This window comes from Glycine max, chromosome 3, assembly GCF_000004515.6.
Source record: "Glycine max cultivar Williams 82 chromosome 3, Glycine_max_v4.0, whole genome shotgun sequence".
Lineage (NCBI taxonomy): Eukaryota > Viridiplantae > Streptophyta > Magnoliopsida > Fabales > Fabaceae > Glycine > Glycine max.
In genome coordinates this window covers 4,902,388-4,974,476 of record NC_016090.4, presented here as the reverse complement: position 1 = coordinate 4,974,476, position 72,089 = coordinate 4,902,388, and the positions used below count along the sequence as shown (strand labels likewise).

General features: G+C 36.4%; 5 protein-coding genes and 1 pseudogene across 5 annotated transcripts in view; 5 read left to right on the top strand and 1 right to left on the bottom strand.

Annotated features, from left to right (window-relative positions):
• Nucleotides 1–5,902: 5,902 nt before the first annotated feature.
• On the top strand, nt 5,903–8,345 carry LOC100803619 (peroxidase P7). The gene is made up of 3 exons (XM_003522071.5): nt 5,903–6,240; nt 6,517–6,711; nt 7,587–8,345. Exons 1-3 carry the CDS (start codon nt 6,025–6,027, stop codon nt 8,133–8,135), a joined length of 960 nt encoding a protein of 319 aa, XP_003522119.1. The 5' UTR covers nt 5,903–6,024; the 3' UTR covers nt 8,136–8,345.
• Nucleotides 8,346–16,008: 7,663 nt separating this feature from the next.
• LOC100802035 (peroxidase P7) lies at nt 16,009–18,679 on the top strand. The gene is made up of 3 exons (XM_003522070.5): nt 16,009–16,333; nt 16,566–16,760; nt 17,940–18,679. Exons 1-3 carry the CDS (start codon nt 16,118–16,120, stop codon nt 18,492–18,494), a joined length of 966 nt encoding a protein of 321 aa, XP_003522118.1. The 5' UTR covers nt 16,009–16,117; the 3' UTR covers nt 18,495–18,679.
• Nucleotides 18,680–34,953: 16,274 nt separating this feature from the next.
• LOC100799894 (cationic peroxidase 1) lies at nt 34,954–37,680 on the top strand. Its single transcript, XM_003522068.4, has 3 exons — nt 34,954–35,535; nt 35,945–36,139; nt 36,920–37,680. Exons 1-3 carry the CDS (start codon nt 35,305–35,307, stop codon nt 37,466–37,468), a joined length of 975 nt encoding a protein of 324 aa, XP_003522116.2. The 5' UTR covers nt 34,954–35,304; the 3' UTR covers nt 37,469–37,680.
• A 6,624-nt stretch (nt 37,681–44,304) lies between these two features.
• Nucleotides 44,305–48,779, bottom strand: LOC100792485 (zinc finger MYM-type protein 1-like; annotated as a pseudogene).
• Nucleotides 48,780–54,979: 6,200 nt separating this feature from the next.
• On the top strand, nt 54,980–62,268 carry LOC102663236 (peroxidase P7). Its single transcript, XM_006576392.3, has 3 exons — nt 54,980–55,311; nt 55,723–55,917; nt 61,560–62,268. The coding sequence occupies exons 1-3, from the start codon at nt 55,096–55,098 to the stop codon at nt 62,106–62,108; spliced, it is 960 nt and encodes a 319-aa protein (XP_006576455.1). The 5' UTR covers nt 54,980–55,095; the 3' UTR covers nt 62,109–62,268.
• An 8,674-nt stretch (nt 62,269–70,942) lies between these two features.
• The window catches only part of LOC121174583 (peroxidase P7), a 2,558-nt gene continuing 1,411 nt past the window's right edge, over nt 70,943–72,089 (top strand). The window contains exons 1-2 of the mRNA XM_041013967.1: nt 70,943–71,275; nt 71,687–71,881. Of these exons, the coding sequence (XP_040869901.1) occupies nt 71,060–71,275; nt 71,687–71,881 (411 nt within the window). The 5' untranslated portion in view covers nt 70,943–71,059. The remainder of the gene's footprint in view (nt 71,276–71,686; nt 71,882–72,089) is intronic.

Genomic DNA, 72,089 nt, shown 5'->3' with positions numbered 1-72,089 from the left:
TGTAAAATATTGAATCTTTAAAAATGAGTACACCACAAGTTTAGTGTCAAATCAATGGAAAATTAACCAGCCATGTCTTTTGTAATATAAAATATTTTTAGTTTTCTGTAATAACTCAAAGGATCATTTTTTTTCAAACTGAAAAGATTACCTATGTGAATTTATTTATTTTTAATCCCTTTATTTTAAAATATTTACCTTGTTCTAAAATCAAATAAATTCGTAAAAGAAAAAAGATGTATGTTTTTTTATCAGAATAATTTAAACATACTAGATGGCAAAGGTTCTCTATCAGAATTTATAAATAAAAGGTTCTCTCTATCATGAATTACAAAGTACAAACATTTACGCTATCAATATTGCATTCTAATTATATATATGTATATACTGTAAATAGCAAGATTCCCCTCCATTTCCTAAACTTATATACTGTCACCTGAGGGCTAAATTTGGTAAAGAATGGCCATTTCCAGCTTCAATACATGCAATCGGTAATGAGGATGGTGGTCCACTTTTTGTAGCCTCTTCGAAAACTATTGTTATGGAATCTACAAATATCACAATATCTGGAACATGTGTAGAAGCAACATTCTGGAGAACAACTTACGAAATATTAATAAAAACAGAAGCATAAAGTAATTAACAGTACAATCCCCCCCTCCCCAAAAAAAGTATGAAGGTGCAATATTCAACAAAAATAAAGGTAAATATGCCAGATAATTTGGTTCAGTGACATTATAGAGCCAATATTCAACAAAAATAAACTGAGAGACAAGTGATGCTGAGGAATTGGACCTCTGAGAGGTGTTACCAATTCCTGAATTGAGGAGAGGAGATAACAGGCGAGCAGCAAATGGGAGAGTGTTATCTAATGGAAGTATCCATTTTAATAGTGCTCCACATTGATCCCGTTTCTCAGTAGACAATATTTTCTCCTGATACTTTTCATATTGGAGAATTTCTATGCAAGGGTCTCTAAGAAAATCAACACCAACATTCACCTGTAAAAGAATCTGGATCCTTCCAAATATAGGAAAATAGAATCAGATCAGTAATCTGAGTAACGAGAATGGCCAGGCATAATTAGGAGGATATCATAGGACAAATTTTTCATAAAGATCTCTGAGGTATTATAGAGGCAAGGCATATGCCACTAAAATATATTTGAAATTTAACAAAAGCTTAAGTAAAATGTAGATAAGAGACCAAGGTTTTCAGCAAGTGAAAGACTAAAGTCAAGCAATACTTACATCACAAAAGGTATGTTCCAGAAATCTAAATTATGACAATAATACACATGTCAATATACTCCACAACAACAACCCAAGTAGCACAAGGAAATATTTGGCTCCAAATTCCCCAGAAAAATATAAAATAGTGTAAACATTGATAATGCAATTCCAAGAAGAATCAAAGCAGACTAGGAGAGCTGGCAATAAACTCAAAGCACAATATCACCAAGATAAAGTAAGATTTTATATAGTTCTACTAAATGATTTTCAATGACTCACTAAGCAAGCAACCTCCACAATTTATTTCCGAAAATAAACCCTACACAGTATATATTGGCTATCAGGGTTTTAAAAAAAGGGTCTAGGAATGTGATTTGGATTGCAACATAAGAGTGTGTTTGAATTTTATAATTTTAAAATTTTGTATTTAGATATAAAAAATCACTTTAAGATAGCATGCAAATTATTTAATAGGTTATATTTTTTTTCCAATGCTATTTTTAAATTATTTTTTCTATAATTAAGTTCAAATTATTTTGTTTATCCATCTCACAAATGATAAGCACCCAAGCACTTTACCGTGACCCATGCCATTGTTACTCATCACGGTAGCAACTTTAAATGGAGTAATAATCTCCATGTCTTGCTTACAAGAAGATAGGCATGCTAGGATATGAACTTGTTCACTTGAATTCCAAAAATAAATTTGATCCCATCAACTTCCCATGGGACCTATTAGAGATCAAATAAGGCATCTAAACATCAAGATTCATGCACCAAAGAAGGAAAGACCTTACCAGGAAAAAGAAAGGCGCAATCTAGAGAGCGCAAGGATTGCATATCCGACACATGATTCCAATTCTCAGGAGTTTCCTCTATAAAAACAAATTTAGAATCAAATGCTGTTAGGAAGAAGATGCTCTGCCATGGAAACCTGTCATAGGGGTAGCTATCATTCTAGTAGCGGTTATTGTAGTGGGGTACGGTTATTGTAGTGGTTATTATAGCGGTTATTGTAGTGGTTATTATAGCGGTTATTGTAATGGTTATTGTAGTGGGAATATAGACATGCAATTGTGTATAAAAGCTCTAAGAATCAATGAATAAGGCAGAAAGAGAAGAATTTAGAAAATTAGTTTGTAAGGAGGTCTTGGTCCTCGAAACCAAGTAGTGTAGTTTTCTTCCCCTCCCATCTGCTCCTAACAATTGGTCCGACCTGCCACTCTTCAATGGCGGACACCAAACTTTCCATCGCCTGTGTGGATCGTCTCGAGGCCGCCATGGCCAAACTCACTGCAATTCAAACTTTCATTGCTGCAGACCAAACTTCCATTACTTCGAAACTTGATGCCATTATTCGGATATTGAATACCATGGTACCTAAACAACCCTCTCCATCTTCTGCCTCTGCGAAGTCACCACCCATGCCGCCTCTGCTTCCTAAGACAATCAACTCAACTTCTTCCTCTGCTAAGCCACCACCAACAGCAGAAACCACGTTGTCTCCCCTTCCCATGGCAACTTTCCACCTTCCCGTTAACAAGCACCACACACTCTCCTTCGAATCCATCCCGGTCGCCAGTCATCGGTCCCACACAAAGTCCTCTAGTCGTGGCATCCTTCCCTCTGACATCCACTTCTCCCTTTCTGTTGTGTGTGCTGCCACGGTCAGGGACACAAATCTCAACCACCCCTTCCTCCTCCTCATCTTCGTCATTCTCGTTGCTGCCAAAGGGTTCTGTCTCCACAATCATCTTCAGGCACTAATTCTTACACCCATTTTCATTTGGGATCCAGGTTCTGTTTTCTACACCCAACCCCTTGAGGACAAGGTGTTTTTGATGGGCTAGGGAATGTTAGGAAGAAGATGCTCTGCCATGGAAACCTGTCATAGGGGTAGTTATCATTCTAGTAGCAGTTATTGTAGTGGGGGTGCCATTATTGTAGTGGTTATTATAGCGGTTATTGTAGTGATTATTATAACGGTTATTGTATTGGTTATTGTAGCGGTTATTGTAGTGGGAATATAGACATGCAATTGTGTATAAAAGCTCTAAGAATCAATGAATAAGGCAGAAAGAGAAGAATTTAGAAAATTAGTTTGTAAGGAGGTCTTGGTCCTCGAAACCAAGTAGTGTAGTTTTCTTCCCCTCCCCTCTGCTCCTAACAAATGCATCACATCACATAAGCAAAAAAATCTCACCCATAACATCATCAAGTATAGACAAAAATATTGTACCCTCATAAGACTAAACCCTAAAACTTAAAATTGAATGCTAACAAAAATCATCTTATTGGTTGTAATTTCACTCATGTCCAAATCTCAGTTGTCACTTAACAATTAACAAACAGGAAAATCAGAATAAGCTCTCTTTGAATAAATTTTTCAATAAGCACTTGTCAAATGGGATCATCGTTTTTGGAGCTCTGAGCGTTGTTTTTGCCCTCAGCCTCTCCGTCGAAGTGCTCAACATGGGCATAGGGGTCGTCGACGTACAATTTCATGCTGCAACAACATCTCCTCTGTTGCATCGTCGTCATCGTCATCGAAGTCACGCTAGTGGTGTCTTCTCATCGGCATAAGCAGCACGTTCACCGACACGAATTGGCAGAACTCGAGGGAGAAGGAGGAGGGAGTCCACTCCGGCAAGGCTTCGACATCGTCAGAATGAGGCACGCAGCGGAGGAGGAGGAGAGGAGAGTGAGACGGAGTTGGAGACACAAATCGAGTAGGGAGACGTGGTCATTCTTTGACAACGTGGCAAAGATGCTGAATGAAGCGTTTGGAGTGACCGAACACGAAGACTTTGTGGTTGGGGTGGGGAAAATGAAACGAGGAGGGAAGAGGAGGGAGAAGAAAAGAGTGGGTGAATTAGGATTTCTAGAAAAGAGTATTTAAAAATATACTTAATTCTAAGACGGTTATTAGAAAACTGTCTTAGAATGTCAACCTTCTAAGACGATTTTTGCAAAATCACTGTGCTAAAAAATTTCATATATACTTTTAAAAATGATTTTCAGAATCATCTTAAAAAGTGTGTCCTAAAAATTTTTTTTGTAATAGTGTTTCATCCTCAAATCTCAAAATCAATGAAGCAAGCCAATCAATCAAAGAAAAAGTTTTTGAAAAACTGAACAGAAAACAATATAAAAATCCAAAGTTTGTTTTCATACCTTGTACCAGATCCCTTCAAGTCAGATTTCCACAATGCATTAACAACATAATAAAAGTTTATAAATTTCACCATGTTAAAATTAATTATTTTAAAATTTATAACTCTAATAATAACGTTAATGATAAATGGATAGAAAAATCAAAATGAGTCATTTATAAATATAAATGACTAAATTAAAAGATGAAAAATGTAATAGACCAAAATAATATTTAGAAAAAATATATTTAAACATAACCTAATATAGAGATCATTACAATAAGTTTTGTAATCCCATTTCAGAATAAAAATACAAGTAACATCTTTAGCAAGTTTTTATTATTTTATTTGGAGAAAAATGTGATCTCCTTTCAAGACGGAGCGTAATTATTATATTCCCTCGTTAAAAGAAGTTAATACTCCTCCATTTAATAGGATTTCAATTCTCTATTTTTATTTTTTTTTTTGCTTTTATTCCATTACTTCAATACTTCTTACTCAAATTGAGTGGTATATATTTGTTTTATTTGTATTATACACAATTGATATTAGTTTTAAAAATTTATTTTGTTATTATAATATTGATGTAGAATATTCATTAACTTTGTTGTTAATTAATAATATTTATTAAATAATTTGGTTGACTATTTTAAGTATAGTCCCTTTTAATTATTAATTTTCATCCATAAAGTTTGAAATTTTGTTTAAAAAAATTAAACTCAGTTTTATTGGGATCAACAATTTGTGGGTAGTTTTAAATATTTATTTACAGGTTCATATATATTTGAAACTTTCCACCAAATAATTAAAATGGATATAAAAAACGTCATTGCATTAGGTGTTGATTTTTAATTGTCAAATCACTCGAAAGATAGATTATTCAACAGTATTTTCTAACCATTCTGGATGATTGTATTTTAATTTGGTCATGATAAAAAAAAACATTATAGACTCAACGGTTCAGAAACAAATAAATAAGGAGGAATACCTTACATCACGCCATAAAAAAAAAGGAATTATAAACTTAATTAAACCGTAATTTGAGAAACTACTCTTCACCTCAGTTTAAACTACTACGCGTACGCCATATAATTAATGATATGCAAGTGAATGAGCATTTGAAACTTTCAAATGCTTCCACATAATAATAATAAACTAATAGTACTACTTTTTTATATATTGATAACCCATGTTAGTAGTACTTACAAATTATTGTAAAATGAGAACATGTAACAGGATTAACTAGCATGACAATGATATCTTGGATTGACTAGATCCAACAAGGATCGAGATCTATTAATTCCATGTACGTTTCCGGTAATAATAATTTACTACCTAATCTAGCTTGTATGGTGAACTTTCAATTAAAAATTAAATCCCATGGACTTTCCCAAGTATTTCATTATTAATGTCTTGATGAACGTTTCTTTGCACGAATCGGTCAATTTTATTAGTCTCGGTCCACCACCACCTACTACGTATGAAATAGCATAATATAGTCCTTCTTCTCTTTAAATATAATGGGGCTATTGCAACCCAATGATATTGGTTCTATTCTCTATATCTGTTTGTTCACTAACTATATATTGATTTGTTATCTAGCGTAAGATACCATTTTCATCATTCATTGCATAATATAAATGGCTTCCCGCAAGTATTTCTCTATTGTTATCTATGCTTTTATACTTGGAGCTTTTGCAAATACGGCATTCTCATCATTGTCTCGTGATTACTATGACTACTCGTGCCCTAATGCTTTGAGCACCATTAGAAGTGTTGTGGAGGCTGCGGTGCAGAAAGAGCGCCGTATGGGCGCATCCTTGCTACGCACACACTTCCGTGATTGTTTTGTTAATGTAAGACTTTATGTTTTTTTACTCAATATATGATAGTTTGATGTTAGTTTGTTTAATTTTGTTAAAAATATCAAAATGAGATATTCAAACGGATAATTTTTCTATCTTCCTTTTCTCTTTACTCTTAAAGTTTCATTTTCAAATTACCAGACCAATCTTATATTTCTGTTAACTTAAAACTCTCTATACTAGTGTTATTTATACATGTATAGTAGGTTCTTGATGTAATTTTTGTCTGATGAATCACTTGGTTTTGTAATCATGGTGACTGATCAGGGTTGTGATGGTTCAATTCTACTAGACCCTTCACCAACAATTGACAGCGAAAAGAGTGCAGTTCCTGATTTTCAATCCGACAAAGCATTTAAATTGGTGGATGAGATCAAAGAGGCTGTGGACCAAGCATGTGGAAAACCAGTTGTTTCTTGCGCTGACATATTGACTGTTGCCGCTCGTGACTCTGTCGTTGCGGTTAGTGATACTACACACTACTAATAATAATTAATGATAGAATCCTTATTTGAGCATCTCATCCTTTTAAAATTCTAATTGATGATGAGATATTACAAGATAAAGAGAAATGAGAAATATTGGTTGGTTGTTTGTAAATTATAGATGTCCAAATTTTAACATTTTATTCTATATTTAATTGTGATTAATATTTTGTATTAATTTAGTCGATAGTTCAATTTTTATACCATTCGGCTACCATGGCAAATAGAGCAAGAACTGGTAAACCAAACAATTGTAATAAATTTCTTTTTGATTTTCTGACTCAGTAAATATAAGATGTTTAAATATAAAAAATAGAACTATGAATATTTTACAACATAGTTTTTCATACTTACCTTTACACCAATTAAAAAAAGTATGTCACTATCAATCCTATGCCCGCAGATTAAATTTATTCATAAAAAGTAGGGAAAATGGAACAATCATGGGTGACATAAAACCAACATAAACAAGTTTAACAAAAACCTATAATTAGACATATTTAACTCATCTCTAAGAAAGTGATTACAAATGAAACTTGGGACCAATTCCCACCAAATAAATTCCTGTGAGTGTAAACCATGATCTGCTAACCTACCAGCAAAAAAAAAAAAAATCCTTTCACGAAAATGTGAAAAGAAATCCACTTAATGAAAGACAAGCATAATAACATAAGAATATTATATGAATAAATGTAACACTATAGTTATTTGAGTGTGATCAAGTGGTTTGATTTAGTCATTTAGACATCCATCCTGCATGACCTAATGAAATTTGAATGCATATAATAACATAAGAAGTTGTTTTTAATTAGTAACATGTAACATTAACAATTATGTGCATGCCCCATGCAGCTAGGGGGACCAACATGGGAGGTGAGACTGGGGAGAAGAGACTCCACCATAGCAAGCCGTGATGCAGCAAATGCAAACATTCCATCACCATTTTTCAGCCTTTCTGAGCTCATAAGCAACTTCAAGAGCCATGGACTAAACGAGAAGGACCTTGTTGCTCTTTCTGGAGGCCACACAATTGGAAATGCACGTTGTGCTACCTTTAGGGACCATATCTACAATGACTCTAATATCAATCCACATTTTGCAAAAGAGCTCAAATACATTTGTCCTAGAGAAGGAGGTGACTCCAACATTGCTCCTTTGGACCGCACAGCAGCGCAATTTGATTCAGCCTATTTTCGTGACTTGGTTCACAAGAAAGGGCTTCTTCGCTCCGATCAGGAACTGTTCAATGGTGGTTCTACTGATGCATTGGTAAAAAAATATAGCCACAATACCAAGGTTTTCCGCCAGGACTTCGCAAAATCTATGATTAAGATGGGAAACATAAAGCCTCTTACCGGGAATAGAGGTGAAATTCGTTTGAACTGCAGGAGAGTGAACTAATTCATTACAAAAGTGTAGCATTTAATAAGTATGTGATGTAGGTTAATATGTAGGGCACTAGTAAGTATGGAACATTATTATTTTGCACGAGTTTAATTTAAAATTATTATATTGTAAGTGTTTTGTGTTTACATGTATCCTTCAAGATACAAGATTTGTTTGTTTGTTTTGATTAAAAAGAACTATTCGGATGATATTTTTTTTTTAAAATACTTGTTTTACATCAGTTTTATCATCTCTTGAGTCTCTTCCTAATAAACAGTTTTAAAGACCGAGAACTAATTAAAAGAAAAAAAAAACCAGAAATTTGTGCTTATCCTTAAACCCGAATGCATAAATCAATTTTACATTTTAACTGCACAATGCTCAAAGCCTCAAACCAAAGTCCAAATTCACATAATGAAACTCAAATGTATTGAATAACTAGTTCCTTCCTTGAGTTAGTTAGACCTGCTCACAATGGTAATTAGAGTTATTCTGAGTCAGCTTTTTCTATTATTCACTTGTATAAACACAAATAAAGTGAGCTTTTGCTGCTTTTGAAAATTGATTCTCCAACATCCTTTTAATTGTCTACACCTTGAGAGAGATAAAAAAAGAGGATCAAAGATCCAGATAAATGATTGATTTAATTGATAATGTAGTGTGATTAGAAGAAAAAAATAGAAAGAATGATAGGTGCTGATGAAACGTTTGAAATTTATGGGTGTTCAAATATAAAATATTCTTTAGCTTTTTCTATTCACTTGATTATTCTCTCTCTGTAGAATATGGACATTTCTGATAGTATGAGAGCTTTGCTATCCGACTTGATTTCTTCTTCCTTCAATTGACTGATTCTCCTTTTAAGATAGAGGATAAATAATTAGAGAAATAAGAAATAGAGTAAAAATAAAGTAAATGTTAGGTTGTTTGGTTCAAGACAAATAGATGAGAAATATAATGAAAATAAAATGATAAAATTATAAATAAAAATGCTTTTATACCCCTAACGATACACATTGACTTTTCAATGCATTTAATCAAGTAAAATGCTTCTAAATTGATTAAATGCATATACTTAATTAAGTTTGACAAATATAATGATCGCTGATTTTCTCCTCATAAACTTAAGTCTTAATTATAAATTTGGTTGCTAAATTTTTTTATAATAATTGAATTTCATCTCTAAATTTTCAACGCTACATTGGTCCTTTAATTTTCCAAAATGCCTCCCTTCCATCCAAGTCAGGATGATGCTGTCAAGATTGCAAATTTTGTTATTTTTTTTGTGAATAGTGATAACTTTTAACGCTACTATATTTATTATTATTATTATTATGTTGAAATTAAAAATTGAATAAAATAAACATAATTTAAAAATTAAAATTTTAATAAAGTGTCACTTTGTTAGTCAACACTATTTGTAACGCACCATAGCCACCGCAAACACCATTAAACATCGTCTTTGCACCTTCAAATTCAATGCCAGATAACAAACATGCTATTCTTCCCTCCTTTGGCTGTCTCCACCCTCCACTGTCCGGCGCCACTCTTGGCTTCTTCATGTCGATTTAGATCTAGATCTTTGAATGCCCTGAATGTGGATTCAGATTTAATCCTCCCCAAAACCAATCCAAATGCAGATTTGTATAAACGGGAAGTGTGCCCACTCCAGTGTTTCTGCAAACCACCATACGTCGCCACCGTCGAAGGAAATTGTTTCGTCAAATGCTTGTTTCATCACCCATCATGTCTTTGTCATAGTTTCCTTGACCTTCTCACTCTCTTGGAAACAGCTGCATTTGGTTGTCAAAGGTGATGTTGATACCGCACTAGGTGAAGCTGCATCCAACAACTCGTGAAATTAGAGGAAGCTAAGGTTTTTATTTTTTAACCGTGAGTATTAGTAAATGAAAACCAGCCTAATTCACACACATATTGAATACTTAGATCAAATTTTATTGTCTATAATAATTTTACCTAGCTAGTTCGAGTAAGATTACCTTCTATAAAGAATAATTGTAGTCTACCAAAAATAACAAACATGGAAAAATTCCTTTATCCTATTTCTTGCACAAAGTAATTAAACTTTGAGAAGTTCTTCCTTAGTTCCTCATTCTAACGCCTATAAATATAATAAATGTATCTTTCGGTCATAATGATCTTTTACTAGGTCAAGTCCAACCCTTCCCCCCACCAGGCATCATACAGGGCAGCAACTATCCATCTTAGTTGATGTAACAGTTTGACAGAGTCTGATGAATCACCTGGTCTTTTTTATTTTTTGTGATGGTGATTTAGGACTGTGATGATTCAATCATTTACCCCGCAGATATCGTTGTTATGCAACGAAAAGAATGTGAATATGAATTTTCAATCTGCATGAGGATTTGTAATGGAGAATGAGATCAAGCCGGCTGTTGACACCCAATTGTTTCTTGTTTTGACATATTACGTACATATAAAGAATTACAATGGACACTAAACTAACCCTTTAAGTAAAATAAGAAGTATTCCAAGTTGTAATTTTGATTGTGATATGTAATTGTACAATACTACTTACAACCCTAAATGCATGGTTGTCTGTATATCTAACAGATGGAGCTTAATTGTAAGATTTAGTGTCATTTTTGGTCAATTATATTTTGTAGTTGTTTTATTTTGGTATATTTAGTTATAAAAATTTTATTTTGTCTTTTATGTTTTTAAAATGTATTATTTTGATCTTTTTTCTTTAAAATTTTTGTTAGGAACATTGATGCTTTGTTAACTTTTAAATTTTAAAAAGGAACAAAAATGATACATTTCAAATACATAAAAAAAGAATTATAATAAAATTTTTAAAACTTAATGTACAACTATGCTATGCTATTGGAGACAAAAGCGAAGGAGATCAAAGCAAAAGTTGTCTTCGACAAAAGATAAAAACATGATCCTAAATTGTGAGGTTTGAGAGCAAAGACCTACATTGTGGTGCATGGTTAGGCCAAGGAAGTAGAGTATTTTTCATTCAACATCTACAAACTGGTTAGACAAAGATGAAAAGTGCAAAGAGGGGCCAAATGGTACGCTTCATTGGAAAATGATTTTGATTGGCTCAACTGATCAAATCTCATTCACAATTGAATGTTATTGGTCTTTTTCTTCGCCTTCATCAACGCACTATTGTTGATGGTTGCGATGAGACGATTGTTGTCGTCGTTAGGTGAGACGATAATTTCGACTGAGGTTGGTTGTGACGGAGACAAAAAAGTAGGGTTAGGACAACAATCTTTTTGAGTCAATGGTAAGAGGCAAAATGATAAAAGAATGAATCCTTACCTATATTGTGATTAAGAATAATTGATGAATAAATTATTAATGTTAATAAATGATTAAATTAAATGAAGATGATGATGATAATAATAATAATATAATACATTTAAAAAATATAAAAAATTAGCATGAAACTTTTAAAATATAATGTATCAAAAGCAAAACAATTATGAAACATAATGGATCAAAAATGACATTAAACTATTTTTAAATTCAAAAGTTAATATAATACTACATTTCTAATGAAAAATTGAAAAAATGACCAAAATGATATATTTTAAAAATATTAAAGATTGAAATGAAACTTTTAAAACTTAATATATTAAAACGAAAAAATTATGAAACATAATAGACTAAAAGTGACATTAAACTTAATTTTAATTTGAATATATTTCAAATATTACGAGGTCAAAACAACAGGTTGCATAACAAAATAATTTTTTGATTCTACTTTTGATGACAAATACACTCATCTTTTTATATCCATCATACCGATAAAAAAAAAGTATTTTATGTTAGTGATTTGACATGTAAAAGATGTATAAAGGAAATATAAAGATTTAGAAAGAGATTTGTTAAGAAGAATAAAATCTAGTTCAAAGATCACTATTTTAAAAATAATTTTAGGATAAAATCTTTATGGTTTAGTTTATAATTAGTTTAGTTTTTATGTTTTAAAAAATTCAATTTAGTCTTTTATATTTTTAGTGAGTCAATTTGAAACAAACATTGATTTTATATTTTTGAATTAGGATTGTCAACTTGATTATAATTTAAGACTGATTCACCTGCATGAAAATCATAGAAGCTCATTGATGTTTGAAAAAAAAAGATAAACATAGTAAAAAAAAACACATGTAAATACAATCCAACAAGCAATTGAAAAATTAATTAAAAAAAATATTAAGCTCATGAGATGAGTTTTACGCAAATTTTATCATGTTTAACTCCTTTTTAATTCAAACATCCGTTGGATGCCATAGTAAAAAAATGGTTCATAATCACAATTCAAACTCGAAAACAATTATTATTTCATAAGGATTATTTTGAGTTTGAAAGCATAAATAACTGAAATAAAAAATTCAAAATATAAAAGATGAAATTAAATATAATATAAACATAAAGAAAGTCATAAAAATTAATATATTAAAAAAGTGTATTAGAGTCTGCGTTATTATTTCTCCTACTCCTAAATAACCACATGTCCATATCCCAAACGCTTATAATTAACCGCTAAATCAACCTTTCGGTTAACATAATATGGTATATTTTGTCCTTTAAATGTATTAATATTTTAAAAGAATTCTAATTTTTTATATTCATAAAAATCAAATACCATACCAAAAAATTTACAACCAACTGAATAATAGTATGACTGTTGCAATATCTTTCTCTGTCTATATGGCCGTCTATTACCGTAGATTAAATTAATCACATGCGCAGCATAATAGTTTATGTAAATTGCTGTTTCTTGTATAACACTGCATCTAGAAACAAAGTTTTCATTCGTGTGTGCACAGTGCAGTTCGTTTAGCTAGCATTATTTTATTTGGAAAATGAGTATATCAATTAAAAGGTGGAATAGGTTCAGGTATAAAAGAATCGGGTAAAATTTTAATAGCCCTTCCCATTCTTGGCAGGTTTTATTGGATTTGAGAAAATCCACCGGTTATCTATCACACTATTTTATATAATTTCAATTTATTTATATATTTTAAATAAATAATATATTCAGTTATTAATTATATTTTAATTCAAAAATATATAAAAAGTAATCAATAACCAAGAAATTTAAAATTAAAAACACAATAATTGAATTATATTTTTAGTTAAATGTATATTTTTTACTTTTCATTTAATTATTATTATTATAACTTAAATTATATAAAAATTAAACTAATAATTTTATATTTTTAAAATTATAAAAAATAAAACAATAAATATTATATATATATATATATATATTAAAATAATTATAGAAAAATATAATGAGACAAGTACGAGTACAAGTATGTGATACTTAGATACCCATCCATGTTGCCATTCCCATTTAAGAAATTTGAGTAATACTTCTTGTACTTGGTAAAAAATGGTATTTTTCTTTAGATACCCATCCATGTTCCCAAGGATTGGGGGTTCTTCATCATGCCTAATCCGTTGTTGGGACTTTGGAAGCTTGAGAAAAATATATACCCATTAATAATTGTTGTTTGTTCTGTTGTGCATGAGAGAGGATAAAAACTGGAGCACAACCACTAATGGATCCAAAAAAAATTTTAATGGTAGACAAAAATAGTTTATAATATTTTTACAAAATAAAAATATCCCTAAATTTTTACAAAATGTATGTCATAACAAAAAATTATCAAAAATACTTAAGTTTATATATATTGTAAGTGTTCTTTATGCATTTGCATTGAAATTGTTTTCATTGTGTTATATATATATATATATATATATATATATATATATATATATATATATATATATATATATATATATATATATATATATATATATAAACAATCATTCATCTTCTCTCATGTGATTACACACATCTTCACAAAATTAATTAATGAGAAATTCTTTTAATCCTTTTCTTTCTCTGTTTGAAAATTGGAATGAAATCACTCAAATGAAAATGAGTAGTATAAGTTAATAAATGAATCATTATGCTTTGTTGAATGTCTAGAGAAGTTGAAATGTAAAAATTAGGTTATTATTTTCACCCTCTAAATTTTTAGGTTCAATTTAGTCCTTTTATATTTAAATATTTAATGATCTCTTGATTTATATAACACGTTCAACTTAGTCCCTTTATTTTTTAAATTTCTAACTAGGTCTTTATTTTTTTAAAATAGATTCAATTTGGTCTCATTTTTTAAAAATAGTCAAAGATTACAGAAGAAAAATAAGATCAAATTGAAGTTATTTAAAAAAATAAAGAACCTAATTAAACCTTTTAAAACTAGATGGACCAAATCAAACATAAAAAATCAATTAGAGGATTAAAATAATAATTAAATCTCAAAATTAAAAAGTTAAAGTCTTAAAATTAGAATCAATTAATTTCTCTTTTTTATTTCTTATTTTATTTTATATATTTTAAAAGATTATCTTACAAGAAAAGTATCTATTTTTTTATCGGAGTAATTTTTTATTATACATATATAGGTAAAAAAATTCTAGAGGGACAATTATCTCCACAACTCAAAAGATGGATCCATCTGTGAACACACTATATAAATAAATCTAACATTCACATTTTAATCCAAAACGTTAAGACTTAAATTTATGAGTTTATCTTCATTTATTGTTCAATTTTTTTATTTTTACCTGATATAAAATTTTACCTTACACTTATATTTTAATAGGGTCATCTTCCATTTTTTTAAAACAATTTGTTCAAATTAGTGGTTGATTTATGCTATTTCTTGTATACTCGAGAATCCAATGTATCATGTTATTCCTTTGGTCGAGTTACCTGGAAAACAAAGTGAACTAAGTGAGACATTTTAGCATAAGTTGGGTTGGATTGCCACTTTATAATTTAGGAATTTCAGTTCGCATTTTTTTTTTCTTTTACATATTATGATGATTTTAGCTGTCACAAATTATATCTAAAGACTAAATTAGAAAATAAATTTTTAACAGTAAAAAGTCATCACAAATTATAATACAATTATAATTTGCTACCTCACATGCTTAGTTAACAATGTCTTAACCGAGGACTAAAATGAACATTTATTGACTTTGAGAGATTAAAATTAACAAATTTAAATTGAAGAACTGAAACAGACATAATTATATATCTGAGGAACTAAAAATATATTTAACTCAAATTTATCAGGTTGATTCTCATGAAAAAAAAATACTGTATTGTGTGCAGTACATTAACATTCGAAGTGAAGTGGTTAGTGGTAAATTCTCTTCGATTAAAATAAAAAGAAATAACTTGACTTATTACATGCAAGATAAATGTCCAGTAATAGTTTCAAATATGATCTTGTATTCACTCGGATTACACAAAATCACGGTCTAAGGAGAATTTAAACTTATGTAATAAGTTTACTTCGAAAAAAGAAACAGTTTATATTCGTTAAAGCATGTTTCAGAAGCCACGCGTTTTAACTTTGAAGAAAAACGTTATTTTTTTTATTAATTTTTTAAGAAATCATTAAAACATTATAACTGTTTCTTTTTTTTCATTTAATCTAGAAGAATGTATCCAATATATGTTCCCCTTTTACAGTTAACATCATTTTTATCATTATTGGTTGCGGTTGACGTACATATATAATTATCAACTAATACAGTGGACTAAATCAATCACTCAAGTATTCTCTATCATTTTAATTAGGATTACTTAACTCGTAATTTATACCGAAAATGGACGTTTTGCGCGTTGAGGTGAAATGGTCATTTCATAGACTCCGTCCACAGATCACTAGGTACGATATGGTGCAGTTCATTCATATTTTTTTTTAGACCAATAATAAAAAATGGTAGCATTTGTTTTATTTTTCCTTAGCACACACGTCTCACTGCGTCTATAAATACAGAAATTAATGTAGCAATAGTTATAGCAATCCAAATAAATTCCAAAACATAATATATATAGGGTTTAGCATTGATCACTAGGTGACTTGTTATTTCTAATAGCATTGCATACTACTACAAATAGAATGGCATCACATGGGTATTTCTCTGTTCTTGTCCATGCCTTTGTGTTTGCAAGTCTTGCAACCTCAGCTTTCTCACAACTGTCACCTAATTACTATGATTATGCGTGCCCTAATGCTTTGAGCACAATCAAAAGTGTCGTAGAGGCTGCGGTGCAGAAAGAGTACCGTATGGGGGCTTCTTTGCTACGCTTGCACTTCCATGATTGTTTTGTTAACGTAAGACTTTGTGTTTATGTACATCTAGGTTTGAAAACTATACCTTGATAATTAATAATCACATAATCATTTAAAAAAAATATTTATATCTATCTTTTAATTTCAATAACTCAAATAATTTAAATGATTTATATTTACTGTTTTCATTTAATTGTCTCACTTAATATGATTTAATAATCCATATAATTTGAAATTTAACTAACAATTTCTAGGTTTTATAATGATGATTCAGGGTTGTGATGGTTCAATTCTACTAGACCCTTCACCCACCATTGACAGCGAAAAGAATGCATTTGCTAATTTTCAGTCTGTTAGAGGATTTGAAGTGGTTGATGACATCAAGCAAGCTGTGGACGAAGCATGTGGAACACCAGTTGTTTCTTGCGCAGATATATTGGCTGTTGCCGCTCGTGACTCCGTGGTTGCGGTGAGTAATACTGCAGCATTAATTAATACTAATTTTAACCCCAAATGCAATGTATTTATTAACTGTTGCTTATTATATTTAATATTTTCAAAATTAAATGTGTTTAAATCTATAAAAAAAAATATGTTTAAAGTCTGGTAATTCAATGTATTGATTTTTGTTTTCAATTCTTGTAATTTTATATACTTTAATATCTGCAATATTCTTTGTTTTTGTTCCTAGCTATACCTTAAACACACACACATATATATGGCTTTTATAATAATTATTATTATGAAAGTATTTTAACGAATTGTGATTAATCTCTGTTATTTCAAATATAGTAAATTTGATTTTATATTCCTACAAAATATTAAAAAAATTATGTTTTAGCTTTTACATATTTATTGCTTTTAGTTCTTATCTTTATGTTGCTACAAAATATAAAACGATATTTGTAATCCTTACCATGTGCTACAAAAAGGATAGTAAGAATTGAAAATAAATATATGTATATTATTTACGGAAATATAAAACATATTTAAATCATATTGTCATTATGCTTACAGTTTTGACTTGAATTAGTCGACTGTGAAATACTTATATGTATTACTTAGGATAGGGGATGGGGTATAAGATGGTGAAATGCTGTTTTTTTTCTTCAATAAAAGTCAAAAGCCAAATAAATGTATTAAAATCCGTTATATAAATTTATTATCTAGGGACTCACTGACTCAGTCCGAATATTTACTAGTATTTAGAACTGGTGGATTCTCAATTCACCTATAACTGATCACAAAAGTTTTATTTCGTAATTGTATTTGGGTCAAAGCGCATGTGGGGTGATTATGACAGGCCATATTCTAATGAGAATCGAGAATATAAAACCCTTAAGACATTCGACAGTTTTTTTAATGCATGTTTATAGAGTTTTTTTTTAATACCAACCAAAAATTTTATAGTGTTTCTGTTACTCAAGTTCGTATAAATTCATAATATGCCCATGGTGTATTTTTTTTTATCTGACAAATGTAAATTTTATTAATAGAGGGGATCCTATTTCTGTAATCTTTCCTTTTTTTTTTTTTAACCATCTAATACAACCTATATCTCTCTCATGCTGAATAGCACAGATATTTTTTCTTGTAACATATGAATGGAATATGTTGTGAACAATAATTATTTGCATGCGCCATGCAGTTAGGTGGGCCAACATGGGAGGTGCAACTGGGGAGAAGAGACTCCACCACAGCAAGCAAAGAAGCAGCAGATGCAAACATTCCAGCACCATTTTTCAGCCTCTCTCAACTTATCACCAACTTCAAGAACCATGGTCTTGATGAGAAGGACCTTGTTGTTCTTTCTGGAGGCCACACAATTGGATATGCACGTTGTGTTACATTTAAGGACCATATTTACAATGACTCAAACATTGATCCCAACTTTGCACAATACCTTAAGTACATTTGCCCAAGAAATGGTGGTGACCTCAACCTTGCTCCTTTGGACTCAACAGCAGCGAACTTTGACCTAAACTATTACTCTAATTTGGTTCAAAAGAATGGCCTTCTTCACTCTGATCAGGAACTGTTTAATGGTGGTTCTACTGATGAACTGGTTAAACAGTACAGCTACGATACCGAAGCTTTCTATGTGGAGTTCGCGAATTCGATGGTTAAAATGGGAAATATCCAGCCCCTTACTGGGGATCAAGGTGAAATTCGTGTTAGCTGTAGGAAAGTGAACAACTATTGAAGGAAAATAAGTTGTGATTAGTAGAAATCTGGAGGCTAAAAATCGTTGTGCATTTGTATTTGTGATAATTTAGTATACGTGTTTAAGCCCTGCTTTGATTGTGAGATTATCTGTAAGCGTGGATAAACCATTGTAAAGTTTATGGAATTAATATGTTTAAAAATGGGATTCTTAATTTTGGAAGATACGCTATATGTTTTTCGCCAAGCTGGTGAAGCCTGATTTCAATTTATGTTTATGCTTTAATAAGAGGTTATAGAAAATCAATAAATTATGCTCTATAAATTAGAGACTATTCATTTCATTTTTTTACTCAATTCAGCATGTTACCAAATGATTATCAATATATTCTCTATCTCAATTATGCATTTGATCTTCATCCCTTTAATCCATGAATTTGTAACGGCCTTGTTTTATATATAATTATTGGATTATTGGATGAGATTGAATAGTTTTTACCATTGTCATAATTGTCACGGCTAATACCACTCCTATTGAAACCATCATTGCATAATTGTCACCACTGTTAGAGACAGAGGATTATGGGTACCTTACTTCGAGACAAGGCTCCTTCCAAAAAGGGAATTCTAAGAATAAACTTTTCGTGTATTTCTCATTTCCATGCAACTTTATTATATACTACAGTTTTATAATCACTTGTAACTAAGTCAACAGACTTAACAAACTTATTTCTAACTAACTCAATAGGCTTAACTAACTAATTGCTGATTATTATTATTGTCATTAGTTGCACTGGTTTCTGTTGATGCTTGCTCCCTTGAAGCTGTTATTAGGTCTCGTAGTCTTGCAGGTACCTGGTCTTGTGGTTATCCTTTTGGGCTTTTCTGTACTGGACTCTTGATGAGGTATGTTGCTAACAATATCCCCGTCCTCAAACACCACCTTGTCCTCAAGGTGGTATGTGTCACAAAGCTCCTGCCAAGGCTCCCATGTCATGTCCTCCGAGGGTTGCCCCAACCACTGGGTAAGAACTAAACGGGTTGGTGGGGACGTAGAATTATCGAGTTTGGAGTCCAAGATTGAAGCAAAGTGGATGGGGCATGGGTTTCTAATCGATAATTTGTAGGGGCCATGCATCCAAGGGAGAAGGAAGTGGTTCGTGATATGCGCGCAAGAGGGAGCAGTGAAAAACGGGGTGGATGCGTGTATTGTCTGGTAATTGGAGACGATATGCAATCTGTCCCACACGATCTATAACTTGGAAAGGTCTAAAGAATCTCTTTGATAGCTTTGGGTGGACCAGTCCGGTGACAAAGCGCTGGCGGAAGGGGCGGAGCTTAACATAAACCCATTGACCAATGTTCGCGCTTGGTGTCTGCCTGTTTCTTCATGGCAGCCTGTTCCTTACTCAACCTGCATTGAAGTGCCTCGTGAATCGCTTGGCAGGAGGATATCAGTGAATCAACAACTTCGTTAGTGGACGTCCCCTATAGATACTGAGGGATTGTCGGCGGTGGCTTGTCGTAGATTATCTCAAATGGAGTAAAACTAGAACCTGAATAAAGGGACGTGTTATGAGACCATTCAGCTAGCGTGAGGTAACGGAACCAATTCGCTGGTTAGGAGTGGGTAAATGATCGCAAGTACTGCTCCAAAATGCGATTCATGACTTCGGTTTGGCCGTCGGTCTGCGGGTCGTAAGCGGTGCTCATGCGTAGACGAGTTCCACTAAACCGAAAAAGCTCTCGCCAGAAGGAACTCAAGAAAACAGGGTCCCTATCAGAAATGATACTCCGGGGAATCCCGTGGTGTTTCCATACCATGTTCAGAAATAAGGATGCAACCTTAAACGTAGAGTAGTTGGTGGGTAGTGCACCAAAATGAACTCCCTTTGAGTACCTGTCGACGACGACTAGGATGGCGGTGAACCCGTGGGACTGTGGAAGGTAGGTGATAAAGTCCATAGAAATGTCTTCCCATACTCCAGTGGAAATCGGCAAGGGTTGGAGAAGACCGGCCGACCGACGAGTACTTGTCTTCATTTGTTGGCAAACACTGCATTCCCGAATAGAGCGCCTAACGTCCTGACGCAAGGTGGACCAATAGAAACTAGATTCGAGTCTGTGGGTAGTCTTGGCTACGCCGAGGTGACCACCCAAAGGTGTTTCATGGAACTCAAGCAGGAGGGTGAGGATATAGGGGTTAGTGCTATCGAACCATATATGCCTTCGAAACAGTAGCAGCTCATTGTGGATGTAATAGTTAGGATGGTCGGAGGGATTAGTGCGGACCTTAGACATTTGAGTCTGAAAGTCGGGGCTGGCATGCAATGTGCATCGCAGATCGTTGAGGAAGTCGAAGTTGGGAACTGAGAGTAGGAGAAGTTGGCCAGAGGAAGATGGTGTCATACGAGAGAGAGCATCTACGACGAAATTTGAAGCGCTTGACTTATATTGAATTGTATAGTTGATTCCTAGGAGTTTGGACAAGTAGTAGTGTTGCTCTGGGGTTTGCACGACCTGAGACATTAGTTCCTAGAGGCTCTTATGATCAGTCAAGATGGTGAACGAATGCCCTAACAGGTATTGGCACCATTTGCGTATAGCTGTGACGATGGCATGAAGCTCTTGTACGTACGTGGAAGCATGGAGCAGTCGAGGTTGAAAGGGTTTGTTGAAGAATGCAATGGGGTGACCCTGTTGCATTAGAACAACCCTCATGGTTGTGCCAGAGGCGTCAGTTTCGATGATGAACGACACTGCAAAATTTGGTAGGGCCAAGACAGGAGCACTGGTCATTGTTGACTTGAGTTGATCAAAGGCGATTTGAGACATTAGGGTCCATAAGAATGCATCCTTACATAATAGTGATGTGAGAGGGGCTACAATAGATGCATAGTTTTTAATAAACTTGCGGTAGAATCTGGTGAGACCGAGAAATGCCCTAAGTTCCTTGGCCGAAGTCAGAGTGGGCCATTGTACCATGGCACGAATCTTGGATGGCTCAAGTTCAACTCCTTTGTCAGAAACGATGTGCCCCAAATATTCCAACTGGATTTGTGCAAACAAGCATTTGGCACGCTTAAGATAGATCTGGCCCTGTAAAAGGGTTTGAAAAATAGTTTCAAGATGCTGGATATGAGACGATAACGAATCACTATACACCAGAATATCGTCAAAAAACACAGTGGCAAAGCAGCACAAGAATAGTCAACAGGTTGTTCATGGCGGCCTGAAAGGTGGAGGGCACAATGCATAAGCCGAATGGCATTACGCGATATTCCTAGTGCCCTTGATGTGTCTTGAACGCGGTTTTCTCAACGTCGGGTTCATGCATGAGGATTTGGTGGAATCCTTGCCTGAGGTCTAACTTGGAGAACCAGGAGGCGTGCCTTAGCTCATCGAGCAACTCATCAATCGTCAGAATCGGAAAACAATCACGGACGGTGACCGAATTCAATGCGTGATAATTGACGCACATTCGCCAGGTACCATCCTTCTTCTTTACCAAGAGGATCAAGGAAGAATATGGACTCGTACTTGGTTGGATAAGGCCAGTGGAGAGTAGTTCAGAGACTTGTTTCTCTATTTTGGACTTCTGAAAGTGTGGGTAGTGATATGGCCGTACGTTCACCGGAGTAGTGGACGGAAGAAGGTTTATACAGTGAACCACTTGTTGCGGAGGGGGAAGATTGGTTGGTGTTTGGAAGTGTTGGAATTGGGTGAGCAGGGCTTCAATGGCGGGAATTGCGTGAGGAAGATGATGTGATGGGTCGGGTGGATTTGCAGGTGTGAGGCATAGGTGGAATAAGGCCGAAGTTAACCCGGTATGAATCAAACGCTTAACCTGTGGTGCAGAAACCGATTCAGTCCCAATGGCTACATCTGCATGGAGTTCAACTGGGCGACCCTGTAGATGCAATTGGCTTTGATGTTTTGATGATGATCATGATGATGTGTTGCAATTGATGCAAATGGGCTTTTCAAGATTAAAAATTCAAGGCAATACTTCAAGATTACAAGTCACAACATCAAGATGATCACTAGAATATTAGGAAGGGAATTCCTAATTGAATTAGCAAAGGTTTGGCCAAGTGATTTAAAATAAAAGTGTTTTTCAAAGGTTTTACTCTCTGGTAATCGATTACCAGAGGATGTAATCGATTACCAGTGGCCAAATACATTCTATAACAGCTATAAAAATTTGAATTCGAAATTTTAGACTGTGTAATCGATTACACAATTTTGGTAATCGATTACCAGCAGTTAGTAAACGTTTTAATTCAAATTTTAAAAGCTGTAATCGATTACACAATTAATGTAATCGATTACCAGACAGGAATTTTAGAAAAATAATTTCAAGAGTCACAACTTTTCAAAGGCTTTACTCATGACCACCAATGGTCTATATATATGTGACTTAAACACGAAATTGCTCAGAGATTTTCAGAACAAAAAAGTGTTTTATCCTCTCAAAAAGCAATTTCATTTTATCCTCTTAAGAATTCCTTGGCCAATTCAATTGCAATTCATTAAGGAATTAATTGAGTGCTCAATCTGTAAAATCCATCTCTTTCTAGAGAGATTTGTTCCTCTTCTTCTTCTCATTTTCTAAGGGATTAAGAGACTGTGAGTCTCTTGTTGTAAAAGATCTCTAAACACAAAGGAAGGGTTGTCCTTGTGTGTTTAGAACTTGTAAAAGGAATTTACAAGTTAGTGGAACTCTCAAGCGGGTTGCTTGGGGACTGGACGTAGGCACAAGGGTGTGGCCGAACCAGTATAAAACTGAGTTTGCATTTTCTCTTCCCTTAATCTCCTTTATTTATTATTGCTTTATATTCATATTCAAGTTGCTTCATTTGAATTAATATTTAAGAAGATTGTCATTAAGGGAATTCATAACTTAAGTAAAAAGTAAGATAGATTTTTAATTAGGGGAAAAAGTTTGGAATATCTTAATTCAACCCCCCCCCTTCTTAAGATATCTGAGGCCACTTGTCTAACAAGTGGTATCAGAGCTTCATTCTTGTACAAAGTTTAGAAGCTTCAAGAAAAAGATGGCCTCAGCAAATTCCTTATTTCCAGAAGGGAATTCTATCAATAGACCTCCAATCTTTAATGGAGAGGGTTACCACTACTGGAAAACCCGAATGCAAATTTTTATCGAGGCAATAGATCTAAATATCTGGGAAGCCATTGAAATAGGGCCTTATATACCCACCACAGTAGAAAGAGTTTCAATAGATGGTAGTTCATCAAGTGAAAGCATAACCATAGAAAAACCTAGAGATAGATGGTCTGAAGAGGATAGAAAACGAGTACAATACAACCTAAAAGCCAAAAACATAATAACATCTGCCCTAGGAATGGATGAATATTTCAGAGTTTCAAATTGCAAGAGTGCTAAGGAAATGTGGGACACTCTTCGATTAACACATGAAGGAACTACAGATGTTAAAAGATCTAGGATAAATGCACTAACTCATGAGTATGAATTATTTAGAATGAATACAAATGAAAATATTCAGAGTATGCAAAAGAGATTTACACATATAGTAAATCATCTAGCAGCCTTAGGCAAAGAATTTCAAAATGAAGATCTTATAAACAAGGTGCTAAGATGTTTAAGTAGAGAATGGCAACCCAAAGTAACGGCTATTTCTGAATCAAGAGATTTGTCTAACATGTCTCTTGCCACTTTATTTGGTAAGTTGCAGGAACACAAGATGGAACTATTGAGATTGCACCAAAATGAAGAAAATGACAAGAAAAAGAAAGGAATTGCTCTTAAAGCATCATCCTCAATTCAAGAAGAAAGTGATCAGGATAATGATGCAGATGATGATGATGATCTAAGTTTCTTTGTAAAAAGATTCAACAAATTTCTTAAAGTAAGAGGAAATCAGAGGCGACCAAATTTTAAATCAAAGAGAAGGACAGAAAATTCATCCTCTACTCTAAAATGCTTTGAATGCAATCAACCTGGACATCTGAGGGTTGATTGTCCCATCTTCAAGAAAAAGATGGAAAAATCTGAAAAGAAAAATCATAGTGAGAAGAAACTAAAGAAAGCATACATCACATGGGATGAAAATGATTTGGAATCCTCTGATGATTCTGAAAATGAAGAGATAAATCTTTGCCTTATGGCAAAAAGTTACGAAAGTGATGAAGAGGTAACATCTTCAAACAACTTATCTATTTCTTTTGATGAATTGCAAGATGCATTTGCTGATTTGCATAAAGAATCAATTAAACTTGCAAAATTAAAGCGGGCATGTAACATATGGTGACAACAACAAAGGTAGAATTCTTGGAGTGGGTAAAATAGGTACAAATTCTTCAAACTCCATTGAAAATGTTCTACTTGTTGAAGGTCTTAAGCATAGCCTGCTTAGCGTTAGTCAACTATGTGACAAAGGCTATCTAGTATCATTTGATTCTCAGAAATGTCTTATAGAACATAAGCATGACATTAATATAAAGCATGTAGGACATAGAGTCAATAATGTTTACATGATAGACTTAAGCATAAAACAAGAAAACAATCATTGCTTTCTTAGTAAAGATGATGATCCATGGTTATGGCATAAAAGAATTGCTCACATAAACATGGATCACTTAAATAAATTAATTTCAAAAGATTTAGTAGTTGGTTTGCCTAAATTGAAATTTGAAAAAGATAAATTATGCGATGCATGTCAAAAGGGCAAACAAACAAGAGTCTCATTCAAATCTAAAAATGTTGTTTCAACCACTCGACCATTACAGTTATTGCATATGGATCTATTTAGTCCATCTAGAACCATGAGTTTTGGAGGAAATTACTATGCTTTAGTTATAGTTGATGATTTCTCTAGATATACTTGGACATTATTTATTACACATAAAAGTGATTCATTCCATGCATTTAGGAAACTTGCTAAAGTCATACAAAACAAGAAAAATCTCAAGATTGCATCCATTAGAAGTGATCATGGGGGTGAATTTGAAAATAAAGATTTTGAATTATTTTGTGATGAACATGGTATTGAACATAATTTTTCTGCACCAAGAACCCCTCAACAAAATGGAGTTGTTGAGAGGAAAAATAGGTCATTGGAAGAAATTGCAAGAACTTTATTAAATGATACTTTTCTTCCAAAGTATTTTTGGGCTGAAGCTGTCAATACTGCATGTTGCATCATGAATAGAGCCTTGATAAAACCTATTTTAAAGAAAACCCCATATGAGTTATTTAACGGTAGAAAACCTAATATTTCTCATCTACATGTTTTTGGTTGCAAGTGCTTTGTACTTAATAATGGTAAAGATAATCTAGGAAAATTCGATGCAAAATCTGATGAAGGCATTTTTCTTGGATATTCTTTACAAAGCAAAGCATATAGAATATATAATAAGAGAACTATGAATATAGAGGAATCCATTCATGTTACCTTTGATGAATCTAATGCTATATTGTCAACAAAGAATATGCTAGATGACATTGCAGATTCTTTAGAACATATGAACATTCATGAACAAGATTCCAAAGGAAATGACAAAGGAAACAATGAAGATCCTCCAGAAGAAGGCAAATCCAATGATGTACTCCCAAGAGAATGGAAAACTTCAAGAGATCATCCCCTCGACAACATAATTGGTGATATCTCAAAAGGGGTAACAACTAGACATTCTCTTAAAGATTTATGCAATAATATGGCTTTTGTATCTATGATTGAACCTAAAAATATAAAAGAAGCCATAGTAGATGATAATTGGATCATTGCCATGCAAGAAGAACTAAACCAATTTGAAAGAAACAATGTATGGAAATTAGTAGAAAAACCTGAAAATTATCCTGTCATTGGAACAAAATGGGTTTTTAGAAATAAGTTAGATGAACATGGTATAATTATTAGAAATAAAGCCAGGTTAGTAGCAAAAGGGTATAATCAAGAAGAGGGGATAGACTATGAAGAAACATATGCTCCTGTTGCGAGATTAGAAGCCATTAAAATGCTTTTGGCATATGCATCCATAATGAACTTTAAACTTTATCAAATGGATGTTAAGAGTGCCTTTCTAAATGGCTTAATTCAAGAAGAGGTATATGTTGAACAACCCCCTGGTTTTGAAATTTCTGATAAACCAAACCATGTTTATAAATTACAAAAGGCTCTTTATGGTTTGAAACAAGCCCCTAGGGCATGGTATGAACGATTAAGTAATTTTCTTCTTGAAAAAGAATTCTCCAGAGGTAAAGTGGATACCACATTATTCATAAAGAGAAAGCTTAATGATATTTTGTTGGTTCAAATATATGTTGATGATATAATTTTTGGATCCACTAATGATTCATTGTGCAAGGAGTTTTCCCTTGATATGCAAAGTGAATTTGAAATGTCAATGATGGGAGAACTAAAGTACTTTCTGGGATTACAAATCAAGCAAACTCAAGAAGGTATATTCATCAATCAATCCAAATACTGCAAGGAATTGATCAAAAGATTTGGGATGGATAGTGCAAAACACATGTCTACACCGATGAGCACTAATTGTTACTTAGATAAAGATGAATCTGGTCAGTCTATAGACATAAAACAATATCGAGGTATGATCGGATCTCTTCTTTATTTATCTGCTAGTAGACCTGATATTATGTTTAGTGTATGCATGTGTGCTAGGTTTCAATCCAACCCCAAACAATCACATCTAAGTGCAGTAAAGAGAATCATGAGATATCTACTAGGAACAATCAATTTAGGATTATGGTATCCTAAGAATTCAACATGTAACTTAATAGGATATTCTGATTCTGATTTTGCCGGATCTAAAACTGATAGAAAAAGTACAAGTGGAACTTGTCAATTTATTGGATCGGCTCTTGTCTCATGGCATAGTAAGAAACAAAACAGTGTTGCTTTATCTACTGCTGAAGCGGAGTATATCTCTGCCGGTAGTTGTTGTGCACAAATTTTATGGATGAAGCAACAATTATCTGACTATGGCATCATTCTTGATCGCATACCTATTAAATGTGATAATACTAGTGCCATAAATCTATCCAAAAACCCAGTTCAACATTCAAGAACTAAGCATATAGAGATTAGACACCACTTTCTTAGAGATCATGTCTTAAAGGGAGATTGTGTATTAGAATTTGTTGATACTAAGAATCAACTTGCTGATATTTTCACTAAACCTCTCCCCAAGGAAGTGTTTTTCTCTATTAGAAGAGAATTAGGTCTCTTAGATGTAAGAGATTTAGAAAAATAGGAATTGATTGGTTGATTGATTGGTTGATTGATTGGTTGATTTACTTTTTATCTTTTGATTGTAGATTGTTTTGTTTGATCTTGTTTGAATTCTTGCTTTTATGATAGAATTTATGATTTCTTGTGTATATAGTAATTGAATGATTGAATTTAGTATATTAGTAGTGAAAATTAGTCATATAGGATGTATTTGAGTATAAATATAGATATTCTCTTAGAAACTAGCCTAGGATAGGCTCTGGTAATCGATTACCATCCAGTGTAACCGATTACACATGAACAGGCAGCCTGTAATCGATTACAACATCCTGTAATCGATTACCAGAAGGCTTATTGGGCCTGTAATCGACTACCAATACCTGTAATCGATTACAATGCGTCATCTTCTATAAATACTCACGGAATCAGAGCTGCTGCGCAGCCAAAGCTTCCTCCACGTTTTCCTCCATACCTAGAACTTCAAACCTTCGATTCTCACTCAATTCTTCACCAAATCACGTTCCGTAAAGCCCAATCTTCCTCTTTTTCACTCCTCTTTCACTTCCACCGATCAAAATCCAGAAAAACTTCATCAAATGGCAGAGCCATCAAAGAAGAGAAAGGGATCATCTTCCACCGTCACCGCTGCTGCCCATCGCCGTCACGGCCCATCCGGAGCACCCACAGCACCTATTCCTCCTTCTTTGTCATCTCCAAGATCATCAACACTGTTTTCATCCGATGATCAACGTCTACGGTACCTTTCTCAGTTTTCTTCTAGAATAATCTTAGACCCTAAGTACCTAGACGTAGAGTTCTTTAATGATGAAACGTTTGATTGCTATCAAGTGTTTCAAAATTCTGGTCTTGTTGATTTCATGTCATTTAAATTGCCATATTATCCTGAACTTGTAAAGGTCTTCTACTGCAATTTAAAAATTCAGGATGGTATTATTATGTCTGAGGTGCATGGTACTTCTATGATCATTGATCAGTCACTTTTCTTTTCTTTGACTCATTTACCCAGTCAAGGTGCACCTTTTGAGGGCACCATTGTTGATGACTGGAAATTCGATTATTCGAGTCATGATGCTCGTCGCATGGTCTGCAATGATCAAGCTGACATGACCGGTAGATTGTTGGCCGGGTCATTAACTTTTGATAATCGCATCATGCATTATATCATTGTTAGAATTTTGCTTCCTCGGTCTTCAAATTTAGCACAAGCCTCTGAGGAGGATTTGATTCTTATGTGGGCTTTTCTAACCGGTCGTCAGATCGACTGGGCCCATTTGGTTCGGTACCGAATGCATAAGGCATTACGGGCCAATGCACCTCTTCCTTATCCACATTATGATGAACCCTTTGTTCAAGTCAAGCGTTCCTTTGCAATTGGTGCTGGAGCAGTGACCTCCTTTGGGTATCGTAAAGATCGGAATGGACAATGGCTGAAGAAGGATGCACTCCCTCCTCAAGATGAACGTACTCCTTCACCTCCTCCTCAACGTGAAGATTCCGCACTCATGAATGAAGTCCTCTCCGAATTACGGGGTCTTCGTTCGTATGTTGGTGACCGCTTTGACTCGTTAGATTCACGCTTTGCCGGTATGGACATTCGTCTTACACAGCTTGAAGAGGATGTCGGATACATTCGTCAGAGTTTCGATCTTCCACCACCTCCTCCGTCTTCTTAGATTTTAGATTCTGAATATTTATCTTTTATAAGCCGTGTATTTTGGCTTTTAGTTTCTTAGAATTTACATTATTATGCTAAGTACTTTGCTTATTTATCTTGTGTTCTTAAATTTCAGTCTTGGATATTTTGTGGTTGTTGACATTTTATGATCTTTGAATTTTGGTTTGATTATTTCTTGATTATGAGTTTGGCTTATTGTATTTAATACTCTGATACTTATATCTTGCTACTCCATTGTTATAACTGTGTTGATTTCCGAGTTCTTTGGCTTTTTGATGTTGCCAAAGGGGGAGAAAAAGGTTGTAGCAAAAGCTTAAGAAAAAGCTTAACAAACTTAGAAATCAAGTGATCATGTATTCCGAAATATAGGGGGAGAAAACGGATGCATATTTTATCTATATACAAATTGTTTGTTGCTTGCTTGAATCTTGATTTCAGGTATTGTATTGTCATCATCAAAAAGGGGGAGATTGTAGATGCAATTGGCTTTGATGTTTTGATGATGATCATGATGATGTGTTGCAATTGATGCAAATGGGCTTTTCAAGATTAAAAATTCAAGGCAATACTTCAAGATTACAAGTCACAACATCAAGATGATCACTAGAATATTAGGAAGGGAATTCCTAATTGAATTAGCAAAGGTTTGGCCAAGTGATTTAAAATAAAAGTGTTTTTCAAAGGTTTTACTCTCTGGTAATCGATTACCAGAGGATGTAATCGATTACCAGTGGCCAAATACATTCTATAACAGCTATAAAAATTTGAATTCGAAATTTTAGACTGTGTAATCGATTACACAATTTTGGTAATCGATTACCAGCAGTTAGTAAACGTTTTAATTCAAATTTTAAAAGCTGTAATCGATTACACAATTAATGTAATCGATTACCAGACAGGAATTTTAGAAAAATAATTTCAAGAGTCACAACTTTTCAAAGGCTTTACTCATGACCACCAATGGTCTATATATATGTGACTTAAACACGAAATTGCTCAGAGATTTTCAGAACAAAAAAGTGTTTTATCCTCTCAAAAAGCAATTTCATTTTATCCTCTTAAGAATTCCTTGGCCAATTCAATTGCAATTCATTAAGGAATTAATTGAGTGCTCAATCTGTAAAATCCATCTCTTTCTAGAGAGATTTGTTCCTCTTCTTCTTCTCATTTTCTAAGGGATTAAGAGACTGTGAGTCTCTTGTTGTAAAAGATCTCTAAACACAAAGGAAGGGTTGTCCTTGTGTGTTTAGAACTTGTAAAAGGAATTTACAAGTTAGTGGAACTCTCAAGCGGGTTGCTTGGGGACTGGACGTAGGCACAAGGGTGTGGCCGAACCAGTATAAAACTGAGTTTGCATTTTCTCTTCCCTTAATCTCCTTTATTTATTATTGCTTTATATTCATATTCAAGTTGCTTCATTTGAATTAATATTTAAGAAGATTGTCATTAAGGGAATTCATAACTTAAGTAAAAAGTAAGATAGATTTTTAATTAGGGGAAAAAGTTTGGAATATCTTAATTCAACCCCCCCCCCCTTCTTAAGATATCTGAGGCCACTTGTCTAACAGACCCAAGTGGGTGAACTTCGTGATAGAGGAGGTATAGTCAGTAGTTATTGGCCCAAACTGTCTGAGCCATTCAATGCCTAGGACTGCATCAGCACCACTTATTGGGAGGAGATGGAACATGACCGTGAAGGGATGGCCTTTGAGGGTTAGGGGAGTGTCTGGGCAGATTTGGTTCCAGTTGAGAACTGAACCATTACCCACCAATACATGAAGAGGGGAAGTGGATTGGGTGGGGAGGTGGAGGAATTGAGCGATGTGAGGTTGAAGGAAGTTGTGGGTGCTGCCGCTATCGATGAGGATAGTGAGGTGAGCATGGTTGATAACATTGAAGAGGCGAAAGGTTTCAGACGAAGGAAGGCCGGAAAGGGCATGGAGGCTGATGTGGGGAGGGTTTGCTTCAGTAATGGGTTCGAGGTCGAGGGAGGTTACAGGCTCAGGACAAAGGGAAGAAGGTGTTGAGAAGTCTTGGTTAGGGTTGTCGGGTTCAGAGGTAGTGTTTTCCGCGAAGAACAAGAGGACACGACCTTTGCAAAGATGGGTGGAGTTCCACTTTTCATCGCAATTGTAGCAAAGGCCCTTCTCGCAGCAGAGGGCCATTTCGTTCGGGGTACATTGGACGAAGGGTAGTTTAGGTCTCGGGTTGGTGTTGGGGCTTGGTGTTGAAGGAGGGTGATTGGGCCGATGTGGGGGACGACGATCGCACAACTTATCTTCTTGGAGTTTGGCGAGGGTCGTTGCTTGCAGCAGGGAGATTGGTTGAAGAGCCAATACTTCTCAGCGGATTTCCAACAACAAGCCGAAAATGAAATAGCTTAACAGGAAGGGATGAGGCAGGCCAATAACACGATTAGCCAAGTGTTCAAACTCGGTCAAGTACTCGTTGGCCGTTCCTTGTTGTGACAGCTTAAAGAGAGCCCCCTTCGGATCATCGTAAAAGGAAGGAGCGAATCAAGATTCCAACGCTTGCAAGAAGCCAGACCAGGAGGCGATGAACTCGTTGCGGAACATCCATTGGTACCAACTTAGAGCGGCGCCGTCGAGGTAGAAGTAGGCCACGATGATTCTTTCTTCTTCTGGTGTGTTTTGATAATCGAACAACTGCAATATTTTGAATATCCAGCCCAAGGGATCATGACCATCGAATCATGGAATGTCCAACTTGACGGGATTGCGCTGACTGAACTGAGCACTTGAGTTGGAGTGATTATGGTTGGGCGTTAGTAGGTGGAGACGATTGAGAATCGAATCCACTTTGCTGGAAAGTTCAGAGTACTTATCGACAAGGTCATAATGTTTGTCGAAGAGGGAGGATTGGTGATTGGATAGGCGAGCAATAACGTCCTCAAGCCTATCAGTCGTGGTTTTACGAGTTGCATGGTCGACCATGGTAGGTCGGACTAATGTTAGATTCAGTGGGTTATAGGTACCTTAGTTCGAGGCAAGGCTCCTCCTAAAAAGGGAATTATGAGAATAAGCTTTTCGTGTATTTCTCATTTCCATGCAACTTTATTATATACTACAGCTTTATAACCACTTGTAACTAACTCAACAAACTTAACAAACTTATTTGTAACTAACTCAATAGACTTAACTAACTAATTGCTGAGTATTATTGTCATTGGTTACAGTGGTTTCTGTTGATGCTTGCTCCCTTGAAGCTGTTATGAGGTCTTGTAGTCTTGCAGGCACCCTGGTCTTGTGGTTATCCTTCTGGGCCTTTCTGTATTGGACTCTTGATGAGGTATGTTGCTAACAACCACTGTGGTCACTCCCATCTCCATGATAGTCATCACTCACACTGCCATGACAGTCTTTCCTCCCACTTCCATGATGCATGGTTGCTACAATTACTGACATATGCATCTTTGTTGCTGCCGTCACCACTCACCGCTGTTAATGTGGCTGCTATGGATAGTGATGGTGACAATAGAACTGGTGACGATCATCATCGTGGGGCAACAACAATCATGGAAGTAGAAGTAGCAACAACCATGACGATAGGGGAAAATTGTAGATACTGCCAACTGGTAACTAAGACTGGAAATAGTAGGAACCAACCAAGGGATGGATGAGACTGATGACACGAAACAATTAAGTGAGAAGCAGGTCATGCAGGATTGGATATAGCAGTAGGATTCTTATCCTTTGCATAGACTTGCAGTATCTTAATATTGTTCGACTCAAGGGGAGCAAATGTTGTTCATCTATTTGAGGCAAAAATTTGTGGGTTAAATGATTTAGGTATAACATGAGTTGTAAAAATAATTTTTTGTTAAATTTTATTTATTTCACATATAAATTTCAAAATAGTCAAAATTTCTTTCTCGAGATAAAATGGGAGGGTTAAAACAAATATGAGTTAAGTGTTCTACCTACAATCTGGTGGGCACTAGATAGAGGACCCTAACCCCAAGGACAGAACCAGAAAAAAGAAAAAAAACATTAGCGGGGACAAAATTTATCACTTGATAATCAAAATAAACAAGGACAAAGTTTTACTATTATTAATTTTCAAAATTTAGTTTGATGAAAGATCAAATATCATTTCTCCATGAAAGTAAATGTAACTATTTTTTATACAAAGAAAACACATACAAACAAAAAAGATTTCTTTCAAGTCAAGATCATGATACTTTTCGATTCTTAAATTAATAAAACTCTTCTATAATTTCTTCCAAGGTGAATGTTTTTGTATTGTCGTAAATGCTATATTTATTTTGAAGATAAAATACAAAAAAAAAGATAAAAAGTTATTTCGTTTTAAAGATAAAATTCAAAAAAATAAAAGCTATATTTGTTTTAAAGATAAAATACAAAGTGGGCAAATGTTAATTAATTACGGGGGCAGTTTTATTTCTACTTTTAAATATTAAATGGATCTCTTTTCTGGCTGTCTGGCAATGCACACACAATTTCTTAAACAAACCATTATTATTTTAATTTTTTAACGTAACCTTAATTTTTTTTACTTATATTTCTTATAATATTAATATTAAGTTACATGATGTATAAATAAATTAATTATTATATAAGGATAATTTTTATTAAATTATTACTATATGATTTATTTATTTCTTTTTCTTGATACACAAACAATCTAATTAGGATGACAATTAGTTTACATCGGAGGGAGTGCTAAACTCGGATTTTTAACAATATGAATTAAAATGTGGCATATTAACTTTTCATAACACGTGTTAGGTGTTTTTTTTACCGATTAAGAGTCATTTTAGGCAAGAAGACTAATTATAACTCATCGGGTTAACTCGTTCATTGGATAAACTTCTGTTCATGAATAAAGGAAAAGTCCAATTCCTTCTAAAAGTGGCAACTTATGTTATGATCTCTTAAATTTGGTGTAAACAAGACAAAATAGTCATTTTGTTACAATAATGATTAGATTTAGAAACTAACTTTGTCATGATCAAAGTTGATAAATTAATTAGGAAGTTAATAAGATTATCATGAAGTTAACAAATTCAAAAATTAAGGATTTGTTAATTTTTTACTAAATTAATCAAATTATATTTATTTTTCATGAGGATGACAAATTTGAACATTAAATTATATTGACATAAACTTGTAGACATATTAATAAACACAAATTATTATTTTTAGAGAAGAATTATATATTTATTTTCAAAAAATAATTTCAGGAAAAAAATGAACACATGTTGGTGATCCCCCGCCCCAAAGTTACACCACACATTTAACAAGTATATTATTGATATATTTAATTTATTTTTTACCTTGATCGTCTATATGTGTATCATTTTGAAACTTTTACATGCTTACAAAATGAGTACAACTAATCAACTTGATTTACTAGGATTCGTAATTGCTTACGCTGAATTTTCTATGTGAACAACATATCATAATCGGAATTGACTTAGTTAAAAGGATGTATCCCATGTATATTGCCCCTTTACATCATTTATCATTACTTCCTGTAGGTGGCGTACATATATATATATATCAATTAACAATTCACGGTGGATTAAATCAATCGCTCAAGTATTCTTTCTTTCTTTTTTTTTTTTTAAGATTTCTCGATACCTATTTGACACCTACCACGAAGGTTTCTTTGAGGGAAATGGTCTTTTTCATTGGCCCAGTCCACAACTCACTAGGTATGATACGGGGCAGTTAATTGGTATATTTTTTAATGGATCGACAATGAAAAATTGGTATTTTTTCCTCAGCACGTCTCAAAGTCTCTATAAATACAGCAATGTGGCAATAGCAATCCAAACAAATTCAAATACATAATATAGCTTTATCATTTCCAACTAGGTGATATTGTTCTACTATACTATATACTATATATATTGCATATTGACCAGTCATTAAATGCATAGTAATAGAATGGCATCACGTGGGTATTTCTTTGTTGTTCTCCATGCCTTAGTGTTTGCATCTATTGCAACCTCAGCTTTCTCACAATTGTCACCAAATTACTATGATTATTCGTGCCCCAGTGCTTTGAGCACCATCAAAAGTGTTGTGGAGGCTTCTGTGCAGAAAGAGCGTCGTATTGGTGCTTCATTGCTACGCTTGCACTTCCATGATTGTTTTGTTAATGTAAGACATTCTACGCTTGTGGGCATATGCATACACATATATATACATGCACGTGTACATGTACACACACGTTAATATGATAATAAGTAGTTATTTTGAGTGATGATGATAAGCTGATTCCTTACAAGTTAAATGTAGCCATGGAATTCAAATCCTGACTTTTATATATGAGAAAAAAAATCAAGTTAGAAAGGAATTACTCATTTTTGAATGCCTTTAGATTTTTCGATAAAAAGTAGTCTCACTAAATGACACAAAATACTCTTTAGTCTAAAAAAATAAATTCATGCGGATTAATGAATGTATATATTACCTTAAAGACCCCATTATTTAAAATGTGGGGATTAATTTTTAGATGATATCAAAATGTGAGTCTAATTAATGACTTGGTTTTGTGACGGTGATTCAGGGTTGTGATGGTTCAATTCTTCTAGACTCCACATCCTCCATTGACAGCGAAAAGAATGCAGCTGCTAATTTGCAATCTGCTAGAGGATTTGAAGTGGTGGATGACATAAAGAAAGCTGTGGACGAAGCATGTGGAAAAGCAGTTGTTTCTTGCGCAGACATATTGGCTGTTGCAGCTCGTGATTCAGTCGTTGCGGTGAGTAATAATACTATAATATAGCTTCAAAATTGTGATACTAGAATATAGCTAATAACCCAAAATGATATGCATTAAATGTTTATCGTGTGTATATATATATATATATATATATATATATATATATATATATATATATATATATATATATATATATATATGAGAAATTATGCTTAATGTTATGAATTGTATTAGTCCATAGCAAATTTTTTATCAATCACGATGTCAAATATACCAGAGATTATAAGATGATGCAATTCAATTTTTTTTAGAACTTTGACTGCATAAAAGTCAAATAAATGTATATTACTAAAAAGTAATATAAACTTTATTAATTATCTAGGGAGTCACCGACTCAATTTGAATAGTAAAAAAATAAACCGGAGGATTTTTAACCTACCCATAAATATGTAACGTTCAGAGCAAGTGTAGGGTAATTGTGATGGCCATATTACTACGGAATTTGAGAACATACAAAATGATGTTGATTAGTTAATTTTCAAAGAGTTATATTTATCTGTATAACGAATTTTTACAGCACTTTAGACCATATAATCTGTGTTTTCTATTACATAAATTATTTTATTATATATCCCTTATTTCTTATTTTCTTTCGCTTTATTATTCAAAATCCTTTATATAAAAAATTGTTTAAATACAATTTCTGTTTTTTGAAAGAACTAAATATTCAAGCTGAACAACACTATACTGTTATCTCTATATGAAAAATGAATGAACTTAGTTGTGAACAAGAATTAATTATTTGCATGCTCCATGCAGTTAGGTGGGCCATCATGGAAGGTGAGACTTGGCAGAAGAGACTCTACTACTGCAAGCCGTGAAGCAGCAGATGCAAGCATTCCAGCACCATTTTTCAGCCTATCTGAACTCATCACCAACTTCAAGAACCATGGTCTTGATGAGAAGGACCTTGTTGTTCTTTCTGGAGGCCACAGCATTGGATTTGCACGTTGTGTTACATTTAAGGACCATATCTACAATGACTCCAACATCGATCCCAACTTTGCACAACAACTTAGATACATTTGCCCTACAAACGGTGGTGATTCCAACCTTTCTCCTTTGGACTCAACAGCGGCTAAATTTGACATAAACTATTACTCTAATTTGGTTCAAAAGAAAGGGCTTCTTCACTCTGATCAAGAACTCTTCAATGGTGGTTCTACTGATGAACTGGTCAAAGAATACAGCGACGATACCGAAGATTTCTACGAGGACTTTGCGAACTCGATGATTAAGATGGGAAATATTCAGCCCCTCACCGGGAATCAAGGTGAAATTCGGGTTAACTGCAGGAATGTGAACTAATTCATTGCATAAATTATGCAATAAGTATGCATTATACATACAGAATAATTCTTGACTGGTGCAAAATTATGAATTTATTATTTATACATGTAATGGTATGAATTCTTTGCCATAAATTGTTTGTTTTCAAATTCCTTTTGTATTGATTCTAAAAAGGTACAATTTATTTGGACCATGAGTTTTTTTATAATATATAAAACACTCATTTTGTTATAGATATCGCATCAAGTAATGATATAACCAAATGAATTGAAAGTTTATAAGAGGAGGAACAACTCTCATCTTCTTACGAGGTGTTGTTTTTAACAGCAAAAAGAATTTTATTAAAGGTTATTGGCCATGAAGTGTGACCACACCAGGACGAAAATTACAATTAAAGCACGCAAAAAAACGCAAAAGCTCTCTGTATAGGAGCAAATACAATCAAAACCAGAATTATCCAGATTGTAATAGGCACTCCAACGGATTGGAAGACCAGTTCGCCAACAAAATTCCACTCGAGCAAGGTCCCTCCCTTATACCTGAACCAAGACCATAACAAACTCTGAGCGTGAAAAAGGACACTATAGGAACATCTGGAATATTATTTTTGAAAATAACATTGTTTCTCTGAACCTACAGCACGTCGCATGCCAAATAATTAATACTTTTGAAGTTTTTCATCTGCTTCCCTCATGAGAATATAACTGTGTTGGATGTATCTGATTATAAAGCATTCACCCCGGCACGAATCAATGAATAAGCAGATGTTAAGAGCACGAGAGAGAGAGAGAGAGAGAGACTATAGTGATTCCCTGGTTCGAGGTAGGGACCTCCTGAAGTTCCTGAATCTGCTTGTTCTTATTATTTCATGAAGATTCAGCAACTTATATATTGCTGAGGAATACAAGCTAACTGTCATAACGGCCATAACGGAAATAAAGTCCTAACAACTCTAACAGCTTGAACAGATTATCTACACGTGCTAAACTGGTGCTTGACATGCATTACGTGTAAGTGTGGGCGTGGATCTTAGTTGACATAATCCTGCAAATATCTGGGTTTGGTTACTGTGCGTATGGGTCTTGTTGTGGCGTTATCGGGTCCATTACCAGTCATGGTGCTGCTGTGGGTGCCTTCATTATCCTGGGTGCTAACAATACCGCCGTCCCGGGAAACCACCTTGTCCTCAAGGTGGTAGGCATCGCGTAACTCGAGCCAGGGTTCCCAAGTGGTGTCTTCTGGGGGTTGACCAACCCATTGGGTGAGAACGAGGCGGGTTGGAGGAGTAGTAGAGGTATCGAGCTTACTATCCAAGAGACAAAGTGGGCGTTGTAGGGGCTTCTGACCCACGATCTCCAAGTTCCATGGCTCCGATGACGAAGGAGGGGGTCCGTGGTGAAGTCGCAATAATGAGCTGTGAAAGACGGGGTGGATTCGAGACTCCGGGGGAAGCTCGAGTCTGTATGCTATGTTACCTACCTTAGCACTGATCCTGAAGGGGCCGAAGTAGCGTTTGGAAAGCTTGGGATGGTTATTTCCAGTGACCGAACGCTGGCGTGAGGGGCGAAGCTTTACATAGACCCACTGATTCACAGAGAAGGTGATGTCGTCGCGTTTCATATCGGCGTACTTCTTCATCGTGGTTTGGGCCTTCTTCAGTCGTTTTTGGAGCTTAGCATGCATGAGTTGTCGAGACTCAACCAAGGATTCCACAGCTTCGTTTCTCGTTAGGCCTGGGAGATACTGAGGTATCGAGGGCAGGGGCTTGCCGTACACAACTTCAAATGGTGTCATGCCTGAAGTCGAATGCAGTGAGGTATTATAGCACCATTCCGTAAGCGAGAGATAGCGGTACCATGATGATGGCTGAGAGTTGACGAAGCACCGGAGGTACTGTTCAAGGACACGGTTGACCACCTCGGTCTGGCCGTCAGATTGGGGGTGGTACGCCGTGCTTAGGCGGAGTTGGGTTCCACTTAGCCTAAAAAGCTCTCTCCAGAAGGTACTAAAAAATACGGGATCCCTGTCCGACACGATGCTTTTGGGGAAACCGTGAAGCTTACAAACGATTTCGATGAAAAGCATGGCGACTTTGAAGGCTGAGAACCCAGTGGGAAGGGCGCCAAGATGTACTCCCTTGGAGAACCTGTCGACTACAACGAATATCACGGTGAACCCATTCGAAGGGGGTAGGTGAGTAACGAAGTCCATTGAAATGTCCTCCCATACACCTGTTGGTGGTGGAAGGGGTTGCAGGAGGCCCGCCGGACGCCAGGTGCTGGATTTGTTTTGCTGGCAGACTGTGCATTCCTTGATAAACCTTTGGACATCGGCCTTCATACCCTGCCAGAAGAAGCTGGCCTCAAGTCGTCGTAGTGTTTTGGTTACCCCGAAATGGCCACCCAGAGGTGTAGAATGAAATTCGGATAGAAGAGACGGGATATGGGGATTGGTGTTGTTGATCCAGATTCGATTGTTGAACAGGAGACAACCATTATGGACACGATAATGGGGATAGGCTGAAGGGTTGGTTTGAACGTTGGACCGTAGGGCTTGGAATTCAGGATTGATGGCAAGGGTTTGCTGAATATCACTTAAGAAGTCCAGGTTGGGGACTGATAGCACGAAAAGCTGACTGGGCTCTGGTGGTCGGCGGGAGAGCGCGTCTGCGACTACGTTGGAGGCTCCTGTTTTATACTGTATAGTGTAGTTGAAACCCAGCAATTTAGATAGGTAATAGTGTTGTTCAGGTGTTTGAATCACCTGTGTCATAAGCTCTCGGAGGCTTTTGTGATCAGTAAGAATGGTGAAGGTGCTTCCAAGGAGGTATTGCCTCCATTTGCGTACCGCAGAAGTGATAGCGTGTAGCTCTCTCACATATGTCGACGCAGTTAGTAGCTTAGGGGCGAAGTTCTTACTGAAGAATGCCAGTGGGTGACCTGCTTGGGTGAGAACGGCCCCCATGGCTGTACCTGAAGCGTCAGTCTCGACCACGAATGGTTTGCTGAAGTCGGGAAGAGCTAATACCGGAGTATCGGACATTGCGGATTTGAGCTTGTTGAAGGCTTCTTGGGATTCAATGGACCATTCGAATGCATCCTTACACAGAAGACTCGTTAGGGGGGCTGTGATGGCGGCATAGTTGCGTACGAATTTCCGATAAAACCCGGTTAACCCGAGGAAGGCCTGGAGGTCCCTGGCGGTTGCGGGAATTGGCCACTGTGTGATGGCCCTGACTTTAGATGGTTCTGGAGTTACTCCCTTACCGGAAACTATATGGCCGAGGTACTCTAATTCCCTCTGAGCGAAGAAACATTTAGTGCGCTTTAGGTAGAACTCACCTCGTAGTAGTGCCTGAAAGATGAGATCAAGGTGTTGGACGTGAGAGGAGAGTGATTCGCTGTAGACGAGAATATCGTCAAAAAACACCGCTGCGAAACGCCGTAGAAATGGTGCGAGAAGGTGGTTCATTGCTGCCTGAAAAGTTGAAGGCGCATTACATAACCCAAAGGGCATCACCATGTATTCATAGTGCCCATGGTGCGTTCTAAACGCAGTTTTCTCGATGTCGGCTTCGTTCATAAGGATTTGATGAAATCCTTGCCTGAGATCAAGTTTAGTGAACCATGAAGCGTGGCCTAATTCGTCCAGTAGTTCCTCGATGGTAGGTATTTGAAACCTGTTGCGTACGGTTTCTGAGTTAAGGGACCGATAGTCTACACACAGCCGCCATGTTCCGTCCTTCTTCTTCACCAAGAGGACCGGAGATGAATACGGGCTTGTGCTTGGCCTGATTAACCCATCGGATAATAGCTCTGCAACTTGTCGCTCGATTTCCGCCTTCTGAAAATGTGGGTATCTGTAAGTCCGTACATTAACTGGGGCGGTGGACGGAAGGAGAGGAATGCGATGGTTCACTTCTCGTGATGGGGGTAAGTGTTTCGGTGGTTGGAAGAGTTGGTCGTATCGGAGAAGAAGTTCGGTGATGGGTTTGATTATAGGGGAGAGAAGGTTGGTAGTTGAATCTGTGGGATTAGAGTCGAGAATGCATAAGTGGAATAAAGCAGAAGTCGAACCTGTGTGAAGCATACGTTTTACTTGGTTTGCTGATGCTGGTTCGGGTTTGGTGGCGACATCGGCTTGCAAGGAGATTTCCTGCCCCTGGTGTGTGAATCGCATCATGAAGTCAGCATAGTTTGTGGTGATGGGGCCGAATTGCCGTAACCAGTCAACGCCCAGAACGGCATCCGCGCCACTGATGTGCAGGAGATGGAAAGTTACCGGAAACGAATGGCCCTGAATAGTCAACGGCGTGTCAGGACAACGCTTATCACAATCTAGAGTGGAACCATTGCCCACGAGGACTCGTAAAGGTTGAGTGCTTTCAGTGGCAAGATGGAGGAAGCTTGCGACTCGAGGTTGAAGAAAATTGTGGGTACTCCCACTATCGATTAGGACCGTGATTCGTGCGCTTCGAATGGTGCCGTAAACTCGAAAAGTTTCCAGTGAAGGTGACCCTGCCATGGCGTGAAGGCTAATATGGGGGGAACTAGAGTCTGATGTAGGGTCAGGGTTGCTCAGATTATCGTCAAAGTCAATGGTATTATTAGTGATACCTGGTTCGCCGGAATCTTGTGTGACATCGTCAGCAACGAAGAGTAAGATCCTTCCCTTGCAACGGTGACCTGAGCTCCATTTGTCGTCACAGTTGTAGCACAAGCCTCTTTCCCTGCGAAACGCCATCTCCTCCGGAGTTCGTTGGACGTAAGGGGTCTTTGGTTTGGTGCTGAGGTTGGCCGGGGAAATAGATGTCGGCGGCGGATGGGGACGCTATGATAAAGACCTTCTATCCTTCAACTTATCTTCCTGCAATTTTGCGAGGGCAGTGGCCTGGAGGAGGGAGATCGGTTGGAGGGCCAACACTTCTCGTCGGAGCTCGGGGTTCAGACCCGATATGAAACAACTTAGTAAGAATGGTGGAGGTAATCCTGTGACGCGATTAGCTAAGCGTTCAAACTCCGTTAAGTAATCATTAACGGACCCTCGCTGAACTAGCTTGAATAAGGCACCTCTTGGATCATCATAGAAAGTTGGGGCGAATCGTGACTCTAATGCGTCGAGGAAGCTTTGCCACGATGAGATTAAACCATTCGTGAACATCCACTGATACCAGCTAAGGGCGGCGCCATCGAGGTACAGCGAAGCCACGGTGATTCTTTCCTCCTTCGGGGTGTTCTGATATTGAAACAGTTGGTTCATCTTGAATATCCATCCAAGGGGGTCACGACCATCGAACCGTGGAATATCGAGCTTCACGAAGTTGCGGTGGGCGCTCATGTTGCTGACGGAAGGAGGGTGCTGCTGTAGATCACGTAACTGGAGGTGATCCAAAATGGAATATACCTTGCCGGAAAGATCAGTGTAGCGCTCGTTAAGGTTTGCCTGGCTGGAGGTGAGGCGCGCAATCGCGTCTTCGAGGCGGTCAGTGGTTGCTTTCCTGGTTCCGTGCTCGGCCATGGCAATGGCAGCGGCGGCAGGTCGGACCACTTGTTAAGAGCACGAGAGAGAGAGAGAGAGACTATAGTGGTTCCCTGGTTCGAGGTAGGGACCTCCTGAAGTTCCTGAATCTGCTTGTTCTTATTATTTCATGAAGATTCAGCAACTTATATATTGCTGAGGAATACAAGCTAACTGTCATAACGGCCATAACGGAAATAAAATCCTAACAACTCTAACAGCTTGAACAGATTATCTACACGTGCTAAACTGGTGCTTGACATGCATTACGTGTAAGTGTGGGCGTGGATCTTAGTTGACATAATCCTGCAAATATCTGGGTTTGGTTACTGTGCGTATGGGTCTTGTTGTGGCGTTATCGGGTCCATTACCAGTCATGGTGCTGCTGTGGGTGCCTTCATTATCCTGGGTGCTAACAGCAGATAACACCGTGAAAAAACTAGTATTATTCTGTTCCCATGATCCAGAGTCTAGCCTATCCCACTCAACTTGACTGAAGATAGAAGCTGTCTCAGTTGAACAACAATATCCTCCTCCCATGACCCAACAAGAGAGGAGTCTAAAGTAAATTTAAAGGAAAAAAAATTACTTTAAAAGAAAGAATTATATGTTACTTTTTTTTCCTTTATAAAAATTAATAATATTTTTTTGTTGATCAACCGATGACTGTATTATTTGCAATTTGATATAATGTTACAAAAAATGTTTTTAGATTGAAATCCCCCACCAATCTATTCTTCCAAAAACTGCCCCAATCTCAAATTTCCCGGATTACACCATCAGAGAACTAGCTACTATTCAAGTCAATAGCCATAATATCCTTCCACTAATTCGACGTTTGTCAAATAGAAGAGGGGCTACACATTTCTGAAAGAATTAATGCGACCATATCTGAAACTGAGAAGAGGGTACCAGCAAGTTGCATTTGAGTATGTCAGAAACCGCCACCGCCACTTTGCAAGCAAACTTATATTGAATCACTACAAGTTCTTTGCTCCCAGGTCCCCTTCTGAATTTGGGAGGCATCCAGATTCCCAATTGACCCAACAAATTTAGTTTGACTCCCCCAAATATGATAGCAGTTCAGATATCCAGGAACAAGAAGAGCAAAAGAGGAGCAAGTATTTGGACCATAGCAAGCCCAGAAGGAATACAAGAAAACTCACACGCTTCAATGACATTGTTTGAGGCTATTAAGCAAGCAGTAAAATCTATTTTGTTATGTCCACTACCAGGGGCGGATCCAGACAATAAATATCAGTGTGGCTAAAATATAAAAGAAATTATAGACTAAAATATATTGAAAATAAGAAATAATGTTGTTTAATGAAATTTATTTACAATGAAAATCGTCTACTACCCATTTTTTGAAAATGAGCTAAAATAACATCATTGTTGATTGTTTCAAGAACATCTCTTTCTATAAAAGTTACAAGACGATCATTTTACCATTGATCACCCATTTTGTTACATAGCTGACTCTTCACAAACTTTATAGTTAAAAAAACACGTTCCACGCTTGCAGTTGCTACCGGCAAGACTAAAGCCAACTTCAGAAGCCTATAAACTATATCAAATGTGTTGCACTTTTTTGTTTCCACAAGCTTTGCACAAAGGTCTGAAAGTCCATTTAACTTTGCAAATTTTGGATCACATCGAACATTTTTAACATAATTCTGAAGCTGATGTCGCACCACCACTTCCGGCACATCTACAAAATCATTTGGATAAAGTTCAACCATCCTCAACAATTTTTTCACATCAAAATCTTCAAATGATGATGAGGGACTCAAACATGAAACACATTGTAAACGTTCAGTATTCTCTTCATCAAACCTAGCATTGAGCTCATGCAACTGCAAATCTAAAACACTAAATAAACAATCATGCTTATAATGATGCAAATTAGAAACACTAGAAGTGGTAGCATGTCATCTAGGTTTCTTCCCTTGCACATACGGTGCATCCAAATCAGGCATATCAATATCATGCTTATTGCAAATTTCCATAAACTTAGATATAAGTTTTTCCCATCCATTATTCCTCATTTCTTGTAATTCTTCTTTGGTGGCTTTGACAAGTGATAAAGCATTCAAAAGATCTTGATCACACTTTTGTAGCGCTATACTTAAATCATTTGTAAATCTTAAAAATCTCAACCATCATGTATAACATGAAAATAAAATCAAAGGACTGAAGCACATCTAGCAAAAGCATAGTTTCACCATATTTTCAAATGACGTATCTTTTCCGACTTCTTCAAGTACCTCAATAATGGCACCATATATAGTCATCAAACTAGTGAGAGTCCTAAAGTGGGAACCCAACGAGTGTCACCCGCTCTAGCAATAGACGATTTTTGATTTAATCCACTACCAGTCTCTATCTGACCCTCTTCAATCAATTTAGCAAATTGAGATACTTGTTTGTCCCGAAGCAATTCTTGTCTCTTATTAGAAGACCGTATGAAATTAACAAGCATATTGACCTTACCGAAAAAACCACTAACATCTTTGTGAGTCTTAGCACATGCAACAAGTGCCAATTGAAGTTGATGGGCAAAACAATGCACATAATAAGCAGATGGATTTTCATTTTGAATTAAAGTTCTCAAACCACCAAACTTACCTCGTATATTGCTAGCTCCATCATATCCTTGCCCCCTTATGCTAGATAAACTCAAGCCATTAATAGACAACAACTTCTCAAGTGCCTCCTTCAGTGACTTAGCACTTGTTTCTTTAACACTAACAATCCCAAGAAACCTTTCTTTTACAAAACCTTCACTATTAACATAGCGAATAACAACAACCATTTGTTCTTTACCAGCAACATCACCGGATTCATCAATCAAAACACAAAATACATCATCCGCAATATCACATACAATTTGTTGAGTTATTTCACATGCACAAGCAACAACAAGATCCTTTTGAATCGTAGGAGCAGTCATAAAGTTATTGCCCGGAGTACAATCAATTACATTAGCTATTTCTAGGTTAATTTCCTTTAAAGTGTCCACCAACTCAAGAAATGACCCCTTAAATAAAGAGTTAAAGGACTCGTCACTCCCTCTAAATGGCATGCCACACCTCAAAAGAAACTTAGTAGCTATAAGAGATGTGTTTACACGAACACGATATTCGGAATTCATTTGTTTAGCTTGATTAACAAATGCAGCCTTAATGCTTTGGTTTGGGTTCATGAGAGCATAACTCATATGCACACAATCAACATGACTATTGGAAGAAGTAGCATGATTAGCCAATCTTTGAGAATTCTTCCAATCACTAAACCCCTCGGTCACAAAGTGATCTCCCCCATATTTAGAGACATTCTTAAACAAAAAACATGGCAAGCAAAATGCTAGGTCCTTAGATTCACTATAATCAATCCAATCATACAAATCAAACCAATTTTTGCAAAATCTACGTCTTTGATTACCTTTAAGAGACCAAGGGTAAACAAAATTATGAGGAGGTTGATGACGACCTATTTTTAAATAAGCTTTCCTTACCTCATTTTGGATGTCAGGATGATAGCTTGAAATTGGAGGCCTAATTCCTGGATCTGTTTCCAACAATTCATAATCAACAACTTTAATACTCTCACTTGGATGTTGAGTTTCTGATGCTTCTAGATTTACTGAAGAAGTAGATTTGTCTCTAGAAAACACAGGAAAAAATTTCTTCATCCTATAAAGAGACAATGAAACCAGTAAAATTAGTTAATTATCTAACTCAAAGCCACTGTTATCTTTAGCTGTGCATTAATAATTCATTACAAGAAGTTGAATTTTGAGGTTTATCTGGTGAAAAAGGAAAAGGACCAAGTCCTTGAAAGAGGAAGAAAAAAGAAACAAAATGGACAGAGCAAAAACAATTTTCTTATTGATAAAATGCCTATCTCAACAACTAGATTTTCCAATTCCTTCATGAAAGCATAAATAAGGGAATGGATTAAACTCAACTCTCTTTACTCCTTTGTTCTCTCTCTCTCTCTCTCTCTCTTTGGTTAGTCATGGCATCCGTTGTAACAATTTTGCTAGTATGTTTGTTTTAAGAGCTAAGACCTATAACTTTTTATTGTTAATTATGAACAAGTTAAGATTTTTTATTTTTATTGTTTTTAATTTGAGAATTTTTATATACAGTTAGTATGAATTATATAAACTGTATAAAAATTTTGAATATAGCAGTCATATTGTTATGCACTATCAATTATACTACTATAACAATTTTGGTGTCAGCTGCTATGCGTCTGCTATCTGGGATTGATAGAAATAACTAAGTATGCCTACAATTAATATTATGTCAATAGTTGTGATGATATTAGCTCAAGAGTTAAACAAGAAAGGAGTCCAACAAGGCATGCCATCAGTTAACATCAACATAAAAAAAGGTATGATATTTAAATTAAGAGGTTTATCCTTTACTGATTGCATCATTACAAAAATAAAAGTTCAAAAGATTTAAATGTTCTAAATGCTCTGTTCACATGCTCTTTATAAATTACAAGATGTGCAATGTGAAATGTAATAGTAATAGAAAGGAGTTTTGGAGCATTATTTTCAATGCACCCAAGAAAACTATCAAAATATTGAAATAAGAGCTCTAAGCTTTTATAACAAAGAAAATAAAAAGTCAATTTAAACATGAAAGTAGATCAGAAAAATTGTATTAAGCCTAAGGTAATATTGGATTTTATTAATCATCGCACATCAGAAAATAGGCCCAGGTAATGTTGCAATACATCATAATGTATATAAAGTTTACCCAGGCAGGTTATTTATGCCAGGCTCAGTATGATAAGAAATGCACTAAAGATAAACCCCGTTACACTCTTTGTTAATAACTCAATATTTCTAAGAAAAAGGAAGGCATATGATGATCAGTAGGAGCAAGGCTGTTAATAATCTAAGCTATTTTTGGAGGCCTAATTCCTGGATTTGTTTTCAACAATTCATAATCAAGGCTGTTAATAATCTAAGCTATTTCATGGAAACCTTACCTCAACAAAGCCGTGGAACGGTGGAAGGGAAAAGGCGGAGTTGTGGAGAGGCCGAGAGGGGCAGCGGCGCCGGCAGTGCACGACGCAGTGGAAGAAGAGGCACAGTTCACCGCGAATGAGAGAGAGAAGGAACCCTAGGTCATGCAGCACAACAGCAATGAACAAGAGAGAGAAGGAAGATTTATTTTTAAAAAACCTATTAATCAAAATGACATCGTTTTGAAACCCAAAAAAAAAAAACTTAAAAATTCTGGTGTGGCTATAGCCATACTCTGCCTCAGCATGGGTCCGCCCCAGCCCACTACCTATTTCCACTATCCCTCCCATTTAGTTAGTTATTATAATAAAAGAAAATACATGTTGTTATGAATCTGTTAGCACTACGAGCCAAAGTTTGTTATAACTTTTGGTGCAACAATCTTTGTATAAATAAGGGAGTATGAATGATAATGAAGGCATAACAAAATTTTACCCCATCTATCTTTGTAGTTTTCTTCCACACGTAGTACAGGACCCTAACAACTGGTCCGACCTGCCCCTGTGTCACCCTCAGAACATAATACCAAGCAGGCTGTCATTGACCGATTGGAAGAGGCAGTCACTTTCCTAACCTAGGGCTAGTCTACTCTTACACAAAACCTTGCGCAAATCCAAGACACCACGAATGCTAAGTTCGATTCCATTTATATGCTATGACCACCGTTCCTCTTTCTCCTCCTTCCTCTCCAATACCAGCTTCACCATCCTCTTCGCGGCCCCATATGAAACTGGACGTACCACGTTTTGATGGACATGATCCCATTGGTTGGATCTTCAAAGCTTCGCAGTTCTTCGACTACCAAGGGATCCCAGACCATGAACACCTTACGGTCGCCTCTTTTTACATGGAGGGCCCGACTTTGTGCTGGTACCAATGGATGTTGAGAAATGGTTTCCTCACATATTGGACAGGCATGCACGAAGCTCTTGAGTCGCACTTTGCCCCAACATATTACGATGATCCTTCCGGCACCTTGTTCAAACTATAGCAACAAGGCTCCATCAATGATTATCATACAAAGTTCAAACGCCTTGCCAATAGAATTTTTGGCCTTGCCCCATCCTTTCTTTTAGGTTGTTTCATCTCCGGTTTGACCTCAAGCTTGCGTCGCAAGGTGTAAGCCCTTCAACCCTCTTCGTTGACACTAGCCGTGACCCTGGGAAAGCTCCAGGAAACCAAACTCCTTGGCCACCATCAAAACTATTACTCCCCAACATCGCCTCGTTACCAAGCACCCGCAAACCCCAGCTCTCATTTTCCTAAACCAAACACAACTCTAGCCCCAAAAATCCCCTTCAAATGTCTCTCCTATGAGGAAATGGCTCTTCGGCGTGACCATGACCTTTGTTATCACTATGATGACCTGGCCATCGTTGTAAACCTCAATTGCACTTTCAAATTACCGACAAGGATGTTGGTCCCTTCGCATCAAGTCCCGATGCCCCTTCCTTACCCTCAGACAACTTCGACCCTCCAGATCCAGATCCCGACCCTGACCCAGTTCCTCAAATCAGCTTACATGCTATGGATGGGGGTAGTACTCATAATTTTATCCAGTCCCGCGTTGCTCGCTTTCTTCACTTTCCTGTGTCTCCTTCAGACACCCTGCGCGTTATGGTTAGTGATGACTACATGTTGGATTGCACCACTACTTCTCGGCAAGTGCCCTCATACATCCAAGGTCACACGTTTGTCACTGACCTCTTCCATTTGCCCATTAGCGATGCAGACATTATCTTGGGCGTTCAATGGTTAAAACAATTAAGGCCCGCCACCACAAACTATAAGGCGTTGGCGATGTCATTTTTCCTTTTGGGTCAGCCAAAAACACTTATCGTGAATGTTCGTTGGACACAACTTCCATTTCAGTCCAACAATTAAATAGATGGACTCAAACACAAAGCCTTTCTTCCCTTTTCGCCCTCACCACATCACTATCCCAGTCCAATACCTCCTCTTCCTCGTCACACCCCCACCAGACACCAACACCTCCCCAAATAACCTCCATCATAATCCAATTTCTAGAAATCTTTTATGAACCAACCCACCTACCACCCTCTTGCACAATCTAACACCATATCCACCTCACCCCTAAGACCAACCTAGTCAACATCAAGCCCTATCGATACCCACATTTCCAAAAAATGAAATCAAACAACAAGTTGCCTTGATGCTCAATGTTGGACTGATAAAACCCAGTCATAGTCATGTTTCTTCTCTGATACTGCTTGTCAAGCAGAAAGACGGCAGCTGGCACTGCTGTGTCGATTACAGAGCCTTCAAAGCTGTAACGATCAAAGATCATTTTCCCATGCCCATAATTGACGAATTATTGGATGAATTGAGCCACATATCTTGGTTTTCCAAGTTAGACCTCAAACGGGGCTTTCACCAGATACGAATGGCGGATTCCGATATCCAAAAGATAGGCTTCAGAACTCACCATGGCCACTATGAATTCAAGGTCATGCCATTTGGTCTTTGCAATGCACCATCAACATTCCAGGCCACTATGAACGATACCCTTCGTCCATTTCTTCGAATGATTGTCGCCATTTTTTCCGATGATATCCTTATATACAACCCTTGTTCGCAGTCGCATGCCCAACACTTGAAGCAAGTTCTATAGACATTATCACAGGCACAATTTCTCTTGCGCCAATCCAAATTCCTCTTTGTTCAATAGATGTTACATTATCTTGGCCACATAGTCTCCATTCACGTACGGGGTGGCTCTGGATCCCAACAAAATCCAAGCTATGCTCACCTAGCCAGCCCCGTCCACTCCTTATGCCCTACGTGGATTCTTGGGATTAACCGGGTTCTACCAGCGTTTTATTAAGGGTTATGCCGCACTCGTTGCTCCACTTACTTCAATGCTTTGTAAGGACAAGTTCCAATGGTCTGAAAAAGACCAAACAACCTTTGAACAATTGAAACGGAAGATCACGGAGGCCCCTGTTCTGGTTGCACCAGACTTTTTTGCCTCTTTTACTATAGAGATAGACGCCTCATCACGAGCTATAGACACAGTCCTTCAACATAACTCTCACCTAATTGCTTATTATAGCAAAATGCTTTGCCTGCGTTTGCATCTTGCATCGGCCTATGTCTGAGAATATCACACCATTACCGCCGCGGTTCAAAAATGGTGGCACTACCTACTAGGCCATTCATTTATCATTTTGACAGAACACCGAAGCCTCAAAGAGCTTATGTTCCAAGCTATTCAAAGTCCTGAGCAGCAAATCTATTTGTCCAAAATACTAGGGTATGATTATGTTATCTAGTACAAGTTAGGATCTTAGAATATCGTGGGAGATGCATTATCCTGAATTGCGGCACCAGACGAAGCACAATTTTACTCCCTATCAGTGCCTAAGTTTGTCTTCTTGGATCAACTCCGGGATACTCTTTTAAAAGACACCCAATACACAACATTGTTGGACAAGGTCCATCAAAATCCTACCAAACATCCTGACCTCAAGGTCTATCGCGAGCTTCTCTTTCGAAATGGAAGGATATGGTTGTCATTCGCAATACATTTCACCAGCTTACTATTGCAGGACACATAGGTGTCACTAAGAATTTCCACCGCCTGCAGCAAAACTTTGATTGGCCCCGCATCCTTGAAGATGTTCGTAGCTTTGTCTCCTAGTGTCTTGTTTGTCAACAAAAAAAAATATGACACCAAGAGGCTGGCAGGTCTCCTCCCGCCCCTACCTATTCCTTTAGCCATCTGGAAAGATGTTTCTTTGAACTTCATCACTGGGCTACCACCGTCTCGCGACTTTACCATTATTCTGGTTGTCATGGACAACTTTTCAAAATGAGCCCATTTCAGGGCACTATCGCCACACAATACCGCTTACAAGACTGCCCTTTTATTTCTTGACATAGTTTGTAAGCATCATGGCTTCCCACAAAGCATGGTTTCAGATCGGGATCCATTGTTTATTAGCAAATTTTGGAGGAGCTTTTTCGCCTTAGTGGAACCAAGCTTCGAATGAGCACTGCCTATCACTCACAGATGGACGATCAAACAGAGGTCATGAATCGCATCTTGGAGCAATATCTTTGCGTCTTTGTTCATGACAGGCCATCCCAATGGTATCAATTCTAAGATTCACCCCAAGTTTCATATCTCACTATCGAAACTCCATCACAGACTGTCACCCACTTATCCTGCCGTTCTTCCTCTGATTAGCACTTAGAACCATCCAGTCATTGAGCCTCTTCATATTTTGGATTGGAAATGGGATTCCTCATCTTGTCCACCAACTAAGCTTGTTCTAGTCCAATGGGATGGCCTGGCACAAGAGGACACTACATGGGAGCCGTTGGATACACTACTCCGGTCTTACAACCTTGGGGACAAGGTTGGTTTGGTTGAGGGAGGGTGATGATAGCAATTCAGATATCTTGGAATGGGAAGAGCATAAGAGCAGCAAGGAATTGGACCATAGCAGGCCCAGAAGAAATACCAGAAAACCCACACGCTTCAATGACTGTGTTTGAGGTTGTTAAGCAAGTACTAAAATCTACTTTGTTATGCCCATTACCTATTTCCACTATCCCTCCCATTTAGTTAGTTATTATAATAAAAGAAAATACATGCTGTTATGAATCTATTGGTACTGTGAGCCATAAGTTTGTTATAACTTTTGGTGCAGAAATCTTTGTATAAATAAGGGAGTATGAATAATAATAAAGACAGAACATAATTTTATCCCATTTATCTTTGCAGTTATATTTCACGTAGTACAGGACCTAACAAAATCACTTCATAAAAACCTTTGTTGTATACTTGTTGATACATTTAAGACCTTCTTGGATTCAAAAACAAGTTGACTCAAACTCAATTTTTTCTTATGCAATGAAGCACCCATACATACGCATTTTTCCTTTCAAATTAATTATCATTTTTAATTTCTGGACACTTTTTGAAACTTTTTTATTTATTCAAGACAAAATTTATCCTACGAGATTTACCTATATGAAAACTAAGGAAACTGATTAATGTTTGAAAAAATTATCATAAACATGATGAGCACAATGTCATGTTTTTATTTTATTTTATAAAGTCATTTGGGTTTTATAGAAAGTCTAATTTTAGACAACTGCGTAACCATGACAATAATGATGATAATAATAATAATAACAATAACAATGATCATGAAAATGACGATACTTTTTCTTCATTTTCTAATTAAATTCTATAGGTACAGTTTCTCAGGTACTTTTAATAAGGTATCTCCAATGATATCACCGGGGGTTTGATGAAGACATATCGAATCCAACCTTGACCGGATCAACCATGTATCTAATTTCTGGTTGAACCGGTTCGGATGTACGATCTGTTTCGATTTTAATAATATTATTTCATTGAATTTAAAAATAAAAAATAAACAATAGCTTCTGATCTAGTAATGATAAAATACGTTTGATTTTATTTTTAGGACATGAAATTAGGGAGCCTATTTTTCTAAATAAAAATTTATATTTTTTTAGCATCTTAACTTTAAAAAGAAAAGCTTCTTTTAATTCCTTTGTCAAATTTTGAGGAAATAAAAAATATAAATTTTTATGTGAGAGAAGGGACTAAATAAACATCTTTTTTAATTTGACGGAGTAAAAAATGCAAAACTTTATTTAAAGGACTAAATAAAAACAGACCCTCTAATTTGAGAAACTAAGAACATAGCTAAGTCAGCAATAATGATTGTTAAATTGGATTATTTAACAATATGAATTAAATGTGGCATATTACCTTTTCAAAAAAGAAAACACATGTTAGTTTCTTTTTGAAAGTTTAAAAAGCATGTCACGCAAGAAGAGTAATTATAAATCATCAGCCATGCATCATCGAAGGAAAAATCCAATTCCATCTCAAAACAGGCAACATATGTTATTGATCTCTTAAATTTTGTATGAATAAGACAAAATAGTCCTTTTGTTATGAGAATGATTAGATTTAGAAACTAAATTTGTCATGATCAAAGTTAATAAATTAATTACAAAGATAATTAATTATTAAAACTCAGTTCGTTGCAACAATGGACGACATGGATCAACGCTTGGTTGCAACAAATCATAATGAGTTTTAATTTCCAACAATGGATGGCAGTGGTGACCGAGAGAGAGATGTATTCAAAATGCAGAGAGTTTTGCGGTGCGGTGTGGTACGGTGCAATACAGAGGGAGTTTTGCCAAGTTCTGTTAACCGTATTAAAAAATTTAAACGGAAGGAACCTATTGAAAATTAAAAGATAAACTACAGGGACTAAATGGATAATTAAATCATTAAATTATTGGGAATTAAAAAACCACTTATTAACTATAGGAACTAAATTTGATAAGTTTGAAAACTATAGGAACTAAATGGGTAATTAAATCATTAAATTATATTGACAGAAACTTGTAGAATTTAATTTTCCTTGATTGTCCATGTGTATCATTTTGAAACTTTTACCTGCATACAGTAAAATGACTACAACTAGTTGACTTGATTAATAATTCAGAAGAAGAAGAAAAAAGGTTAACTTGATTGATAACTAGGATTCGTAATTGCTTATGCTGTGAATATACAGCATATAATACTCGGAATTGATTTAGTCGAAAAGGATGTATCCCATGCATGTATATTGTCCATTTACATCATAAATTTATCATTATTCGCTGTGGTTGGCGTACATATATCAATTAATTAAAACCCTCGGTGGACTAAATCAATCACTGAATAATTCTTTTTTAGGATTTCTTGATACCTTTAATGATACCTAACATAGAACGTTTCTGAGGTGAAATGGTCTTTTTCGTGGGCTCATTCCACACATCACTAGCTATGATACCGTGCAGTTAATTGGTATATTTTTCTATGGACAAACAATAAAAAATGGTATTTTTTCCCCAGCACGCGTCTCAGAGTCTCTATAAATACAGCAATGTGGCAATAGCAATCCAAATAATTGAAATACATAATATAGCTTTATCATTTCCCAGTAGACGATATTGTCATCTACTATAGTACTATATACTATATTGCATATTGATCAGTTATTGATTGCATAGTAATATAATGGCATCACGTGGGTATTTCTTTGTTGTTCTCCATGCCTTAGTGTTTGCATCTATTGCAACCTCAGCTTTGTCACAATTGTCACCTAATTACTATGATTATTCGTGCCCTAAAGCTTTGAGCACCATCAAAAGTGTTGTGGAGGCTTCTGTGCAGAAAGAGCGTCGTATGGGTGCTTCATTGCTACGCTTGCACTTCCATGATTGTTTTGTTAATGTAAGACATTCTACGCTTGTGGGCATATGCATACACATATATATCCATGCACGTGTACATGTATACACACATGTTAATATGATAACAAGTAGTTATTTTGAGTGATGATGATAAGCTGATTCCTTACAAATTAAATGTGGTCATGGAATTCAAATCCTGACTTTTATATATGAGAAAAAAAATCAAGTTAGAAAGGAATTACTCATTTTTGAATGCCTTTAGATTTTTCGAAAAAAAGTAGTGTCAGTATGTGACACAAAATACTCTTTAGTCTAAAAAAATAAATTCATACGGATTAATGAATGTATATATTACCTTAAAGACCCCATTATTTAAAATGTGGGGATTAATTTTTAGATGATGTGAAAATGTGAGGCTAATTAATGACTTGGTTTTGTGACGATGATTCAGGGTTGTGATGGTTCCATTCTTCTAGACTCCACATCCTCCATTGACAGCGAAAAGAATGCAGCTGCTAATTTGCAATCTGCTAGAGGATTTGAAGTGGTGGATGACATAAAGAAAGCTGTGGACGAAGCATGTGGAAAACCAGTTGTTTCTTGCGCAGACATATTGGCTGTTGCAGCTCGTGATTCAGTCGTTGCGGTGAGTAATAATACTATAATGTTGCTTCAAAATTGTAATGCTAGAATATGTTGGAAATAAGGCTTTTTATGTTTAGGAAAATTGTTTAGGAATATTGGAGACTTCGAATAGAAATTTGATAGGAAGGAGAATTCTTTATGGAGGAGAGAACTTTGTATTTTTGCTTCATACAAATGTGTAGGATTACATCTCTATTTATACTACTCTAAAGAGAACTCTAGACACACTAATTCTAGAGAGTTCTCAACTCTAGAGATCCAAAGAGTATTCTAGAAAATATTACAACCATAAGAAATATCTAGACACTCCAAACACTACAAGAATTCTCTAGAAACATGACCCATAATTACTTAAGCCCAAAATAACTAAGTCCAAGGAACCAAATAATTAATTTAGGCCCAAATCAAGTTTATATTTCAACATCCCCCCTTAAACTTGATTTGTGACTCCAAGCATACTCCTTAGCTTCACGAAAGTTTCCAACTTAAGTGGCTTTGTGAAAATGTCGGCAGCTTGATCTTGAGACATCACATACTTCAACTTTACCTCCTTCTTCTCAATGCATTCTCTTATGAAGTGGTAACGGGTGTCGATGTGCTTACTTCTTTCATGAAAGACTGGATTCTTTGCCAAAGCGAGTGCTGATTTATTGTCAACACATATTTCCATAGGTTCTTCTTGTGGCATTTTTAACTCTTTCAACAAGTTCGTTAGCCAAATTGCATGACAAACGCATGATGTGGCAGCGACATACTCAGCTTCACAAGTTGATAGTGTGACTATTGGTTGCTTCTTTGACATCCAAGTGAAAACAGTATCTCCCATAAAGAACACAAAACCAGTAGTGCTCTTTCTATCATCCAAGTCTCCACTCCAATCGCTATCACTATAGCCAACAATGTTATAATTGTCAGAAGAGTAATAGTGCAAGCCAAAGTTTGTTGTACCTTTGATGTATCGAAGGATTCTCTTTGCCGCCTTGAAGTGAGTTGTGGTTGGAGCTTCCATGTAGCGACTTACTACTCCTACAGCATAGAGAATATCCGGCCTTGTACATGTCAAGTAACGTAAACTTCCAATCAAACTTTTGTAAAGAGTTGGATCCACATTCTCTCCTTTTTCATGCTTGCTCAACTTGCTGCCACATTCCATCGGGGTGCCAACTGGATTGGCGTCATCCATCTTGAACTTCTTAAGGACTTCTTTGGCATAGCCTTCTTGGGTGATGAAAATTCCTTTGTCTTCTTGTTTTACTTCGATGCCGAGATAATATGCCATGAGTCCCATATCCGTCATCTCAAATTCATTTGACATATCTTTCTTGAACTCTTCGAACATGCTTGGATTGTTCCCTGTAAAGATCAAGTCATCTACATACAAACACACAATCAAAATATCTCCACTTTGCGCTTTGATATAGAGCGCATGCTCATATGGACACTTGATGAAGTTCTTGTCTTGAAAGTATTTGTCGATTCGAACATTCCAAGCTCTCGGTGCTTGCTTGAGACCGTACAACGCCTTCTTCAACTTCAAGACTTTTTCTTCTTGCCCTTTTACTTCATAGCCCAGTGGTTGCTCAATATAGACTTCTTCTTCGAGAAAACCATTCAAGAAGGCTGACTTCACATCCATTTGATAGATCTTCCATTTATTTTGGGCTGCCAAAGAAATGATCAGTCTAATAGTTTCAAGACGAGCAACAGGAGCAAATACCTCATCATAGTCAATTCCTTGTCTTTGACTATAGCCTTTAGCCACCAATCTTGCTTTGTATCTCTCCACATCTCCTTTAGCATTCTTCTTTGCCTTGTACACCCATCTTACTCCGATTGCTTTGTGTCCTCGTGGAAGTGTAGTAAGTTTCCACGTATCATTCTTCGTGATTGACTTGATTTCTTCGTCCATGGCGTCTTTCCACTTTATGTTTTCCGCCGCTTCTTGATAGCTTAGAGGCTCACAATCACCAAAAAGACAAAAGAGGTTAATGTCGTTTAGGTTTTTGGTTACCTCATAAATCTCTTCAATGCTCCTTAGTCGCGGTGTCCTCTCACTTGAACTTGTTTCATCCAGCCTTGGTGTCGGTGAGGCAGGTGGTGTAATATGTTCCTCTATGATTGGTTGTTCAATTTCATCATCTTCTTCAAAATAAGGAAGAAAATCATACTTATCTTCTTGAACACTCCAATCCCAACAATCTTCTTCGTCGAACTCCATGTCGCGACTTATGACGATCTTTCTACTATTTGGATTATAGAGCTTGTACCCCTTGGATCTTGAGTCGTAACCCACAAACACGTACTTCTCACTTTTATCATCAAGCTTTGTCCTCTTTTCGTCTGGAACATGGGTATAGGAAATGCTTCCAAACACTTTGAGGTGAGAGATCCCGGGCTTCCTTCCACTCCATGCTTCTTGTGGTGTCTTCTCATGCACGCTTCTTGTTGGAGAACGATTTGTTAGGTAAACTGCACATGCCACTGCTTCAGCCCAAAACTCCTTCGGCATCTTCTTGCTTTTGAGCATGCTTCGCACCATGTTAAGTATGGTCCGGTTCTTTCTCTCTACTACTCCATTTTGTTGTGGCGATCTTGGCACTGTCAGTGGGCAACGGATTCCATGGTCTTCACAATATTTGTTGAACTTATTTGAAGTGAACTCTCCTCCTCGATCAGATCTCATGGCCTTGATAGAAAAACCACTTTCTTTCTCCACGAGAGCTTTGAACTTCTTAAAGTTTTCAAACACTTCTGATTTCTCCTTCAAGAAATAAACCCAGGTTTTTCTGGAATAATCATCAATAAAGAGGAGAAAGTACTTATTCTTACCAAATGAATTGGGTTTGATTGGTCCACAGACATCGGTGTGTATGAGCTCTAGCGGCTTTGTTGCTCTTGTTGTTGATTCCTTTGGAAAACTTTTACGAAATTGCTTCCCAATTAGACATCATTCGCAAAGTTGGTCTGGGTGGTTGATGCTAGGCAAGCCTCTCACCATCCCCTTCTTCGCTAAACGTTCTAGACCGTCGAAGTTGAGGTGCCCGAACCGTAGATGCCATAGCCACGAAGAGTCGGTATAGCAAGCCTTGAGACACTTTGCCACATCATTTTGAATGTTCAAGAGGAACATTCTATTCTTTGACATAGGCACCTTAGCAATCAAGTTATGTCTACAATCTCTTAAGAAAACACTATGTTCTTTCAAATGGATGTCATAGCCTTTCTCTAATAATTGTCCCAAGCTCAAAATATTATTCTTCATGTTAGGCACATAGTAGACATTGGATATGAATTGATGACTCCCATTCTTCAAACGTATGAGAACTTTACCTTTGCCTTTGACTGGTATCTTTGAGTCATCTCCAAATGAGACATCGCCATTTGCCGCTTCATTGATCTCCACGAACATGCTTTTATCGCCGCACATGTGGTTGCTTGCGCCGGTGTCGAGGTACCACTTGTTTCTTTTCTCTTCAAATTTGTTTTGGCACGCGAGTAGCAAAGTTTCTTCTTCTCCGCCTTTTTCTTCTACAAAGTTAGCTTTCCCTTCAACCTTCTTCGAGAATCTACACTCGGATGCATAGTGACCAATCTTGTTGCAATTGAAGCACTTGATTTGTGATTTGTCATACCTCGACCATGAATTTCCTCTTCCACGACCTCTTGTTACTTGTGGATTCCAACTTCTTTCTCCATTGTTGAATTTGTTGGAGTGGTTGTTGTAACCACCTCTTCCTTCTCCTCCATGTCCTCGTCCACGTCGATGATCTTGGCCGCGACCTCGTCCTCTTTGGCTCTTATAATTTGCATAGTTTGCTTCCTTTACGTTGAGTTGTAGTAGTTGCTCCGTAGCCTCCTTTTGTTTAATTTTTCTCTTTTGTTTTTCTTCGTATGCTTGTAAGGAACCCATGAGTTGCTCAATAGTCATGGTCTTTAAATCCTTGTTTTCTTCAATGTTGGTAACAATGAAGTCAAAACTTGGATTTAAAGTTCGAAGTATTTTTTCAATGAGCTTCACCTCATCAACATCTTCACCATTTCTTTTAAGTTGATTGACTACGGCCAATACTCGAGAAAAATAATCAGAAATTGACTCGGACTCCTCCATAAACAAACGCTCAAAGTCACCTCTAAGAGTTTGAAGACGAATCTTTTTTACCTGCTCAACTCCTTTGTTGCAAGTTTGAAGCTTATCCCATGCTTCTTTGGCCGTCGTTGCGTTGGATATCTTCTCAAATGTATCTTCATCCACCGATTGATAAATGAGAAAGAGAGCTTTCTTGTCTCTCTTTCTTGACTCCTTCAACGTCTCCTTTACACCTTGGCTTAGCGAGGCTTCATCTTGCTCCTCGAAGCCATTCTCTACGATATCCCACACATCTTGAGCTCCTAGTAGCGCCTTCATCTTGATACTCCAATTATCATAGTTGTTCTTTGTGAGCATCGACATTTGGAAAGGAAAACCTCCATTCGCCATCTTTTGAGGATCTTGAAGCTCTGATACCACTTTGTTGGAAATAAGGCTTTTTATGTTTAGGAAAAGTGTTTAGGAATATTGGAGACTTTGAATAGAAATTTGATAGGAAGGAGAATTCTTTATGGAGGAGAGAACTTTGTATTTTTGGTTCATACAAATGTGTAGGATTACATCTCTATTTATACTACTCTAAGGAGAACTCTAGACACACTAATTCTAGAGAGTTCTCAACTCTAGAGATCGAAAGAGTATTCTAGAAAATATTACAACCATAAGAAATATCTAGACACTCCAAACACTACAAGAATTCTCTAGAAACATGACCCATAATTACTAAAGCCCAAAATAACTAAGTCCAAGGAACCAAATAATTAATTTAGGCCCAAATCAAGTTTATATTTCAACAGAATATAGCTAATTATAACCCAAAATGATATGCGTTAAATGTTTATCATATATATATATATATATATATATATATATATATATAAATATGAGAAATTATGGTTAATGTTATGAATTGTATTAGTCCATAGCGAATTTTTTATTAATCACGATGTCAAATATACCAGAGATCATAAGATGATGCAATGCAATTTTTTTTAGAACTTTGACTGCATAAAAGTCAAATAAATGTATGTTACTAAAAAGTAATATAAACTTTATTAATTATCCAGGGAGTCAAGGACTCAGTTCGAATAGTATAAAAGTAAACCGGAGGATTTTTAACCGACCCATAAATATGTAACGTTCAGAGCAAGTGTAGGGTAGGGTAATTGTGATGGCCATATTACTACGAAATTTGAGAACATACAAAATGATGTTGATTAGTTAACTTTCAAAGAGTTATATTTATCTGTATAACGAATTTTTACAACACTTTAGACCATATAATCTGTGTTTTTTATTACATAAATTATTTTATTATATATCCCTTATTTCTTATTTTATTTCTCTTTATTATTCAAAATCCTTTATATAAATTTTTTTTTAAATACAATTTCTCTTCCTCAAAATTCGTATAAATAATTACTAAATATTCTAGCTTTTGTTTTTTGAAAGAACTAAATATTCTAGCTGAACAACACTATACTGTCATCTCTATATAAAAAATGAATGAACCTAGTTGTGAACAAGAATTAATTATGTGCATATGCTCCATGCAGTTAGGGGGACCATCATGGAAGGTGAGACTTGGCAGAAGAGACTCTACTACAGCAAGTCGTGAAGCAGCAGATGCAAGCATTCCAGCACCATTTTTCAGCTTATCTGAACTCATCACCAACTTCAAGAACCATGGTCTTGATGAGAAGGACCTTGTTGTTCTTTCTGGAGGCCACAGCATTGGATTTGCACGTTGTGTTACATTTAAGGACCATATCTACAATGACTCCAACATCGATCCCAACTTTGCACAACAACTTAGATACATTTGCCCTACAAACGGTGGTGATTCCAACCTTTCTCCTTTGGACTCAACAGCGGCAAAATTTGACATAAACTATTACTCTAATTTGGTTCAAAAGAAAGGGCTTCTTCACTCTGATCAAGAACTCTTCAATGGTGGTTCTACTGATGAACTGGTCAAAGAATACAGCGACGATACCGAAGATTTCTACGAGGACTTTGCGAACTCGATGATTAAGATGGGAAATATTCAGCCCCTCACCGGGAATCAAGGTGAAATTCGGGTTAACTGCAGGAATGTGAACTAATTCATTGCATAAATTATGCAATAAGTATGCATTATACATACAGAATAATTCTTGACTGGTGCACAATTAAGAATTTATTATTTATACATGTAATGGTATGAATTCTTTGCCATAAATTGTTTGTTTTCAAATTCCTTTTGCATTGATTCTAAAAAGGTAAAATTTATTTGAACCATGAGTTTTTTTATAATATATAAAACACTCATTTTGCTATACATATCACATCAAGTAATGATATAACAAATGAATTGAAAGTTTATAAGAGGAGGAACAACTCTCATCTTCTTACAAGGTATTTTTTTTAACAGCAAAAAGAATTTTATTAAAGGTTATTGGCCATGAAGTGTGACCACACCAGCACGAAAATTACAATTAAAGCACGCAAAAAAATGCAAAAGCTCTCTGTATAGGAGCAAATACAATCAAAACCAGAATTATCCAGATTGTAATAGGCACTCCAACGGATTGGAAGACCAGTTCGCCAGCAAAATCCCACTCGAGCAAGGTCCCTCCCTTATACCTGAACCAAGACCATAACAAACTCTGAGCGTGAAAAAGGACACTATAGGAACATCTGGAATATTATTTTTGAAAATAACATTGTTTCTCTGAACCTACAGCACGTCGCTTGCCAAATAATTAATACTTATGAAGTTTTTCATCTGCTTCCCTCATGAGAATATATATAACTGTGTTGGATGTATCTGATTATAAAGCATTCAGCCCGGCACGAATCAATGAATAAGCAGATAACACCGTGAAAAAACTAGTATTATTCTGTTCCCATGATCCAGAGTCTAGTGTAACATGCGGGAAGCAGGAAGGAAAATTGGCGCGTTAGTCAGTTACAAATGAAGGACACGTGGCTGATGATCTGCATGTGGGGGTAAAAAAAAACGCACGTGTTAGGAGGGAGAATATAAGATTGCGTAAATACTCATTCTAGGTTATGTTGAAGGTGAACACTCTTCCTGTTTGCTTCTCTGATCCTTCTGTTAATTCCTTCTTCTCTGCACCTTCTCCCAACCTTTATACTCTCCTTAATCTCAGGTGCTATTCTGAACCTGTGATGGTTTAGTTAAAGAACGCTGACTCTGTGTTGTTGATTTCGCTCGTTCCTTTTGCTGAAACACTATAGCTATTTTCGATTTTGTTGTGAACATCGTTCCTTGTTGTTATAAACACTATTTTCTGCTATCAATACCAATTATACGTTTCATCTAGCCTATCCCACTAAACTTGACTGAAGATAGAAGTTGTCTCAGTTGAACAACAATATCCTCCTCCCATGACCCAACAAGAGAGGAGTCTAAAGTAAATTTAAAGGGAAAAAAATTACTTTAAAAGAAAGAATTATATGTTACTTTTTCTTCCTTTATAAAAATTAATAATATTTTTTTGTTGATAAACCTAAAATATAAGATTTAGCTCTTTTTATCCTTGGACCGACTAGGCTCCAAAGGCGTCACCTCTAATCCCAAACCCATTGCCAACCATATCAGCCACCAAACAGTCTGTATTATTTGCAATTTGATATAATGTTGCAAAAAATGTTTTTAGATTGAAATTCCCCACCCATCTATTCTTCCAAAAACTGCCCCAATCTCCAATTTCCCGGATTACACCATCAGAGAACTAGCTACTATTCAAGTCAATAGCAATAATATCCTTCCATTAATTCGACGTTTGTCAAATAGAAGAAGGGCTACACATTTCAGAATTAATTAATGCGATCATATCTGAAACTGAGAAGAGGGTACCAGCAAATTGCATTTGAGTATGTCAAAAACCGCCACTGCCACTTTGCAAGCAAACTTATATTGAATCACTACAAGTTCTTTGCTCCCAGGTCCCCTTCTGAATTTGGGAGGCATCCAAATTCCCAATTGACCCAACAAATTTTATTTGACTCCCCCAAATCTGATAGCAATTCAGAAATCCAGGAACAAGAAGAGCAAAAGAGGAGCAAGGATTTGGACCATAGCAAGCCCAGAAGGAATACAAGAAAACCCACACGCTTCAATGACATTGTTTGAGGCTATTACGCAAGCAGTAAAATCTATTCTGTTATGTCTACTACCTATTTCCACTATCCCTCCCATTTAGTTAGTTATTATAATAAAAGAAAATACATGTTGTTATGAATCTGTTAGCACTACGAGCCAAAGTTTGTTATAACTTTTGGTGCAGCAATCTTTGTATAAATAAGGGAGTATGAATGATAATGAAGGCAAAACAGAATTTTACCCCATCTATCTTTGTAGTTTTCTTTCCCGTAGTATAGGACCCTAACAATTGGTCCGACCTACCCCTATGTCGCCCTCAGAACATAATACCAAGCAGGCCGTCATTGACCGATTGGAAGAGGCGGTCACTTGCCTGACCTAGGGCTAGTCTACTCTTACACAAAACCTTGCACAAATCCAAGACACCACGAACGCTAAGTTCAATTCCATTTATATGCTATGACCACCATTCCTCTTTCTCCTCCTTCCTCTTCAATACTAGCTTCACCATCCTCTCCGCGGCCCCATATGAAACTGGACGTGCCACGTTTTGATGGACATGATCCCATTGGTTGGATCTTCAAAGCTTCGCAGTTCTTTGACTACCAAGGGATCCCAGACCATGAACGCCTTACAGTCCCCTCTTTTTACATGGAGGGCCCGACGTTGTGCTGGTACCAATGGATGTCGAGGAATGGTTTCCTCACATCTTGGACAGGCATGCTCGAAGCTCTTGAGTCACGCTTTGCCCCAGCATATTACGATGATCCTTCAAGCACCTTGTTCAAACTACAACAGCAAGGCTCCGTCAATGATTACCTTACAAAGTTCAAACACCTTGCCAATAGAATTTTTGGCCTTGCCCCATCCTTTCTTTTAAGTTGTTTCATCTCCGGTTTGACCCTGGGCTTACGTCGCGAGGTGTAAGCCCTTCAACCCTCTTCGTTGACACAAGCCGCGACCCTGGCCAAGCTCCAGGAAATCAAACTCCTTGGCCAGCATCGAAACTATTACTCTCCACCATCGCCTCGTTACAAAGCACCCGCAAACCCCAACTCTCCTTTTCTTAAACCAAACACAACTTTAGCCCCAAAAATCCTCTTCAAATGTATCACCTTTGAGGAAATGGCTCTTCGGCGTGACCATGACCTTTGTTATCACTATGATGACAAATAAATACCTGGCCATTGTTGTAAACCTCGATTGCACCTTGTAATTGCCGACGAGGATATTGATCCCTTCGCATCAAGTCCCGATGCCCCTTCCTTACCCTCAGACAACTTCGACCCTCCAGATCCAGACCCCGACCCTGACCCAGTTCCTCAAATCAGCCTGCATGCTATGGATGGGGGTAGTACTCATAATTTTATCTAGTCCCGCGTTGCTCACTTTCTTCACTTTCCTGCGTCTCTTTCAGACACCCTACGCGTTATGGTCGGTGATGACTACATGTTGGATTGCACCACTACTTCCTGGCAAGTGACCTCGTACATCCAAGGTCACACATTTGTCCCTGACCTCTTCCATTTACCCATTAGCGATGCAGACATTGTCTTGGGCGTTCAATGGTTAAAACAATTAGGGCCCACCACCAAAAACTATAAGGCGTTGGCGATGTCATTTCCTTTCGTGTCCGCCAACAACACTTATCGTGAATGTTCTTTGGACACAACATTCATTTCAGCCCAACAATTAAATCGATGCACTCAAACACAAAGCCTTTCTGCCCTTTTTGCCCTCACCGCATCACTATCCCGGTACAGTACGTCCTCTTCCCCGTCACACCCCCACCAGACACCAACACCTCCCCAGATAACCTCCATCATCATCCAATGTCCAGAAATCTTCTATGAACCAACCCACCTACCACCCTCTTGCACAATCTAACACCATATCCACCTCACCCCTAACACCAACCTAGTCAACATCAAGCCCTATCGATACCCACATTTCCAAAAAACCAAAATCAAAAAACAAGTTGCCTCGATGCTCAATGCTGGACTGATACAACCCAGTCATAGTCATTTTTCTTCTCCGATATTGCTTGTCAAACAGAAAGACGACAACTGACACTACTGTGTCGATTACAGACCCTTCAAAGCCGTAACGATCAAAGATCATTTTCCCATGCCCATAATTGACTAATTATTGGATGAATTCAGCCACACATCTTGATTTTCCAAGTTAGACCTCAAATGGGGCTTTCACCAGATACGAATGGCGGATTCCGATATCCAGAAGACAGGCTTCAGAATTCACCATGGCCACTATGAATTCAAGGTCATGCCATTTGGTCTCTGCAACGCACCATCAACATTCCCGGCCACTATGAACGACACCCTTCGTCCTTTTCTTTGAATGTTTGTCGCCATTTTTTCCAATGATATCCTTATATACAGCCCCTGTTCGTAGTTGCATGCCCAACACTTGAAGCAAGTTCTATAGACACTATCACATGCACAATTTCTCTTGCGCCAATCCAAATTCCTCTTTGCTCAGTAGAGGTTACATTCTCTTGGCCACATAGTCTACATTCACGGGGTGGCTCCGGATCCCGACAAAATCCAGGCTATGCTCACCTAGCCAGCCCCGTCCACTCCTTCTACCCTGCGTGGATTCTTGGGATTAACCGGCTTCTACCAGCGTTTTATTAAGGGTTATGCCGCGCTCGTTGCTCCACTTACTTCGTTGCTTTGTAAGGACAAGTTCCAATGGTCTGAAAAAGCCTAAACAACCTTCGAACAGTTGAAACAGAAGATCATGAAGGCCCCGGTTCTGGTTTCACCAGACTTTTCTGCCTCTTTTACTATAAAGATAGACGCCTCATCACGAGCTATAGACACGGTCCTTCAACATAACTCTCACCTAATTGCTTATTATAGAAAAATGTTTTGCCCATTTTTGCATCTTACATCGGCTTATGTCCAAGAATATCACATCATTACCGCTGCAGTTCAAAAATGGCGGCACTACCTACTAGGCCATTCATTTACCATTTTGACGGAACACTGAAGCCTCAAAGAGCTTATGTCCCAAGCTATTCAAAGTCCTGAGCAGGAAATCTATTTGTTCAAATTACTGGGGTATGATTATGTTATCTAGTACAAGTTAGGATCTTAGAACATTGTGGACGATGCATTATCCCGAATTACGGCACCGGACGAAGCATAGTTTTACTCCGTATCAGTGCCTATGTTTGTCTTCTTGGATCAACTCTGGGATACTCTTCTAAAAGACACCCAATACACAACACTGTTGGACAAGGTCCATCAAAATCCTACCAAACATCCTGACCTCAAGGTCTATCGCGAGCTTCTCTTTCAAAATGGAAGGATATGATTGTCGTTCGCAATACATTTCACCAGCTTACTATTGCAGGAGTTTCACTCTTCCCCAATTAGAGGACACATAGGTGTCACTAAGAATTTCCGCCGCCTGCAGCAAAACTTTGATTGGCCCCGCATCCTTGAAGATGTTCGTAGCTTTGTCTCCTAGTGTCTTGTTTGTCAACAAAAAAAATATGACACCAAGAAGCTGGCAGGTCTCCTCCCGCCCCTGCCTATTCCTTCAGCCATTTGGGAAGATGTTTCTTTGGACTTCATCACCGGGCTACCACCGTCTCACGACTTTACCATTATTCTGGTTGTCATGGACCAATTTTCAAAAGAAGCCCATTTCGGGGCACTATCGCCACACAATACCGCTTATAAGACTGCCTTCTTATTTCTTGACATAGTTTGTAAGCATCATGGCTTCCCACAGACCCTGGTTTCAGATCGGGATCCATTGTTTATTAGAAAATTTTGGAGGAGCTTTTTCGCCTCAGTGGAACCAAGCTTCGGATGAGCACTGCCTATCACTCACAGATGGACAATCAAACAGAGGTCATGAATCGCATCTTGGAGCAATATCTTTGCGTCTTTGTTCATGACAGGCCATCCCAATGGTATCACTTCTAAGATTGACCCCAAGTTTCATATCTCACTATCGAAACTCCATCACAGACCGTCACCCACATATCCTACCGTTCTTCCTCCGACTATCATTAAGAACCATCCAGTCATTGAGCCTCTTCATATTTTGGATTGGAAATGGGATTCCTCATCTTGTCCACCAACTAAGCTTGTTCTAGTCCAATGGGATGGCTTGTCACAAGAGGACAGTACATGGGAGTCGTTGGATACACTACGCCCCGTCTTACAACCTTGGGGACAAGGTTGGTTTGGTTGAGGGGGGGTGATGATAGCAATTCAGATATCTTGGAACGGGAAGAGCACAAGAGCAGCAAGGAATTGGACCATATCAGGCCTAGAATGAATACTAGAAAACCCACACGCTTCAATGACTCTCTTTGAGGTTGTTAAGCAAGCACTAAAATCTACTTTGTTATGCCTATTTTCACTATCCCTCCCATTTAGTTAGTTACTATAATAAAAGAAAATACATGCTGTTATGAATGTGTTGGCACTGTGAGCCATAAGTTTGTTATAAGTTTTGGTGCAAAAATCTTTGTATAAATAAAGGAGTATGAATGATAATAAAGGCAGAACATAATTTTATCCCATTTATCTTTGCAGTTATATTTCCCGTAGTACAGGACCTAACAAAATCACTTCATAAAAACCTTTGTTGTATACTTGTTGATACATTTAACCCCTTGGATTCAAAAACAAGTTGGTTTAAACTCAAACTCAATTTTTTCTTATGCAATGAAGCACCCATACATATGCATTTTTCCTTTCAAATTAATTATCATTTTTAATTTCTGGACACTTTTTGAATCTTTTTTTATTTATTCAAGAAAAAATTTATCCTATTAGATTTACCTATATGAAAACTAAGAAAACTAACTAATGTTTGAAAAAATTATCATAAGCATGATGAGCACAATGTCATGTTTTTATTTTATTTTATAAAGTCATTTTGATTTTATAGAAAGTCTAGTTTTAGACAACTACATAACCATGACAATAATGATAATAATAATAGCAGCAATAACAAGAACAATGACCATGAAAATGACGATAATAACATATACTACTAGCTAGTAATATGAAAATACTTTTTCTTCATTTTCTAATTAAATTCTATAGGTACAGTTTCTCAGGTACTTTTAATAAGGTATCTCCAATGATATCACCGGGGGTTTGATGAAGACATATCCAATCCAACCTTGACCGGATCAACCATGTATCTAATTTCTGGTTGAACCGGTTCGGACGTACGATCTGTTTCGATTTTAATAATATTATTTCATTGAATTTAAAAATAAAAAATAAACAATAGCTTCTGATCTAGTAATGATAAAATACGTTTGATTTTATTTTTAGGCCCTGAAATTAGGGAGCCTATTTTTCTAAATAAAAATTTATATTTTTTTAGCATCTTAACTTAAAAAAAAAAAAGCTTCTTTTAATTCCTTTGTCAAATTTAGAGGAAATAAAAAATATAAATTTTTATGTTAGAGAAGGGACTAAATAAACGTCTTTTTTAATTTGATGGAGTAAAAAATGCAAAACTTTATTTAAAGGACTAAATAAAAACAGACCCTCTAATCTGAGAAACTAAGAACATAGCTAAGTCAGCAATAATGATTGTTAAATTGGATTATTTAACAATATGAATTAAATGTGGCATATTACCTTTTCAAAAAAAAAAAAAAACACATGTTAGTTTCTTTTTGAAAGTTTAAAAAGCATGTCACGCAAGAAGAGTAATTATAAATCATCAGCCATGCATCATCGAAGGAAAAATCCAATTCCGTCTTAAAACAGGCAACATATGTTATTGATCTTTTAAATTTTTATGAATAAGACAAAATAGTGCTTTTGTTATTTTTTTTCAGAATAATAGTCCTTTTGTTATGAGAATGATTAGATTTAGAAACTAAATTTGTCATGATCAAAGTTAATAAATTAATTACAAAGATAATTAATTATTAAAACTCAGTTAGGTTCAACAATGGACGACATGGGTCAACGCTTGCTTACAGCAAATCACAATTAATTTTAATTCCCAACAATGGACGATAATGGTGGCCGAGAGGGAGATGAATTCAAAATGCAGAGAGAATTTTGCGGTGCAGAGCGGTGCAGAGGGAGTTTTGCCAAGGTCCGTTAACGTGTTAAAAAATTTAAACAGGAGGAACCTATTGGGAATTAAAAAATAAACTACAGTAACTAAAAAAATCACTTATTAACTACATGGACTAAATTGGATAAGTTTGAAAACTATAGAGACTAAATGAGTAATTAAACCATTAAATTATATTGACAAAAACTTGTAGAATTTAATTTACCTTCATTGTCCATGTGTATCATTTTGAAACTTTTACCTGCTTACAATAAAATGACTACAACTAGTTGACTTGATTAATAATTCAGAAGAAGAAGAAGAAAAAAGGTTAACCTGATTGATAACTAGGATTCGTAATTGCTTACGCTGTGAATATACAACATATAATACTCGGAATTGATTTAGTCGAAAAGGATATGTATCCCATGCATGTATATTGTCCATTTACATCATAAATTTATCATTATTCGCTGTGGTTGGCGTACATATATCAATTAATTAAAACCCTCCGTGGACTAAATCAATCACTGAATAATTCTTTTTTAGGATTTCTTGATACCTTTAATGATACCTAACATAGAACGTTTCTGAGGTGAAATGGTCTTTTTCGTGGGCTCATTCCACACATCACTAGGTATGATACCGTGCAGTTAATTGGTATATTTTTCTATGGACAAACAATAAAAAATGGTATTTTTTCCCCAGCACGCGTCTCAGCGTCTCTATAAATACAGCAATGTGGCAATAGCAATCCAAATAATTGAAATACATAATATAGCTTTATCATTTCCCAGTAGACGATATTGTCATCTACTACAGTACTATATACTATATTGCATATTGATCAGTTATTGATTGCATAGTAATAGAATGGCATCACGTGGGTATTTCTTTGTTGTTCTCCATGCCTTAGTGTTTGCATCTATTGCAACCTCAGCTTTCTCACAATTGTCACCTAATTACTATGATTATTCGTGCCCTAAAGCTTTGAGCACCATCAAAAGTGTTGTGGAGGCTTCTGTGCAGAAAGAGCGTCGTATGGGTGCTTCATTGCTACGCTTGCACTTCCATGATTGTTTTGTTAATGTAAGACATTCTACGCTTGTGGGCATATGCATACACATATATACACATGCACGTGTACATGTATACACACATGTTAATATGATAACAAGTAGTTATTTTGAGTGATGATGATAAGCTGATTCCTTACAAATTAAATGTGGTCATGGAATTCAAATCCTGACTTTTATATATGAGAAAAAAAATCAAGTTAGCAAGGAATTACTCATTTTTTAATGCCTTTAGATTTTTCGAAAACAAGTAGTCTCAGTATGTGACACAAAATACTCTTTAGTCTAAAAAAATAAATTCATACGGATTAATGAATGTATATATTACCTTAAAGACCCCATTATTTAAAATGTGGGGATTAATTTTTAGATGATGTGAAAATGTGAGGCTAATTAATGACTTGGTTTTGTGACGATGATTCAGGGTTGTGATGGTTCAATTCTTCTAGACTCCACATCCTCCATTGACAGCGAAAAGAATGCAGCTGCTAATTTGCAATCTGCTAGAGGATTTGAAGTGGTGGATGACATAAAGAAAGCTGTGGACGAAGCATGTGGAAAACCAGTTGTTTCTTGCGCAGACATATTGGCTGTTGCAGCTCGTGATTCAGTTGTTGCGGTGAGTAATAATACTGTAATGTAGCTTCAAAATTGTAATACTAGAATATAGCTAATTATAACCCAAAATGATATGCGTTAAATGTTTATCGTGTATATATATATATATATATATATATATATATATATATATATATATATATATATATATATATATATATATATATATATATATATATATATATATATATATATATATATATATATAT

Excerpts from the sequence above, each read along its gene's own strand:
- LOC100803619 (XM_003522071.5), top strand. The coding sequence starts at position 6,025 with ATGGCTTCCCGCAAGTATTTCTCTATTGTTATCTATGCTTTTATACTT. Across the intron at positions 6,241-6,516 it reads TCCGTGATTGTTTTGTTAAT|GGTTGTGATGGTTCAATTCT; the intron begins GTAAGACTTTAT and ends GTGACTGATCAG. Across the intron at positions 6,712-7,586 it reads CTCGTGACTCTGTCGTTGCG|CTAGGGGGACCAACATGGGA; the intron begins GTTAGTGATACT and ends TGCCCCATGCAG.
- LOC100802035 (XM_003522070.5), top strand. The coding sequence starts at position 16,118 with ATGGCATCACATGGGTATTTCTCTGTTCTTGTCCATGCCTTTGTGTTT. Across the intron at positions 16,334-16,565 it reads TCCATGATTGTTTTGTTAAC|GGTTGTGATGGTTCAATTCT; the intron begins GTAAGACTTTGT and ends ATGATGATTCAG. Across the intron at positions 16,761-17,939 it reads CTCGTGACTCCGTGGTTGCG|TTAGGTGGGCCAACATGGGA; the intron begins GTGAGTAATACT and ends TGCGCCATGCAG.
- LOC100799894 (XM_003522068.4), top strand. The coding sequence starts at position 35,305 with ATGCATAGTAATAGAATGGCATCACGTGGGTATTTCTTTGTTGTTCTC. Across the intron at positions 35,536-35,944 it reads TCCATGATTGTTTTGTTAAT|GGTTGTGATGGTTCAATTCT; the intron begins GTAAGACATTCT and ends ACGGTGATTCAG. Across the intron at positions 36,140-36,919 it reads CTCGTGATTCAGTCGTTGCG|TTAGGTGGGCCATCATGGAA; the intron begins GTGAGTAATAAT and ends TGCTCCATGCAG.
- LOC102663236 (XM_006576392.3), top strand. The coding sequence starts at position 55,096 with ATGGCATCACGTGGGTATTTCTTTGTTGTTCTCCATGCCTTAGTGTTT. Across the intron at positions 55,312-55,722 it reads TCCATGATTGTTTTGTTAAT|GGTTGTGATGGTTCCATTCT; the intron begins GTAAGACATTCT and ends ACGATGATTCAG. Across the intron at positions 55,918-61,559 it reads CTCGTGATTCAGTCGTTGCG|TTAGGGGGACCATCATGGAA; the intron begins GTGAGTAATAAT and ends TGCTCCATGCAG.